This window comes from Punica granatum, chromosome 5, assembly GCF_007655135.1.
Source record: "Punica granatum isolate Tunisia-2019 chromosome 5, ASM765513v2, whole genome shotgun sequence".
Lineage (NCBI taxonomy): Eukaryota > Viridiplantae > Streptophyta > Magnoliopsida > Myrtales > Lythraceae > Punica > Punica granatum.
This window is the reverse complement of record NC_045131.1, coordinates 11,728,354-11,786,225: the sequence shown is the minus strand read 5'-3', so window position 1 is coordinate 11,786,225 and position 57,872 is coordinate 11,728,354. Positions and strand designations below refer to the sequence as shown.

General features: G+C 36.4%; 5 protein-coding genes across 10 annotated transcripts in view; 3 read left to right on the top strand and 2 right to left on the bottom strand.

The window, feature by feature from the left end:
* Nucleotides 1–11,086: 11,086 nt before the first annotated feature.
* On the top strand, nucleotides 11,087–12,698 carry LOC116208320 (ethylene-responsive transcription factor ERF086). Its single transcript, XM_031541693.1, has one exon. The coding sequence runs from the start codon at nucleotides 11,130–11,132 to the stop codon at nucleotides 12,138–12,140; it is 1,011 nt and encodes a 336-aa protein (XP_031397553.1). The 5' UTR covers nucleotides 11,087–11,129; the 3' UTR covers nucleotides 12,141–12,698.
* Nucleotides 12,699–13,563: 865 nt separating this feature from the next.
* On the bottom strand, nucleotides 13,564–18,223 carry LOC116208317 (zinc finger CCCH domain-containing protein 58-like). Its single transcript, XM_031541692.1, has 7 exons — nucleotides 17,832–18,223; nucleotides 17,478–17,632; nucleotides 17,019–17,084; nucleotides 16,577–16,696; nucleotides 16,182–16,487; nucleotides 15,473–15,790; nucleotides 13,564–14,479 (listed from the first exon to the last, which is right to left on the bottom strand). Exons 1-7 carry the CDS (start codon nucleotides 17,890–17,892, stop codon nucleotides 14,231–14,233), a joined length of 1,275 nt encoding a protein of 424 aa, XP_031397552.1. The 5' UTR covers nucleotides 17,893–18,223; the 3' UTR covers nucleotides 13,564–14,230.
* A 3,932-nt stretch (nucleotides 18,224–22,155) lies between these two features.
* On the top strand, nucleotides 22,156–33,148 carry LOC116207034 (protein ALWAYS EARLY 3-like). Of its 3 annotated transcripts, none has more exons than XM_031539882.1 (20): nucleotides 22,156–22,312; nucleotides 23,680–23,801; nucleotides 24,793–24,891; nucleotides 25,129–25,191; nucleotides 25,274–25,351; nucleotides 26,403–26,592; nucleotides 26,833–27,101; nucleotides 27,193–27,508; nucleotides 27,674–27,751; nucleotides 28,369–28,589; nucleotides 28,860–28,916; nucleotides 29,255–29,536; nucleotides 29,617–29,795; nucleotides 29,910–30,192; nucleotides 30,533–30,775; nucleotides 31,009–31,149; nucleotides 31,423–31,566; nucleotides 31,657–31,863; nucleotides 32,184–32,459; nucleotides 32,771–33,148. In XM_031539882.1, the coding sequence occupies exons 2-20, from the start codon at nucleotides 23,697–23,699 to the stop codon at nucleotides 32,936–32,938; spliced, it is 3,399 nt and encodes a 1,132-aa protein (XP_031395742.1). In that variant the 5' UTR covers nucleotides 22,156–22,312; nucleotides 23,680–23,696; the 3' UTR covers nucleotides 32,939–33,148. The 3 variants fall into 3 exon arrangements, with proteins under 3 accessions (XP_031395742.1, XP_031395743.1, XP_031395741.1); XM_031539881.1 differs by having other exon boundaries at nucleotides 22,157–22,312; nucleotides 30,982–31,149; XM_031539883.1 differs by lacking the exon at nucleotides 31,423–31,566 and having other exon boundaries at nucleotides 30,982–31,149.
* A 212-nt stretch (nucleotides 33,149–33,360) lies between these two features.
* Nucleotides 33,361–39,276, bottom strand: LOC116207035 (sucrose nonfermenting 4-like protein). 4 transcript variants are annotated; one of them, XM_031539885.1, is made up of 14 exons: nucleotides 38,930–39,276; nucleotides 38,517–38,713; nucleotides 38,336–38,423; nucleotides 37,925–38,116; nucleotides 37,459–37,593; nucleotides 37,299–37,358; nucleotides 36,979–37,068; nucleotides 36,476–36,610; nucleotides 35,611–35,755; nucleotides 35,353–35,526; nucleotides 34,917–34,980; nucleotides 34,698–34,767; nucleotides 34,460–34,574; nucleotides 33,361–34,037 (listed from the first exon to the last, which is right to left on the bottom strand). In XM_031539885.1, the coding sequence occupies exons 2-14, from the start codon at nucleotides 38,624–38,626 to the stop codon at nucleotides 33,976–33,978; spliced, it is 1,440 nt and encodes a 479-aa protein (XP_031395745.1). In that variant the 5' UTR covers nucleotides 38,627–38,713; nucleotides 38,930–39,276; the 3' UTR covers nucleotides 33,361–33,975. The 4 variants fall into 4 exon arrangements, with proteins under 4 accessions (XP_031395745.1, XP_031395744.1, XP_031395746.1 ...); XM_031539884.1 differs by having other exon boundaries at nucleotides 39,006–39,276; XM_031539886.1 differs by having other exon boundaries at nucleotides 38,517–38,701; nucleotides 39,006–39,276.
* An 11,381-nt stretch (nucleotides 39,277–50,657) lies between these two features.
* The window catches only part of LOC116209559, a 9,856-nt gene continuing 2,641 nt past the window's right edge, over nucleotides 50,658–57,872 (top strand). Inside the window, exons 1-10 of the mRNA XM_031543222.1 lie at nucleotides 50,658–51,260; nucleotides 52,211–52,283; nucleotides 52,382–52,503; nucleotides 52,611–53,018; nucleotides 53,104–54,443; nucleotides 54,554–54,936; nucleotides 55,023–56,752; nucleotides 56,865–57,022; nucleotides 57,358–57,509; nucleotides 57,868–57,872. The exon at nucleotides 57,868–57,872 is cut by the window's right edge and continues 153 nt beyond it. Of these exons, the coding sequence (XP_031399082.1) occupies nucleotides 51,153–51,260; nucleotides 52,211–52,283; nucleotides 52,382–52,503; nucleotides 52,611–53,018; nucleotides 53,104–54,443; nucleotides 54,554–54,936; nucleotides 55,023–56,752; nucleotides 56,865–57,022; nucleotides 57,358–57,509; nucleotides 57,868–57,872 (4,479 nt within the window). The 5' untranslated portion in view covers nucleotides 50,658–51,152. The remainder of the gene's footprint in view (nucleotides 51,261–52,210; nucleotides 52,284–52,381; nucleotides 52,504–52,610; nucleotides 53,019–53,103; nucleotides 54,444–54,553; nucleotides 54,937–55,022; nucleotides 56,753–56,864; nucleotides 57,023–57,357; nucleotides 57,510–57,867) is intronic.

The following is a 57,872-nucleotide window of genomic DNA, read 5'->3' as shown; positions in this document are numbered from 1 at the left end:
TATTTTATTGCATTAAACTTATTTGTTGCTTTGTAATTGAAAAAAAAAAAGTGCAGCTTAAAAAGAAATACGTTATTAGGAGTTAATTTTACAAAGACATTAGATCTTGAATTCGCATTATAATGTATTCATAATATTTATCTCTTGGTCATTTTAGTTTTTTATAATCTTAATATAGTTAAAGGAAAACGCCCATAAGTATTTCTTATTTACTATTATCATATATGTGAATTACATCATGCTATTAATTCCATAAATTGAACATGAATTAATAAAATAAGCTTTTCATTCTAAATATATGAAAAATAAAACCGATAAACCAATACCATCATATAATATTAAATCTTAAAAATACCATTGGATATAGAAAAAAATTAATGTATATGGTTATCATATAATAATTCATTTTACCGAAAATATCATAATAATTTATAGCCAAAAATATTGCATGAAGTCCTTTGACTATCAAATCTTAAAATTTGTTCAAATATAATTATTTATTGAGACAACCATCTATGAAAATTATATTAGTGATAAAAATAAAGTAAAATTAAAATTTAAAGATCAATTTGTGAAAGAAGAAACTTAAAAAAATTAAACTATATAAAAAAATAGGACGAGAGTTGGCGCTTATGGGGTTAATTGTCAACCAAAGGGTTATCCACCACTAGCACGGTGGTCTAATAGTTAAGCTCCAAGCGCTCCACTTAAACATAACGAGTTCGAACCTCATTGAAAACGTAGAGATCGCCATTATGTGGATGTATTATGGGATGGCAGTGGCCGACCCATAATACTTGATCCAGTGGGCCTTGAACTTAATCCACTAGTGTGTTGGTAGGGCTGCGGTGACTAAGTTAGGCTAAAGTCTCTGCGAGCTATGGCGAAATGAACATTCCATGACGGTTAGGTTCCCTTAATTGGGACAGCCACAACGGGCCAATAATTCAACATGGTCTTTTTATTTAGCAAAAAAAAAACCAAAGGGTTATCTTTTATGACTCTCCTTTTTTTTCCTTCTTTTTTTTGGGATAAGATTGATCCTTTATAGCAATAGTCTTGTTGAGCTCGAGCATACCAGTACTCAGTTCAAGTAGCATGTGAGCTCAGCTTTCCATGAGCAACCAAAGCCATTAGGTCGCATTGGGCACGGGAGAATCGAATAAACAGAAATAAATGTATGTATCTCGTCCTTCCTCTCTAATGGTTACATTTTTTGGAGTTGGAATCGGCATTCCACTAGGAGGGCAATTTTGATCTTGAACTAAATCGAGCGACCAATCCATCAAAAATGTTTATGATAGTTGATTCCATTATTTCAGTAAATCTATAACTAATATAAAAATAGAAGACTCAACTGATTATTTCTCGATTTTTCATTATTTCACTTTTACTTTTCTTTTTATAATTCTTTAAAAATTGATTCTAAAGGTTTGCCTTGAACCAACGTCATCGATGAAATTTATCCTATATCGGAATACCAAAACTTACTCCAATAATCATTCTTAATAATAATTGATGTTAAAGCTTTATATCAAATCACCGTCATAATTTGGAGTTATCCTAAATCAAAATATTGGAACTTACTCCTTCTTAATAGATTAGTCAATATTTTATACAACTATGACGTATGAAGACTACTAAATAAATAGATATCTACAAATAATATATATGTGTTACATATCTAAAAATATATTTAAAATTTATCATTTAATTTTCTTTTCACTCGTTTTCTTTTCATTTCTTATTTTAACATACTAATTTTAATCAAATCACAGAAGCAATTCTCGCATATTTTTAATAAGTGAGTTTGTGTTTATCAATTATTGTATATACAAAATCCTTCGATATTACCTATAAAAAGTCTAATTTTGATAATATCTCTATCATTATTTATTTATTTATACATACATACTTGTCAATATTTTGATTTTTCTACGGTTAATCGTAAGTTTTAAATTGAATATAAAAAATAATAGATAAAATATTTTGAAATCTAAAAAAATATTTAGAAATATACTATCACTTGGAAAATGCACATAATTTCTGTATTTGTATAATAACCAATATTTGTTTAAAAACTATGCAAAATAGTTGATTAAATCACGTCATTTTCACGTGTAATTAATACACATGATTATTTTACTAGTTTAAACAAAGAGGACAAGAAGATGGTTATTGAATTATTTTTTTTTGGTAAAACAGAGATTCATTATATATAAATTAATTAGGGTCTATAACCAGTCTTCGGAGAGAAACTCCCATGATGGATATTGATTTCTCATTGCTTAGGGCAATATTTTGATATATAGGTCCCGTATTTAATTAGATAGCATTATTTTGCAAGGCCATACCAATTGATCATTTTTTCCTAAACGCCATTGATGACATTTCATTCTTTTGAATTCAATCCATTTATTTTCATTCCACCATCCCATAACTAAACGTAACCTTGGATTATACGATCCGATAGAATTATTAATTTGTAAATTCACGTGACCTAATTTTCTCTCTGACCATTCTACCTTAGCCCCAGGACCAACTTTACTATCTCCAATTGAACTCATAGACAATTTTGGCTCATATCGTGCACAGTTTCCAGCCTACTCGACTCGAGGTTAAGCTATACTTGATTATGAAATACAAGTTCAGCTTAGGGAGCTCAGGCTTGCAAGCTCATTCATATCTGTCGAGCCAATCTCTTGAGCTCTGTGATTGTTTGAATCAAGTCGATCGAATTTGACCCTGCCTATACTCAGGCTCAACTCATCAGCTCGACTGCCTAAAGTTTCGAAGATCTTGTAACAGTGCATTGATCCATTGAAAATATATAAAGTTACGAAGAAGAATTTAAATCACAAGTTGCCTTGCCTCCCACTGGAAAAGTAAGCAAAATAATTAAGAATGAGAAACACACAACCGGCTTATAGGGGTGGACTATGATTGGGGCCTAAAGGCAACACACACATGTGTGCGTTTGACCATAAAGTTAAGTAAAGCAATTTGCCGGGTTTCTTAAAAGCCTAAATCCACCCAGCACTCAGATGAGACACACAGCCTCTTCCCTCTTCATTTTCATCACCCCGAGAAGTATATCTATATAATATATATATATATATATATATATATAATTGGTTCACACGATTTGATATTTGTTTTTCTTGAATAAAATTATGTATTCAAGTTTTGTGAAAGAAGAAAATTTATTTAAAAGAGTTATATCCTTTTAATTGATTGAAGTAGCCTTAGCTGAATTAATTAGGGTATATTAGACTTTTGAAATATCATAGTGCATGCAAAAATAAAAAAAAGAGAGTATATATTGGTTAAATTAAGGAAAATCTCTGTCTCTCTGAGATCATTGTTCAAAAGGTCGACCAAAGTGAGGCTTGTAAGACTTAAGACCAGAGACAGAACACACCATGTCTTCTCTTTTCCCAGAATTCCGGGCTTCTTCGGGTAAAAAGCCAAAAAGGCGAAGCATGCCACGTGGGCTCCTGCCACGGTTTTCTCTCTGTTTTTTTCAAATATTTTTTTTAAAGAATTTCAATAGGAATTTTCATATATATATAAACTTGAATACAATTGCATTAATAATGGCCTAATTAAAAATATATACCATTAATTTACATTAATAAAATATTTATTAAATAAAAAAATAAATAATATAATAAATGTATATTTTGGAAATATATATACACATATATATATGAAAATTCATTTAGCTAATTTTCTTAAATAATTATCAGTAGACAAGTGATCTTATATTTGTTTAGTTATATAAACAATTCTATATTTGTTACTTTGTTTGAATTTTTTATATTACTGAAATATAATGCAATTTTTCACTTTATATAATTTTACACATTTACTATAAAATTTACTATAATTATAATTAATAAATAGATTTGAAAAAAAGGTTTACTTTTAGAGTTAATTATTTTTTCTTATTATAATTTAATTCATATATAATCCTCGTAGAATTTAAAAGAATATTCATATGATATATCTTTAAAAATAGAAGAATCATCACATACATAAAAAGTAAATATAATTTATTAATACTATGTAAAAGTAAAAATAGCGAGAAATCTTAAGTAAATTAAGCATTTTTATACTATGTTAAAATTTATATAGTATAAAACAAAATTTATCAAAAGATGATGTAGCATAGTGCCGCACGCTCTCGCCTGTTAAACTAAAGGTCACAGGTCGATATCTAGTGAGACTATCATTGCTCATTTATTAATTATTCATGATTTCTCTTTCATTGTACTATAATTTGGGCCTTCTTTACAATCCAAAAAAATAAATTTGATATCTTATATACATTTATAGCTATAAAATTCACATTAACAAATACTATTGAATTCAATTTCTCATATTATATTATATTAAAATGGAATTTTCTATCGTAATTTTTGTTTATAGAGCTCATGCAACACACATGTCTAAAATCTAGTATCTTATATAGAAAGACTTGACATTTAATCTCTATTGCTTCCATATATGCTACTTTTAGACCATGTTAACCACAAAGAAGTAAAATTTGAGAGAGAAAGAGAGTCTGGTGAAGCTGCATTATTTTCATGAATTCAATCAATAATATCTCGAGATTCAACAAAGAGATCCATTTTTTATAAGAACAAAGAGATCCATGCGTAAAGGGGTAACTTGGTATCGCAATTATTGTTGCTTTTGTATATAATGTTAGGTGATAAATACTAAAGTGTGCCATAATTTGAGAAATCTAATAAAACTTTTAAATCAGTCAATACTGTCCGCCTAAAAATCCTACAACATACACATCATTAGATTTCATGGTTACTTATTATTACTATTACAAAGATATATAAGATATTGTTAATTATTTATATCCATGTAAGAAAAAAAATGGATATTATATCGTGAAATTAATTACTATTATTGTCCAAGGGAAGGGAGGACCCCTACCAGATTCATGACAGGGACGGATGGATGCATATTTTCAGTAACCAGACCTGGAAAGGAAAAGAATGATTCTAAAGGAACTAAAAACTGAACCGTGTAAGGGAACTTTTTGTCAAACCGTACCCACTACCCATTCAGTTAATGCTCCAAAAAAAAGTATGAATTTTATTCCTTTTTTAATTTTGATACGAACTTAATATTTTAACAAAAAAAATATGAATTTTGATTTTCCTGTCGCGTTAAGTATTCGTGCCATTTTTCGTTCATTTTGTTGACGTGTCGAAAAACGCTGCTTACATAACGAACAGTGTCACGTCACGTCAGCAAAAATTATGAAAAAATTTACAAAATAATAATAATAAAAGAAATACTTTGATCGGAGAAAGGGTGAGGGCCCCAGCCAGCCACCATCTCCCTCCCCTCCACCGATTAGGGTCGTTGGTGACCTCAATTAGGGGATGGCCCGAGTTGAGGCTCCACCCGCCGGAATTTGGAGAATCTTCAAATTATGGATTCTCCCGATTCAACGAGCACCCCTCCAATTGAAGTCACCAACGACTCCAATTGGGAGGCAGTGGTGCGGTAATGGACAGTGGGCGGTAGTGAGCGGTGGCCAGACGGGGGCCCCAACCCTTTCTCCTATCAAAGTCTTTATCTTTTATTATTATTATTATTATTATTTTTGCTGACATTACGTGATATTGTTCGCCACATAGGTACCGTTTTCCTCCATGTCAGCAATATAGATGGAAAATGGCACATATGCTTAACATAACAAGAAAATCAAAGTTCTTGCATTTTCTTGCCAAAAAATAAAGTTCGTGTCAAAATTGAAAAATGGGACAATGTTCGTACTTTTTTTGGATCATTAACCCATAAAATGGCAAAATTCCCACACACACACACAAAAAAAAAAAACTTTGCAATTCCTTCATTCCTTTATCTTCCTTTTAAAAAAAAAAAAAAAGATCTTTAATTATAGAACTTACCTTCAAAGGAAGCTAGATGTGCTTCACTAATTTGCTATATATTGGCTCTATTTTCCAATATTCGTAGATCTTGGTAGATGCATGCTTTGGGGTTGGGCCGATCGACTCCTCTCCCTCTCCTTTCGGTAGGAACGGATTCCGACTTTACATATAGTTTTTGCGAAAGTGTCATCTGAGTTTTTAGGATCTTCTTTCGTCCACAGCACCTGAAATGCATATGAACGTTTGCTTGATTGATTAAGTTCTGCTTGCTAATGTTTTTATTTCATAGGATGACCATGATAGGATTAATTGTCACAAGACACGATGAAAGAAACATAAATGTTTTAGGGAAAATAAAAAGAAAGATATGATGGGTCAAATTGGGAAGCAATTATGTCATCGCTGCCTCCTTCTTTGTTGAACACATTCTATCAATATAGTGGAGGAGTCAAGGGGTCATAGATTCTGAGTCAAGTCATTCACAGAAGAAATCAAAACCCCGATTAAATAAATCGAATGTTCTTGCCCAACTCCTCCAATTTTTATTTATTTATTTTTCAAACACTTCTTTGGCATGTTAATCTGTTACGCATTGTTTATTGATATGTGTCGACTTTACTCGTTTGTTTTTGTTTGCTTACTGTCACCGCACACATTTATATCAGTAGCTTATGCAATAAGAAAACCATTGCTCTGCTCATAGCAAGCTGGTCCTTGAAATCCATGTCATGGAAACTTCTGGGTTTTGAGATTCTTACCAAAAAAAAAAAAAGCTGAACACTTCTTCCGTGTAACGAAGATGAAAGCAATTCAATTTTTGGCACTGCTGACTTAAGATGTGAAGCGAGTATGCAACGAAGATTTTAATGCGTATGTTATCTTATATATGTTACCATTTGATATGAAAGTTCTGATAAATAATAGAGAAATATACTATGTCGTTTTTTACAATGTTAACCTTTAGAATATATGATTGTACAGGCTCGATATATTGGACATGCGTTGCCCCTCCATTAATAAATTCTATCCCATATATATGCTTTCAAAACTACTCTAATCCACGCATGACAGAGAGCACTGAAGAATGAATAAATAAATAAATCATATCGCATCTAAAATGTTAATCTCTTCAAATAGAATCAATAAATTGTTACGGTGTAATCTAACGTATCATCGAAAGTTTAAATTTGTCAATTAGAAAAGAATGACGTCGCCATGAGAAAGCAAGAAGCAGAACAGTGTCATATAGGGATGCAAAGGACATGCAAAACAAATTTACCCATAGGAACCCGTAGAATTATGATGAGCTAACCCAAATTTAATAAAAAAAAACTAAAGAAAGATTAATTTATATATGATTAGTTTATGCCATTCCCAATGCCACTTGGACGTGAAATTCAACCAAAAGTTTGAAGAAATTATACCCATTTTTCTCCTTTTTTGGCCTTTAGCTTTTATATCTTTTGCTATTGAAACTTTCAAGATACAATACAATTAATTGAAAAGGGGATTACATACCGACCCCACTAATTTGCCTTTGGGCAGTTTAATCCACTCGATCGGCTTCTTTTTGTACTTTTAAATTTTGATTTTTTTTGGGAGCTTTGATTGTCCTTTTGACTGTTAGCCTTTTCTTGCTCTCCCTTTTGAGATCGAAGGCACAGACCCCTTGCAGCGCCCTTTTATTAGATTTTTCTTTTCTGGTCTGAATAATAATTAGTCATAATTTCATGTGGTTTAGCCCAAAAAAGAAAGATCATTAAATATATAATAATATGATAAATTCTAATTTGATATAGTATTAGGATCACATATTTAATGTTTTAGTTTAAGTGTTTAGTACTTTACGTTCAATTATTGAGTACTTTTGTTATTTGTGAAGGACTGTACAAAATATTAAACACTTGAACTTGTTACATGTGAATATATATATATATATATATATATAGTAACTTCGTTTGTTACAAATTATAGTGCTAATATTTTTGGACTAGAAAATTGCGGTCAATTGATAAATCGTCTCAATGGTCAATATATAATTTTCGGTTATCCAATCAAAGCGGATTGGTTCATTTGATACCACTTCCCTTGTTAATCAAGATTCCATGTTTGATTCTTACAGGAAATGTTTACCTTTTAGTGGAATGGCCTATTCGAACTTTGATACTCGATAACCACCGGGCTTCGGCCATATATCAGCCGGTGGCGCAAGGACCATTTTGATTAATTGATAATATTAGTTGATAATTGTATAAAAGATTCATGTGAAAGCTTTCATTAGTTCCGAATTTGTGTCGAGTAGACGTTGTTGTTGTGAGAATCCTTAATTCATGGAAGGACTTATTTCACCACAAATAGGGACTAAACCACGTGTTGGATTCAAAGCCGGTGTTATAAAAAAAAAATCCTCTCAGCTGTGCTGGCTAGCTAATTTACATTTTTACAAAGAAACTAAATGTTAAATTCCTATTAAATTAAATATATCGATTTTAAAATACTTATGATATTTCTTATTTCGGTTACAAGGGATGTTCATAGGTACAGTACAATAAAATATAAATTCTAATAATGAATAAATAGACACGGATAGTTCCACCAAGTATACAAATCTAGAACTTTTTGATTGTTAGACGGGGACATGCGTCACTGCGCTACACACTCTTTGATAATCTTTATGGTATCCTTAACTTGTTTCATGGTGCTATTATTTTAAAGAATAGCCCGCATCAATTATTCTATAAATAATTTACGCTATATATAATATTGGATATATAGTCACATACAATATCTTTTTTCCCCGACAACATAGTAGAATGATGTTGAAGTTATAAATTTAGCCCGAAATACGTTTGGCATCATGGAAATAATTTTTTCCGTGTACCCTAGTATTCGGAACCCCATCAAATCCCGACTAATCCAGTTCGAGTCGGGTCAGCCCATTAAAGAGGTAAAGCTCTCTCAACATGAATTTTTTTCACTCACAAAATTCGAACTTGAGACCTTATTTAAGGGGAATAAGCACCGAACCGTATGAACCAACACATTTGATATTTTACTTATAAATATAGCGCCAAAGCTAGCTTTTGATATTTTAATTATAAAATCGTGCAAAAGAAAAAATGGATAATATAGAACGCAATCCGCGCCTTTTAAATTGCCTGAAAGAGCACAATATAAGTTTCACTCTCCTTGGTTGCTGACATAACCTTTTTCAGGATGCCATGTGGATCTACTAGTAGAAGTAGAACAAAGGGTAATTAGAAGAGGAAGAAGACTTATTTATGGGGTGGGGTTGATATTGCATGTGTGAATTGTGAATATCTCCATAAGGTGACAAGCAAAAATGAACAAGAACTAGAACTTTGACTTATGGGCCCTTTTGAAAGGGAACATTATTGTTTTGTATGCTTTGATGTTGTGGGGTTGTTCCCCCTTCTAAAGGGTCAGGAAATTAATTTTTGTGTTAATTAATTTTCCGCTTAATTTTTTTCAGTTACAATGAAGTACATAATTTAGTATAAAAAATAAAATTATTTAATAAAAGAGCAAGAATAGTTATTCACGAGAATATGAAACTTGCAATCTCTAAATTGCTAAGTATGCATGTGCCACTGCATCGTATATACTCTCTAGTTTTCAATTTATTTCGAGCTTATTTATGTAGTTAAGGATGTGATGTTAACTGCCCCCTTTGAAAATCATGAAGCAAACAAGATCGAACCCACAAAAGGACTGATTGCAATTTGCATGAAATGCGGATTTACATGTGCTTTTATAATTGGTTGTACAATCATAAATATACTATTTTAATTACATTTTCTAATACCATTTCCTTCAAAATTCCAAATGTTTTGAGACTTTCTAGGAGTATGTGGACAAAAATACCACATCTGCGGTTGTTTTCCTTCTCCTGGCTTTATCTGCAAAATTCAATATCACAGTCTTCAATGTTTTCTATTCTCATCATCCTCAATCATTCTCATTTAATTAGTTAGGCAAAAATTTGTATAATCTGATCTTTCTTTTCTTCATTTCCTCTACTATAAAAATTGAATTAGAAATTAATTAATAGTACGTGGAGAGAAAAAGATCTTGCATAAAAAAAAATTACTAGACAAACGTACTTGCACTATGCACGGGTAAAAAAGAAGAAGAGAGAAATGATTAGGAAAAAAAAGAAAACAAGAAGGGGGAAGGGTGAAAAAAATAAAGAGAGAGTGGGAGGTAGAGAGAAAAGCTGGCCGGAAGTTATTTGATGAAATTACTAAATTGTTCAAAATATAGTGGTTGTAATTGATTAGAAAGAATGTATTATGAGTATTTTGGGAAACAAAAAGTGACACAAAAAAGGAATGTTTTGACTTTATATAATAGAATAGATATAAAGAAACATGGATATATAAGAAAAAATGAGTTTCAAGGAGTGTTAATTTGAGATTTATCAGGAGGTTAATCTATTTACTCCTAGACACTAGACACAATGGATTATATATGGTTAATATATAATCACCATATATTGAAAGTTTTTGCCGAGAAAAGCTCGCACCATACGAGACTCACATTCGAGAATTGCATGTGTATCACCTTACTCATCTCACGATCACTTATCTGAAACAAGCGTTTAAGGGCACATATATCTCACAAATATAAACAAGATGCATGAAAAGTTAAATGTGATGTGATAGAAAGTTTGAAAAGTCTGTACGGAAAAATTAAGCTCAAACCATACTAGATGCAGAGGGGAGAACGCAGGAGCTTGTTGCTTTACTCGCCAACAATAACTCGTCTCATGATCAGTTATTTGAAACGGCGTTAAAAACAAGTTTCACAATATGATGAGAATTTTGAAATTTTCCTAGAGAGAATCTATTCTAGTAATCTTACTAGATAGGATCGATATTTAAACCAACTCAAAGCCAATGACATGAACTAAAACCATGAACGAAATGCAATAAAAATGCGACACGATGTCACGGAGAGTAGGTTATTACCCTAAAATGAGGTTATTGTTTAAACAAAAAGGAAGGGTCGGTCGGCCTTCGAACAGAAAAGAAATCCTCAGTACTGTCCTTTTCTTAAAATCTGTCTTCAATCCCACACCCATAAAGCTCCCCTTATAAAAACCGACCCTCACCCACACTTACATCCATAACACATTTCAACTTTGCCCCTCCAAACCCCACTCTTCCCTTAACAATATATCTCAACATGCCCAACTCCAAAACCCTCGATCACACCACCAACCCCTTCAGGACAATGTACGGCGATGCCGGCGGGCTGGTCGGCGCCGGCCTCTGCCTGCTCCAGCGGAATCCGGCTGCCTCAGCGCCTGCCCAGCCGGGGGAGCGTAGGGGGAGGAAGAAGCAGGCGGCCGAGCCGGGGCGGTTCTTGGGCGTGAGGAGGCGTCCTTGGGGACGGTATGCAGCGGAGATACGCGACCCGACCACCAAGGAGAGGCACTGGCTCGGCACGTTCGACACTGCTCAGGAGGCCGCCCTCGCGTACGACCGGGCCGCCCTATCCATGAAGGGCGTCCAAGCGAGGACCAACTTCATCTACTCTCACGACCACCATGGACTCATTCATCATCCCAACGACGGTCTCCACAGTTCCATGTTCTTTGGTGGGCCCTTCGATGTCCCACGGCAGGCTGCGGCCATTGTCGTGCCACCTCGTCCGCCCACTCCACCGCCACAGGTTAATTATAATTACCAAAATGCCATCGCGAAGTGCTCGCCCAATCAGTACCGGCCACCTCAGCAGACATCCGACCAATCGAAGGCCGAGGAAGGCAGTGGCCACGGAGACTTCTTCCTCTTCTCCCGAAGTGATGGCTCTCACGATAACTCAGGATACTTGAACTGCATTGTCCCTGAGAGCTGCTTGAAGCCACCGAAAACCTCGGAAACTTCGAACGCCTCGGACCCCATCAACATAATCGTTAATGACCAATCGCATTTTGGTGGGACCGACGACTGTGAGCTCGTGACCAGCTGGGGCTGCGAGGATCACCCGATCACAAAGTACTGGGAGAGCTCGGGCGAGCTCGAGGATGTGATTGGTAGGTGCAATGATACGGGAGGCCGTTATAGCTACTCCGGACCCGTTGATCACTACACCAGCTCCTTCTCCTCCTCTTCTTCTTCTTCTTGCTCCCCTTCATTTTCGACGGGTTATGGTGAACCAGTCGATTACAGCTATTATTCGCTCTTTAGTTAGCTAGTGATCAGGTTGAGAGCAATGGTTTTTTTTTTTTTTTTTGGCCTTGATATGTATTACGGCTTTGTCTTTTGTGTTCTTATTTAATTTGCGTCGAGGGTTTACATATTTTTGGTGCTGTAATTTTGATAACCTAATGGGCATATATACAATTATTGTCAAGTAAATATTTCGATCGTCCATCAAAAAAGGAAAAGTAAAGCATTTGATCCCTAGGGTACATTTCACTCTTTTAATACGTTCGGTGAAGTGTTCTCAATTTGGCCCTGGTTGAGATGTGATATTGGAGGGTTTTCAAATCCCTTACGCTATATGTAAAATCTCTTCATATGAATTGTAATTTGCTAACTATATCATATCTTGCGAAAAAATATTAAAATATCATGAAATCTATGAATAAATTACTTAAAAACTTAAAAATTTTGTCCTTCCTCAAATGGCACGTCCCAGGATTATGTCGAATGGCTTGTCCCCCGGGATCACGAGAGCCGCACCTGGAATTTTGAGCTGGAACAATTCAGGCCAATAATGCCTTCACTGTCCCCACGATTTCGCTAAAACGTCACGACTGCATTAAGGATCCTGAAGAGTTCGATGAAAGCAGTTTCGGGGATATCCTGACCATATATATCCCAGACATGGTTCTTGGAGAAGCCATAGATGGCTCTTCAACATGCTAAAATTAATGACTGAGCCAGGGCCTGTCTGTCATGGATTCAAACTGGACATGCTTGGAGGCAGAAATGGTTGATTCAGGTCAAAGCTCACGGGAGCCAATCAGGCGATCGGCTGTGAAAGAGTGAGATAGTTCTCGACTTGCTGGGTTCGTAGCTGACACGAATCGACGAGGAGGATAAATGATGTGTCTAGAGCACACCGGCAACGTATTCCAACAAGTTCCAATACGGTAACTCACTGCACCAAAAGAAGCAGAAAATCTCGCAACGATGACGATGAAGAAGAAGAAACAGACTCGTATATGCAAAAAAAGACAAACCAAAAGGACTCTCATCAGCAGACTACACTTCCGAAGGTCCTCTTCTTTCCTTCTTTGGAAAAATGGATGGAGAGAGGAATAACGTTCATCGTCTTTTGCTCCTGTTTCCTACCTAGCCCTGCACAAAGTTCCCGATCGACCCATGCAGCTGCTATATAACTAAAAGGCCAAGACGCAGAAGCCACCGCCCACGGCTTTCTTGTCAGCCGGCAATGGAGGAGGAAGATGGTTAATCGGATTCTTCCTCACTTCTTGAGTGCAGCACAGAATCACCAAGATGTACCTGCACCGCCTCAAATAGAAAAAATTGCCTAGCCGTCACCTCTAAACATGGGAAGCATCATCGAGAAACCATAAAAGAAATAAAGTTCAAAATAGTAAATATATCACAAACATGTAAGCAGGACAAGAAAAATCAATACCCACTTTGACAATATTCCGTCGCGTATTTTTGTATTCCATAAAGATTATTGAATACACAGTTCAAAAGGAGTATATCCATCATTACATCCTCTTCATCTTCAATAACCCATGATATAAAATCAATCCAAACTACAAATCCTCCTCGGAGTCTGAATCAAATTCCCTCTGTTCCAAAGTAAATCTACCAGAAAAAGGAGAAAGACACTTGAATTGTTGAGCTCGAAGCCCGGAAGAAAGACAACACACAGATACTAGTGATTTAGTCGTGAACAGATGAATGCTTCAGGTCTTGCCTTTTCCCATGTTGGGGAATACTAGCCCGTAACAAAACAAGCTCTCAACAATTCAGATATCTAAGGATGTGGAATTGGGAGGAGGAAGGCTAAAATGGGTTTCTTTGCTAACTTTGACAGATGACTGGCCATCACTTATTCAAAAGAGGCAAAAGGTATGGCCGTATCTATAAATATTTATAAACAGAATGCCTCCAAAAATGGCGCTGTTTCTTAACCCCCATGGGACCAGACCGAACCAAACCCTGGCAAGTTAAGAACAAACGGTGACACTTCCTATCTGATGACTCACCCCCAAAAGAAGTTGATTGCAGAAAAATCGATCTTATTGACCATTTGCGCTAGCTTGAGCTTTGATGTCTTCTCCTGCTATTGCTTCAGGCTGAAGCTTCTGAACTCTGGTTGCGCTCTTGCGAGATGGATTGGGCAGAACTAGGCTCATCTCGCAGCTCGGGGGAGGAGGAGGATGGGGCCAATGTGCCACTAGAAGAGCCGCTTGAATAAGACACGGCAAGGGAAGATGCGGATGGACTGTGACTCTGGGGGCCCATTGAATGATCAAATTTGCAAGAGGGCCCGAACTTGCACTCCCCGTACTGTGCATAGTGGCTGCACTGGGCAGCACCCTGTGTAAGCAAATCAGCTTATAAGTTATTGTGAAGAAAGAAAACTCTATGATATTCATTTCTATTTGCCATCATCAGTAGAGAAAATTTCACACGAATCATGGAAGCACAAAGTTGTAATTTAAGGAGATTTCAAAACAATATTACCACTCTTGCTTTTCTCCTATCTATGCATAATCCATACCCAACTACTGTTTTGCTCGTATGAAAAAAAAACGGCTATCAAAAAATTTGTGCAAGGGTAGGAAAATTATGATCAATACAAGTAGCAAAGTATCTCAGAAAATGTGGAACGATGGGCAAAATCAGTCATGATTTTTTCCAAAGGATCGCCTCAGGGAAACAGTAACCGAGTTGAGAACTCCCATAAATATGATAGTACTCTCAACAGCCCCTCACTGACAGTATAGATTAGACGGACTTCACGGTGTAAGTGGGGAGCTGACAGTGGATGACAGCAAATAACGTGTTTTTACATGGTTTATCTGTCTTAAAGTTATTGAAAGCTTACACGTGAAGCAGCTTAGATAACTCTTCACAGATCACCAGAGAAAGTTTTCCTGATTAATCAATGCGGATGCTGATTAATCGCTTACTTCAACCCTCGAAAATATAATGAAAAACACAAAAACCCTCGAAAAGTTTCCCTCAGTCGTAGCACACGACAAAAACCCAAGAAATCGTATATGGTGCAAAAATAAATTGGAGCTTAAGAAATAAAATTCAACAAGGTTATTACATTACCAAATTACCAGAGAGATGATTCCCTTTATAGACATCTAAATGTTTAATCATATTAGTATTAGATAAAAGTATGTGCACAAAACAGAGTTTCAGGAATTATCATAATTTGGTCTCCATATAAAAATGCAGCACCATTCTCAAATAACCAAGTAATTGGAATTGTACATTTAAGACCACAATTCATGAAAACCTAATAATTTGTGCGACACATTAAGAGCAATACATTTCAGAGACAAATTAGATGCCTACCGGACGGAAAGGCAAGCCAGTGGGGCTCAGAATAATATTTGTGTTTGGTACCATCAAATCAGGTGGATGATGGTATCTACAGGATGACCCAAACTTACAGTCTCCGGTCTTCAAGTAATGTTGGCAATCAGGTTGGCCCGGTCTCTCAGGAAGCGACTGTTCCTTCTGTGTATTGATCAAAGGGGTAATAGAGGAAAGTGAAGGTTGAAAAGGTCCTGTATAAGCAGGCGCCGAAGGGGATAACTGTGTTATGCCGTAAAGTGGGCTACATCCTGAGGTGGGTTGAGCTGCAGATGAAGGTACCGGACTCATAGGCACCTGAGAAGATGAATAGCTTAGATTAAATACGACATGATGCAAAGAAATCTGGGAGAACTCTCAAAATTTCTACTTTCATTAAAGAACCTAATTGACTCATACTTTCACTGCTTAATTTTCCAGACCTGTTTGCTTTCGGAAAAACTGTATTAGTTTTCCATTTCTCCTCTGTGAAAGCAAAGAAGTTAAAAGGGAAGTAATGCTTGATTGCAAGTCACACAAGACATCTTATGATCCTATGTTCTTTGCAATACAATCCGACATGCTTCTCATCTGATGATTACGAAACATGGTAATCATCAGAAGAGATATTCTCAAGTGCAGAAACAGAATATCGAGCTGATTTGTTGTAACATCCATTGGTACCAAAAGAGCTGATTTATAACCTTACCTGATAAGGGCTCCAGCCATGAAAGGGCACCATGCTTGGAGAGAGTAGCATATGGCCATAAGGGCCTGGAACATACTGAGGCAGCAAAGAAGTCCTTGCAACTACAGCCCCAGGACCGGAAGGAGACTGCATGGACGGATATAAAACGGGTGTTGGAACTGGTGTCGGCAGAGGGCCCATCTGAACAGTTGGCGGCCCTGGTGGCACCGGAACCTGTAAGCCGGCTGGCTGAGGATGGTGGAACTTACATGTGTTGCCGAACTTACAATTTCCCGTTTTCACATAATAGGAGCATTCCTTCTCTCCCTGTAATCATTTCAAGAATACCATCGGTGCGTAAAATTGCAGGAAAGAACTCCCTTTATATTAAAAATACGATAGCATTATATACCGACCGGTCTTAATGGGTAACCATGGTAATTCAAGGGCACAGGGCTCGTAGAACCAGTTCCCTGCCTGGGGTGGTGGTACTTGCAGGATGCACCAAACTTGCACATACCCGTCCTCATAAAGTACTGCAAGAGAAACATCAGATGAAAAACAAAAGGGTTCATTCAGCAGCAAGGGAAACAGGGAAAAATTTATCCGGTTTTGTTTAGGTTATGGGACACAGATCAGAAAATGTATCTTATGGTAATTCACTGTTCCTGTTGCATCAAAGGAGGTCCCATCCAATGCAGTTTAACAAAACTTCTTCCTTATTTTTGTCATTTCAAGATTAAGGGGAAAAACAAAAGATTGAAAGACTGAAATACGATTCTAATATACAGAAGAAATCAAGAGAATTTTCGACATGACCAGACACGAGCTTCTGGAAAACCTGAAAAACACAAGTACCTGACAGATTGGCTGCCCAATACGCTCTGGGAAGTCGCCTGCACCTGCTCTTGCAGCTCCTATAACCTGCCAATAATCATATCTTCCACATTCAGCAAGTGATCGATCAAAGTACTCAGAATTAATATACCAACTATATTTAGATCCTGTCAGTTATATATAATTAATTCCAAATCCGTTAGCGGCGAGATCAAATTCAGCAAGTTCTATCACAGTCTAGGCTGCTCAACTAAATATACCAAAGAATTTTAGCAATTTCACCGGTTTTAACTCTCCTGATCATCATATCCAATCACAAAAGTTCCTGATTAAAGCCTATATCTCATTCAGTTCACAAGATCAAGCATCAACAGTTGCGAAAACTTCTAGTGATCACACGATCAAACCGTCAAATACAAAACTCAGAAATGAAGCCACAGAACAATGCAACTTCATAAAGGGGGATTCCAATAAGATCACCATGGAGCGGTCCCGGGGATGGTTGAACCGACACCTGGCGCCATACCCGCAAAACCCGGTCCTTAGATAGTAAATGCAATCAGCTTCATCCGGCCGCTCGGGGTACGATTCCCCGCCTCCACCACCTCCATCCAGCCCCATCTGCCACAGGGGTTCTGCATTCCTCCCAAAACAGAAGAAAATCAAGATCAAACCCGAAATTCACATTGTGATTCACAATCCCCCCTCAGCAATCTCACCGACCGGCGAGTGATCGACCGATCAAAGGGAGAGGGGCCCAGACCCAGAAACCGCAAAATGCAAATGCTAACGAGTATGGAAACAGCGGAGAGGGACAGGGGGAAGGGAGCTGACCTTCGAGGCCGGTTTCGGGCTGCGAAACCAACCCTTCATTGCTCCCGCCGTGGAGTTCCATTTTTGTACGGGAGGAAGCAATGATTCGAGGAACCAAAGGCGAGTCGTACAGCCGCGCGTGGGGAGTGTAGGAGGGAGTGAAAGAAGGGAAGGGTGAATGATCGCTGCCCAAGAAATGGGCTTTCCAATCAAATGGGGGAAGGTTTAGAGTAGAGGGACAGAAAGAGAGAGAGAGAGAGGGTTTGGATTTCTTGGGTTTTATTAAGAAGAGAGCTTCTTGGTTGGAGAAGAGAGAGCTTAGAGAGAGAGAGAGAGAGAGAGAGAGAGATGGCCTTGGTCTTCTTCACACACGGACAGTGTTGTTTGGGTTTTGGTTCTTTCTTATGGTTCTGTCTCTCTCTCACTCTCTCTCTTTTTCTTCACTTTCTCTCTCTATTCTACGCTGTGTTTTCTTTCCTTTCCTCCTTTTATTATGTTGTTTTCTTGTTTTTGTTGTCCATTCACAAAGTTTTTCGCCAAAGCCTTCTTTTTCTTCGAAATTCACTTCGACATCCGATTGATCCGACTGATTCTCGAGACATGTGACGCAATATGTAGGTGAACATTCAATTGCATATGACAATTACAGTCTAAATTTTATTATATGTCTTGTCTGAAAGTATTTATCGTCTATAAGATAATAAAAATATCTTAAATGTACTATTGTATAGTACAAATTACCTTATTGAATAATCTAAACAAGTTAACTTCTTGTAATGGTTAAACGGAGAGGCTTCGATCACCTGATCCAATACTGTAGTAGTTCACTTTCAGGTGTCTAAAAATGTTTGCCCCTCGCTGACAATATCATACGGCTCTTCTTGCCATATGAATACAAAGATGTATTAATAGTAAGATCTTACTGCTAACAAGCAAGGTGTTGCGGAAACACCACGAATAGATCGACCCGTTAGTTGTGAAAGTAATAACAAGTCTCTTATTATTGACGACGTAACAAATGCATGTGGACATGCATGATTTGCTCGGTCACTTCCGCCAGGTATAATATTTACCTACGGGCGATTTTGTACTTTACGCGATTGCATAAATCGCAACGATAAACCACGGTGGATCTAATATTCTTCGGCGTGTTTATTTCTTGAGCAAGGAAAAGATCTAGGATGGATTTTTTTTTTCTTCCTATAATTTCTTGAGCAAGAACTTGTTGGGGAGGGACCAGTACACGTGCCAAAAATGGAAAGGTGTCGGCTGGAAATTAATGACCCCTTGAAATCGGGGAGTTTAAGGTTACTTTTTTGGTTGAAATTACGGTTAAATTAAATTAAATGGAAAATCTGCCTACACATACACCAAAATTAAATGGAAAAAATAAAATAAAATCATTTTATTGCGGAGTTAGAAAAGCAGAAATGAATGGTTAACCCCGGGAACTGTTTTCTGGCGGCGCGAGGTCAGTTGACTGTGAAATGACCGAACTGCCCTCGGTCCTCCGAACATGTGGGTCTTCCGTGCCAAGCTTCAGAAGTAATCATTCGGTGGTCCCGGTGCACGAGAGCCCGTGTACATGCGATCCCGTTTAAACGTGGGCTTTCGTGGACCGGGTCGACTTTTTGGGGTCCAGCGTTATTTCGCCTATTTAGGTCGTACGGCTGGCAGGCCTTTAGGCCCGAACCTGGTGAACCGGTTCAGAGCCCTCACGCGGCATGCTCGGGCCCAATTACTGGCCCGGTAGAGATGTGTTGGGCCTGATCGGGCTTCGAGGAGGATCGCGGTGGCATTGGCACCTATCCGATTTTTCTGGGAAGAGGAACTGCTGTCGGAAACACGGTGCCTGAGTCCCATTATTGTTCGGTGATTCCTCTATTATGTGAGATTTCGTGTTGTCGACCTCATGCGGTGATGCGATCCCCACGAGCATCTTTTTATTGGAATTGGAAAAAGAAGAAAAAGAGAGCAGAACACGAACTATTGACTCCAATAAGAAAAAAAAAAATGAAAGTATTATCAATTATAATATATACGAATCGAGAAGTACGGCGAGAAAGCGCCATGATGCGCAAAAATTAGACTTTCGGCTCTCTTTTTTTATTTTTATTTTTTAGAATAATATATGTTCCAAGTAATTAATTTCTTCTTGAAAATGTAAATTATAAAACTTTTTAAATCATCAAATTTGTTAATATTAAACGCACTAAGAAATAAGAAATATCTCATTAGTAATATAACATTAATATTTTAAATAATTGTTCATTATATTATTGTCATATTTATCTATACATAAATATATTGATTTAGTTTCTTATAATAAAAAAGTATTATGATGAGTTTATAATATGTAAGGTTTTATAATATTTGATATTATAAGTATTACAGACATTGCTTTTGCTTATCCAAAAAATAAAAGGATTATACATTTTTAGTAATATTATAAATATTTTAATTTTTTACTCCTAAGAATGATGCGCTGGTTATATAATTAAAGTAAGAATAATGGGTCTTAAATTCTTAATACAATAGCACAAAACGCCTATACAAAACCAATAAATCTTGTGTTCAATACTCACCCGTGGGAGTCGTGCTTATTTATTTTGCTTTATTTTTTATCATCGTACTAAACTTGTGGGTCTCCTTTATCACTGTAAAAAATTAAAAGTTTAAAATTACATTAGAGTCTATTTTTAGAATCTATGTTATGAGAAAATTCTTGGGTCCAGAGACTTAATATTTAATCGTTACGTTACGTACGAAATGTTTTCATACTCAAAGAATAACATTTCGTGCAACGAGAATAATATTTTATACGGAGATCCCAGCTAAATATTCAGTCGCTGTACTCAAGAATTGTCTTCATGTTATGATATAAAAAGCGCAAATTTTGATGCACACCTCGTGTAATTTCGTGAAATGCGTCTTGGACATTTACAACCCCTATTTTTAGTGATGTGGCATTTGACTTAGCACCATATGTACCCTTAAAGCTGACGTGGCACTTGTAATGTTATTAAAAAATTTAAAAGTACAAAAAAATAATAATAATAAAAATAAAAACTACAGCATGCCAAATGAAAGAATGGCGGTAGGGTTCCCTGCCAACAACAGGAGGGCACCACTTGCCCCAGCAGGCAATGTCATCGGATGCCCGAGAGGTACTTGGTCTCAACTTGTCCGAGTAAGACGGTAATGATGGAGGGGATCCCTTGTCGAATCTTCTCCCTCGCTCTATCTTCTCTAGGGCCTCTAGCGATGTCATCTGGGGGAACCGTGGTTGGAGATGTAGAGGTCTTTAATGACCTCGAGACTCGAGTTGAGGGTGAGGGCAACCAATTGTGGCTACTTGTCAACATCGCCCATGGGCTCAAGGGGCCTCGACAATCTTGGATTGTTGATGGTCGGAGGTGGCCCCACCACCCGCTGTATCTCTCCCTTATCGATTGTAATATACGAAAGTTGGCCAACAGTGACATGGTTACGTCACGTAAGCCACATCAGAAATCCTTAGCTCAGCGTCAATTGACTTCTTTCAATTTCGATTGAATGAACTCTTACTGCATTTCATTTGCATTATATTTAACGTATTTTAGATGTTTGTTTATATCCTTTATATTTAATAATATATAATAAAATAATATTTTGAAAAATAATATATTTTTTTCATAATGAAGAGATCTCTTGAGATATGTGATAGTGATATGTCTAAATTCAATATGTTAAATATCCTATAAATAGGAGATGTGAAAATTCATTTGATATGTCATATTTATAATGATCACTGTAATTCTTCTTATAATATAACCTCTTTATGATATCGTTTGTTCTTCGTATGTACCTACCTGTATATATATTAGAGATTCATTATTTTTTACTACATAGGTTATTTAATTTCCATAAGACCATTGATCGTATTTGCCTGTCATCGTCATTATTTCTAATTCTTCAACTCTCATTCACAATATGTTTATAACGTACATTCGATAGAATATATAGTTTTAATGTCATTGTTCTATTTATATTCATTCATACATTTCCTTACGTGTTAATTATTTATTTTCATGGTATCAAAATTGACAAAGAGCTACCGCACAACGCTTGGGTACTAACTGGTTGTTTATAAAATTTAAAAGTACCGCGACAAAATAGTTATCATACTGGGCGATACGCCCAAGAGTACAAGCACAAAAATGGAAAACCCTCAAAAATCATATGGCACAAGTGCACGGTATGAAAACTACAGGGACTGAAAGTCAAATCACAAGAAGTCAAAAACTCGATATTCCGTTTCGGCCTCTGAAATTTTTAAAGTTTTCGCGGTTATGTCCCCCAAAAGTTCACGTTTCTTCAACACCTTCAGTCACCCCATTCACACCACAATCTTTCAACCTTCACTTTCTGCTGTGATTCTTCTTCTGCTCTGCAGGAGATCGATTTCGAGAGCTCTCTCGCATCGCATGGCTGTCGGAGAGTCCGAGCCCTAGCCGTGGTCGGTGAGTATCGGAACCTTCTTCTTCTCTTGTGTTCACTTTGCTGCTGCTGCTTTATTCCGGATTTGGCTTCAAAGTAACCGTTGATTGCTGCCGCGAGTCCTCGAATCTCACCGTGTCTGCTCCCAATTTCGAGGGAATTTTCGCTGTTTCCTTCCGGTTCGGAGAATTCTATGAGTCGAAGCTCGGATTGTGAGTTTCATTTCGAGCAGAGGTTTGGGATGAAAATCCCTGCGCGACATTTTGGTTTCCCAATTCTAGTTCAATGTGACGTTTCTGTTTGCTCTCGGTGATTACGGGGGCTGTTCTTTGGAATCTTGACGAGTGAGTGTACTTGGGTTTGGTGCAACTCGCTCTAGTCTGGAGCACGGAATTGTCTTTGTGTCCCTTTCTCCGTCTTTAGGTTGCTGGAGATGCCGGAGTGGAGTAGATGTGCAGAACTAAGCTAGAATGGGTCATCCTGGCTATATTTTGTGGAGCTACTGATACTTGGTCATGCAGCGGCTTGGGTTTTCACGTTCTTTCTCCGTTATTTTAAATTTGGTCCTTCACCCCTTAATACAGATTTATCAGTGACTCTCCGCATACCTTTGAACCAAAGACCTGCCTGAAGTGGGTTGGAGGATGAGATGTACATCCACCTGATTTACGTTGTAGTATGCAATATTGAGCATCTTGAAGAATGCGGGGTTTCTTTCTCTCGAATCTTTTATGCGATAGGCTTAGTAGTCGTGAAATTTATTGTGGCATATGAACATTTTATGAGCCCCTTGATCCAAGTAAGTTTGAATGTCTGCATCTAGTGGGGTGGCTGTTCATTAAGGCTTTGTTTGGCTTGAAGGAAAAGAAGGAAAAAGAGGGGTGAGATTTTATGGACCATTTTGAAATATCTCATATAAACTCCCCCTCCCTTTCCCTCCATTTCCCTCAATCGAAAACAAAGGATAAATGGGAGACAGGGGGTGTTGCAAGAGGCATTATTGAGGGGATCACAATGTCGGATTCACTACATGTTTTCATCCCTCTACTCATTCCTTTACCAGCTTGGCCAGATCAGGTCATCACTTGATTGATTTTCTCAACTTATCTATCCATACAAGGAATACGTGAGCTTCTTCACAAAGTTAGAATCTTCAGGTCCATAGGACGGGAAGGGAATATGTTGTGTCCAATTAGTTATGCCTCCCACGGAGATTTTGGTTTTTTCTAGTGATCTGATGCAATATTCTCACTTATGGGAAATGTGCAGAGTCATATCTGATGTCAAAATTTGTTCTGCATTGCATCTAGTACGTAAAATTAACATCATGTTGTTTTTCATGTTTGAATATTTGGTGCATATAATATTTATTTATTTGCTTCTTCCACAGGAGCAGGAAAGTTACCCATGGCTCCTTCAAGAAAATCTAGGAGCATTAATAGACGGATTCCTTTTGCAAATGAGGTTCCCTGGGAAAAAGCTGAAGGAGATGCAAATAAAAATTGCCAGCGGGTGAGTTCTTGGTTTTTGTGATGTTTGGATAAGGTTTGTAGTTGTATTATCAGGAGAAACATCTCTAATCACCTCTGTGGAATTGTGTGGTTATTTTAAAGTACTTCTCAATATTGTTAGCTGACCATATATTGGCTATGGTCCAAGAACTGGGCATGGGCATGGCACCCACGTCCAAGGTGCAATTCATCACGTTTTTAAAAAATGCTCCTATCAGGTGAAATTTGCAGTCAACAAAGTGGATATAGTTTAAACTGATACATGTTGGCAGGCGCTTTGCATGCTCCACTGTTTGTACCGAAGGGTAGCTGCACAAATTGGCCCGACCTTGGATGGTTACTTGTGATGAAGAAAAAAACAAAAGGTTTTCTGGATACTACTATCAGGAACTCAGAGAGATATTGTTGAAAGTTTTTTCATAGAGTCCTCAAACACAAAGAAGAAAAAAGAACAAGAAAAGTTGTTCATGAGCGGTTTTTACATTTTATAGCTGTTCTTTGCAAGCAGATGTGCTGCAAAACAATGATTGCAGCAATTAATTTGCATGTGTAAGTTTTGAACTTGCTATTTCTTTTGTGTGTCATATATCTTTAAAAAATTGATCCTTGCTTGAGGGAAGGGACGATAAAACTATTCCAGGTGTCAGTCATGTCATATATTAAGGAAAAGAAAAGGGTTCAGAGGATAAAATCACAAAGCATGCAAATTTTAGGGGGCAGGGCAGAAGTATAGATTTCTCTTTGTCCAATGTCTTTTTGCAGATACTAATGCAGCACACTTCGGTTAAATGTTGGGTACTTGAAAGTGCCATGGCAGATATCTTCTTCTTGTTTCTAAACACAAATTGGTTTGCTCTAATCTCATTAATGATTCTACTGAATATAAATGCATCTTTCAATGAAAATAGTACTTTTTTCAGAAAGTAATGAATGAGTTCAAATATTTAGTTGAAAAGATTTCTAATGTTGCACTCGTCCATAAATATGTGCAGAAGAGGAAATTGTCTGATATGTTAGGTCCTGAATGGAGCAAGGAAGAGCTTGAGGGCTTCTATGAAGCATACCGCAAGTATGGGAAAGATTGGAAGAAGGTTGGTCCTGCTATATAATAATTACGATTCAGCTTTATGGTGCTGGTGTTGCTCTGGTTAAGCAATTTCAATTAGCTCAATGGGACTAGTCTTATTCCTAGTTGATTCTTTTTTTAAGCCACATGTTTTTGTAAATAGCTAATTCAATAATAAATTGGGCACATAATTTTAAGTTATTTAAAGATTTACTTATTGGAGTTGTAGTGTTTCTAGCTTACTTTCTTCTGGGATTTTTAGGTTGCTGCTGCAATACGTTACAGATCTGCGGAAATGGTTGAGGCCCTTTTCAGTATGAATAGGGTATGTGGTTCTATAATTTTGACACAATTGGTGTTTAACATTTTACTTTAGGTCAGAATAACTTTAGGTTGGTATTTTACAGGCCTACTTGTCCCTTCCTGAAGGCACCGCTTCTGTTGTGGGACTAGTAGCAATGATGACCGACCATTATGCTATGATGGTAAGAAGACTAGCTAACCTAGTTTGCTGTCTTTCACAGGGTGTTTGTATTCTTTTGTCCAAGTCAAAAGTTCTCTCTAGCTGCATGTTTCTGTATACTCATAGCAAACTGCGTAAAGAGAATATTCACTGATTAGAGGATTGATATCGGAAGATTGTATACTGGTGAACAAGAGAATTCCAAATTGATCTACATTCACAAATTGTTACTCTTACCTAGTATGGTAGAGTGCATGGCTGTCTTCCACATTGACACTCAACTTTCTGCTGGGTTTTTAAATTGTATTGTATTTTTATCAGATGTTTAAAGCTAGTGTGATCTCCAATGACGTGGACTCTGGTGGATTTTTAGGTTAAAAATTAGCAAAAATTGTCATATGAATATTGACATTGGCGAGTGATGCTTATTATATGTCCAGTAGAAAAAATTGCATTTCATATACTTGTATGAAGTTGTACCTTTTTAATTCCTGAAAAGTTGCTTTACAAATGCATGTCCAAATGGTATAAACAACTTGTTCTCACAGATTTCTTTTTCCTGATTGTTTCAAAGAGTTTTGCATTGGGGGATTATTCTGATCTCATAACTAGGCATGAAATTACCAGTTAGATCAGCTGCTTTTTCTGAAGTTTGGTTGCAATCACTACACCAGATCAATAGTACACAAACTTTAGTCCTAAGTAAAGTTTTTCATGGATAAGTAATATTGCAAGATAACAATGTTGCTAAGACGGAGGAAATTCTGAGATCTCACCCACTGATATTGAATAAGGAGTCAAGCCAATCTTCAATTGACTCATGCTCTGTAAGCGAAAGAACTTCACTCTGTATTTCGGTTTTGTTTATTTAGATATTTTCTGATAATAAAAAATATTCTGCTTGACATCGATGTATTTTCGTATATACATCCAAAAACAGAATCTGCATGCATGTGGCTGTGCTGAATTTAGTTTTTTAGTGATTGAGAGGAAAAATTTTTGTATTGTATAGTGAATCTTCTCTTCATAGATCTGCTTTAAAATGGTTGTGATAATTGGTTTTTTATTGTCAGGGTAGAAGTGATAATGAACAAGACAGCAGTGACGGAGAAGGTGCATCTAGAAAACCTCAGAAGTGTACTCGTGCAAAGTTACTGCAGAATAATTCTAAAAAGATTGACAGAAACCTTCCAGATCTTCAAAAGTTGAATTCAGATGTTCCCAGTGATGGTTGCCTATCTTTGTTGAAGAAGAGGCGCTCTGGTATGCAAGAGTTCCTCTTATAACCCTCTGCCTTTCTTTTACTTTTGGTGTAAGGTCTTCACTTTTCTTTTGGGAGGGGTGCTGGCTAGGAGATGCTGGTGCCATGAGACTCTAATTGCTTTTGTCATTATTCTTGGTTATTTATGTCTTTTTACTGTTAGAACTTGGAAGAAGACATTTTTCATACCACTTCCGTTCCAGGACCGAAACACTCCTGCTTAACTTGTTTCTTTTAATCAGGAAGTGAGACTCCAGTTGTTGGAAGGAGGACTCCCCGTATCCCTGTTTCATATTCTCACGATAGAGATTTTGGAGCGAGGCTCTGTTCACCAAATAAGCAAGCTTTTAAACAAAAGATTAACGCTAATGATGATTATGATGTCGCTCATGAAGTAGCAGTAGCCCTGACTGAAGCCTCACAAAGAGGTGGGTCACCCAATCTTTCTCAAACTCCAAAGGGAAAATCAGCAAAAGCTAAGGCATCACCCATCAGGAATGGTAATGGAATGGTAATACTCCTGTTCTAAACAGGTTATTAATCTTACCTAATTAAAGATTTCAAAGTGATGATTTATGGACTGAACTCTTTATGAATTGTAGCATGCTGGATCACAATCAAGCAGTGCTAAGCCTCATGATAGTGAGTTTGAGGGTGGCTGTGAGTTAAGTCTGGGGAGCTCAGAGGGCACTGGTATTGTAGTTCTAAATAAAGGAAAGAAACAGCCAAAAAAGATGTTAGAAGTTAAGGAAAGTGCCCACTATGATGACATAAAGGAAGCTTGTAGCGGAACAGAGGAAGGGGAGCGGGGCAATGTTTTCAAGAAGAAACTTGAAAATAGAGTTTCCAGAACAAAAAATGCAAGGTCTCCTTCTAAGGGTTTGAGAAAGAAGAGTAAAAAAATTCTGTTTGGAGAAGGTATGTCACTGTTCTTAATGCCTTTATGCCATTTCTCTTCCTGATAGTCATTATTTTGAATAAAATGCGCTGGTGAAAAGTGACAAATATTTATTCTACTTTTCCATTTCATGTCTTATATAATCTTAAATGGATAAGAATTATTAAGCACCTCTTATATTGCAGATAGAGACTCAACCTTTGATGCCCTACAAACTTTGGCAGACCTATCATTGATGATGCCAGCATCAACTGTTGACTCTAGTAAGACATTTATGTCATAACTGTTAAGAAATGTGCATTATTTTCTGATGAGGATACTCTCTTGTGTTTTCTTCTGTTATGATCTCGGAAACGTCTTTTTCAGATCCATTCAATTGAAAGTAGAATTTTTTATTGCAATTTGCTACGTAAATCTGAAGTTAGTAGATATGTTGGAGTTGTTCTTTGATTTGATGAAGATGCTTTAGATCATTTATACATCCTCCGAAGCTTACCTTGTCATTTTATCTATATCTTTGTTATTAGATGCTCTATAACATAGTCATATTATTTCCTTTTCTTTGTTGTGACAACTTACCAGACTTCTTGTACCAAGATTTTGTTATATTTTATTGAGATCCTTCACATTCAAATATCTAGTTTATTTCAATATAATAGATTCATTTACTAATACTTGTTACATGCATAGATTTAGCTGTGCAAGGAATAAGATGTGAAAGGAAAGAATTATTTAATGTCTCTTGACTTAGTGTTTGAGATATATTTCTATTTCACCAAAGGGATGCAAGTGGTTAGCTTGGAAACCATTTCCTTTGTTGTGATGTAGCAGACATGTTTCTTTTATAAGGTTAATTCTAATATGATTCTTCTTGTCATAGATTTACCTGTGCAAATCAAGGAAGAGAGAGAGAAAACTGATACAGTCGAGCAGTCTAAACGGAAGGGAAATCTCTCAGTTCCTACAGAGTTCAATTGTCCAGGGACATCTGAAACAATTAAAGCAATTGGCTGTGAAACTAATGCTGTCGATGAACTGAAAGAGGAAGTCCATTCTAATGCTGGAATCCCAAAGAGGAAACAGAGGTCCTCTCCATTCAGAGTAAGGATAGATGTAACAGTTGAACTAAAGAAACAAGTAGAATTTTGACTGGGATAATACTTGAGACAAGGGTGGTAGAGTGAGCTTTCTCTCATGATCCACTCCAGTTTTAGGGAATATGTATTTCCCTTGTGCCAACTAAATTACAACCAAATTAGTCTCTTCATCACAGAAGGATCCCCAATTACTTAAATTACTAAAAATGACTCATTTTTATGATTTATGGCTGAATTTGTAGTCATAGAATATATTCTTATCCATTTTTTGCAGATTCCCAAAGCTAATGCATCTTTGGATTCTCGTAGGACAGATTCACAGAAGATTGAGGTGGGTTTAGAATCTTCTCGTGGAAAATGATCTATTGTCAGAAAGTTACCTTGGGGGTTTAGTATAATAATTTTTTTTTTCCTTCATGCTATTGGCTATGTTTATTTGTAAACCCCCTTTCTTAGATCTGCTTTTCTTTTTCTTCTTTCTCATCCTCTAAAACTCCGGACAAGCCTCTTACTTATTCTTGAATTATAATTTAATTTTTCCTATATTATGATCTAGTCTTTCTCATTTTGCATGCTTCTATTACCAGGGACATTTGCTCCATATAGTCAATTGAAATTTCCCTTAATCTCTTATTTACCGATTATTGATACGTCTTTTCCTTGCCTAAGGCTTCTAAAACAAAAGGAGAGAGCTCTTCTCAACACACTTCACAAAGTAGGCAACAGAAGATGAAGAAAACTCCAGAATGTACTACATCAAGTACTGATCTTAAAATGGATTCAAATGAGGTTCACTCTACAAGCGTCATGAACTTCAACAAGGTTAAGAGGAGGTCCAATCCAGGTCTAAAAAAGAACAGTCAACGTGATAACAAGTTTCTGGAGAATTTTAAACGGGATCAGCTAAAAATATCAACTCATTGGTTCCATGACACAGAAGTAAATCCTAAGGTCGTATCTGTGAAAGCCATTTTCTATCAAGTTGAAATCTTTCATGTTTCTTATGTTTAAAAAGACATCTATTGCTTCAGGAAAAGCTTCACCATTTCTTATCCAAATACCAAGCAAGGAGATGGTGCATCTTCGAGTGGTTCTATAGTGCCATTGATTACCCATGGTTTGCTAGGAGGGAGTTTGCTGAGTACTTGGATCATGTTGGGCTGGGCCATGTTCCATGTTTAACTCGTGTGGAGTGGGGAGTGATCAGAAGGTATTTTATTTATTTTTCAATTTGAATAATCTCAGTAGCAACATGCTTCTTGTGAAAGCTCTCACAGAAGAATGGCTGCTACCAGGGTCAATAACTTGGATATCTGTTATGCAGTTCTCTTGGCAAACCTCGGAGGTTTTCAAAGCACTTCTTGGAAGAAGAAAGGGAGAAGCTCGTTCAGCATCGGAAAACTGTCAGGAAGCATCATACTTCATTTCGTTCTGGAACTTTGGAGGTGCTTCCAAGCGATTTACCCCAACCATTATTTACAGGACAACGTGTTATTGTCATTCACCCGAAAAGCAGAGAGATTCACGGAGGCTATGTATTAACAGTGGAACATAGCAGTTGTCTCATTCAATTTGAACAGCTGGAACTAGGGATTCACTGGGTGAAGGTAATTGATTCTTGTCATAATTTATGTATACATTTCTCTCTTCACCAACTAACATATTATACTTTATCAAAAAAGAAAGTATATAACTTTCTCCTAGAGAAACAGATTAATGTGTTTCCTGGTGATATCATGAACATCTGCTTTGCAACTGTCTCAGTAACACTTAAAGTTCACTTGAAGTAGATCCTCTTGGGACAAAGACAATAATGGCTTTTTCTCCTCTCAGATGTGTTATTTTCCGTAGGATAGGTGCACTCTATGTGAGTTGCCCTTGATGAAGTAAACATATTTAGCTTAGTCTGTAATATATTTGCTCAGTAAAATAACTTTTCTATTGCAGGATATTGATTGCATGCCTTTAACTCTGTTGGAAAATATTCCTGAATCTCCTGCTAGATCCATTCATACTTCCAAGAAATTGAATGAGAACAGCAGTGGCCCTTGTTTAAGTGCACAAATGAAAAATTTGATGATGGACCAGTCTTTGGAATTACCAACAACCAAGAGGCAGGATGAAATGAATGGTTTATCCCATTCAACAACATCAACTGTTGAAATCATCAAGACATCAAAGCTACCAGAGGTTAGCCGCTATTTCTGATTCCTTGCCATTCTGAACATAATTATAAAGGTGGTCTTTTCCATTTGACTTGATGCCTAAATTACTTTGGGCTCTCTTATATACTCTCATATCTCACTTTTACGGGTTAGTTCCATGGTCACACATAAATTCTCTAGTTGCACAATTATTTCTGTGGTGGTTCTTCTGAGCAGATATTATTTGGGCAGGGTGGTTCATCTGACTGCAATTTACAGGTCACATTAGGGCTTTCTCATAGTGAAAATGCTACCCTGTTGCAAGCAAGTAATTCTCAGGCTTCTGATAGCGAACAAATTCAAGCAAGGGAAGCTGATATTCTAGCTCTGTCTGAACTTACACGTGCTCTTGACAAAAAGGTTATTGCACACCCACTTAGTCTCATAGGCGTCCTGATACTTCTAATACACATGCTTCTTTTCTTATATATGAATGTGTATCGCTACAAATTTCTTCCATATTCTCAGCCATGTGTAGTTGTTCTATAACCTATTTGCCTATTGCCTGCTTCTCTATTCCCTCTCTCTCTCTCTTTGTTTTTAGTAATGGGTTGACCATGGTAAAATTAGATGAATTTGGAAAAAAAAAAAGGTCTAAATCCAAGAATTGATGAATTGTCTTGGAAACTGTAGGAAGCTGTCCTCTTGGAACTCAGACGAATGAACGATGAGGTGTCTGAATACCAGAAAGATGGGGTAGATTGTCTAAAGGATTCGGAACCTTTTACGAAGACTTATGCTGCCACGCTTTTACAGTTAAATGATCTTAATCAGCAGGCATGAATTTATATGGATCTCTTTCAAGCTTTCATGCCCTCGTATTATTATGTAGAAGTGCTTCTGCTAATATCTATGTTCTCCTCGCAGGTTTCTTCAGCTTTATGTTGCTTGAGGCAAAGAAACTCGTATCAAGAGAATGTTCACCCAAAACCTGCAACTACATTGGTTGACCCTTGCATTCAGCTAAGCTCTATTGATTTTTCATGTAGACGTGGAGATTTCGGCCCTCGTGTCTCCCACATAATCGAAAGCTCTAGAACTAAAGCTCGGGAAATGGTTGTTGCTGCTTTACAGGTATTTAAATGGCATTCAAAATACCAGAGGATCTTTCTGGTTTTTGCATTTGTTGTTCCCCCTTTTTTATGGTCGTTCTTGCTACTGCTACTGCGGTCCTAAGCTTTTGTTATCAGTAGCCAAGCAAAAAAAAGAAAAAAAAAAAGAGTATGTGGTGGACTGCAAGGCCGCTCGAATTGTTTTCCCTCTGATTTTCAGGATATTAATCTTTTCTACCACCAACATAAAAATAAATGCCAATGATGATGATTGAGCTTTCTTTTATCTTCCCTTGCATCTTACTCATTCCAACCTCAATGCGAAATCAACCATTTTCTCAGGCAGCATCGTCCTTGTTTAAGGATGCAAAGGGTCTAGATGGGTTCGAGGAAGCTGTAGATTTTGTAAACAATCAGCTTGCAGCCCAGGATTTTCTCCTGTCCAATTCAGTTCTCATTAATTCGGAATCACAAGATCAAATGGCTGCTTCCCGGTCACCCAATCCAGGAGCAAGTCATGGACCCGTGCTTAAGTTGACTGATTCACTCGATGAGAATTCTCGGAAAATCCCTTCAGAACTCATAGCCAGTTGTGTTGCAACATTGCTCATCATCCAGGTAAGAGATCTCCTTGGTTGCTGCTAGCCATTCCAGTCCAGCCTAGTTTCGCAAATTCTGGGCAAAAGGAACTTAATACAATGAAATTCTTCGTTAACCCCTAATTAGTCATAGCCAGATTGGAAATCGCACTGGCCAGGCCATAGTTCATGAGCTTGTGTTTTTTACCGGGTCAGGTCAAACAGAATTCCCAGGAAAAAAAAAAAAAGTTAACAAAAATATAAAAATAAAAATCATTTAACAAAATGAGTTCCGTAAATTCACTATGGTCTGCTTTCTTTCTTTCTTTTTTTTTTTTTTCTGTCTTGCAGAATTGTACAGAAAGGCAATTTCCACCGGCCGAGGTCGCCCAGATAATAGACTCGGCAGTTAAAAGCTTGAAACCCCTGTGTTCGCAGAACCTTCCGATCTACACTGAGATACAGAAATGCATGGGGATGATAAGGAATCAAATTTTGGGACTCATCCCCACCTCATGAAAGCTTTATTAAACCTTTGAGATTAATACTCCAAATTGTTTGTATAGATCATCACTATCCTCTCATCATGTCACTGATGCTCTGTGATTATGTCGCTTTGTTACCTTCCTCGAGCCCTATTCTTTGTTGGCCCGATATCTCGAACAGGGACCATAATATCATGTCTAATCCAATCTCAGATTATCAAGGTGAATGTACATTGTGTAAAAATGCATGTATACGCTTCTCTCCTATTACATTAGTTAGAGCTTCAACAAGAATAATTTGCTATCCTTGATATTAATGTAACAAGAAATAAATGAATCCGAAGAATCTCATTGCAAATCCTCCAGCATGGCCGACAATATTGAACATATTGTAGCTCTTATACGTAACATAAAGAATGAGGGTTCGCTGTGAAGCAGCAGGGATGTCGCCGATGATGAATACAATAAAGTTGGTCTCCAGCATCTTAAATAATAGAGTATCGACAAACCCGAAACCAATCATCCACAGAATAAAGAGTGAAGGATCAACATAGTATAATCATTTTTTAATGATTCATTCAATGTCTCCTCTCCACTCTTTTTCCCTCTACAATCTGACAATTTATCAACTTTCTTTTACCTTGCTCCCAGCCTAACAAAATACAGTGTCACAGGACAAAATAAAAAAGACAACTTAGCAGCAGAGTGGAGGAGACCAGCAGCAACAGCATTGGAAGGGTTGGAGATTTCTGGACAAATTTTAGAGACAGACAAGACAGAGAACTTGATTTCACTAAAATTTTCAAAGGCTTTGCAATCTCCAGCCAAATAATTTGAAAGAGAAAAAGGCAGGCTCAGGCGAGAGGCCGGCCGATCCAATCAGGGAGCTTAAGAAGACATGCCATGGTCAAACGTGGTAAGCATTTGAAGCCCCCTGGGCAGTCGCGACCTGATTTTGCTTCCTTCGGGCAACTTCAAGTTCACTTAAAAGCACAGTATGTCTTTGTTGTTTTATCTTGCTGTAGTTTCCAGCAGTCTCTGTCTAACTGAGCAAGAACCTGAAGATGTCGCTCACAGAAACAACACCTTCCACTCGCTTGCTACCAGCTTCCACGATAATGACTGTCTGACACCTGAGGAAGAATCCGGAATGTGGAGTTAAAAAAATAAATAAATAAAGGCCAAGAAGAATGGGCATCCACGATATGGACAGAATCAATGGGTTAATAGTGAGGCAATTTTGACAATATATATAAATCTTGTAATTTACACTTTCGACTCCTTACCAGCATGATTTAGGGGCCATCTAGTTATATATCCTCAAAAACTCATATAAGAAGAGGATACGGTCTAGTTATATATCCTCAAAAAATCATATAAGAAGAGGATACGGTCTGGATATGCAAGTACTTGGTAGAACAAACTTTCAGTCCAAGGAAAACAGTGTTGATAAGCTGGATAAAACAATAATTTCCTAGTTCTAAAGACATCCGGTTCAGCAGACAAGTAAATCTAAGAGCCGACAAACCAAAAGGACAGGGACTTGCTCTACTACCTGAGATTGCTAATCGCTCCATCACTTTATGTAGTGAATCAGAAGGGAGACACATCTGACATCTCTGACTTCTCAGCTCGTACGGCGAGTAGGAGTCCTGACCCAACTGCAAAGCCTGGTCATCAAATGTACAAGAAAGTAATTGAAGAAGGTTCTTCCTGTCAATCAGAGCATTATTTGTTTTGTTCTCTAAGCAAACAGAAAACACACCGAACAGGATACGTCTTGTCCTACTAACCTGATGTATAGTCATTTCGTTGAGATTAATGTGTGTATAAGCCTTGTCCTTTGCCAGAGCTGTTATATCACTGCCATGAAGTAATTAGATGGTCACGCAAACAACCAGTGAGTAATATTTGTATCTTCAGGAAGTTTTGTGTGGGTGGAGGGATGGAAGCAATAAATTTAGGTACTGCTACTACTATGAAATGATATTAGTAAAGGTTTTAGCTTATACCTCCGACAGTATATGTCCAATAAGGAGTCATTGTCATCGACTATTGGTATTGAGCTAACTTGTGCTGCAATGCAAATAGGATAATAAGTACCAAACTGTTTGTGATTGATATTAAGTTAAGCAGATCTTTCCGAACATGAAGAAAAGTCAAAAGTAGACTACAGAAGACTCATTCTGCTGAGTTCTAAATCAGTTCATGAATTGACTCACATCAAAGTGATGATAAATTATCGACTAAAATCTAACAGACAGGAGAAATCAAAGTAATACTATTCTAATTATATATATGTGTGAGTATATATATATATATATATATATATATATATATATAACAGAATAGACTACAAGAAACAGGAAAGCTGTTCCAACAGCTGCTGTCCAGAACTGATTATGAAATAATTGTGGGTCACAGAATTGCTCGGTGAAAGAAACAAACCTTGAATCAACAAATTTAATGCTGCACTAAGTGAAGCACTAGGTCTCAGGATAGCTAATGGCCATCTGTTTGATTCCCCGATCTTGGGAACCCATGTTCCAATCTGAATTGCATAAATTGGTTGCTGCAGCACAGGCAATGAACTGGAACAGTGTCTAAAGTACCTGCAAATGCCTACATGAGAGTACAAGTAAACTCTCATTACTTAAAGAGGAAATAGAAAATGATACGACGATTTAAAAGATCGGCGCTACTTACATCGTAGAATTCCAGAGAGTGAAGCCATATGTAATAGCTGCGGGAAAGAACCATCCTCTGAAACTGAATGGATAATTGGAACTGTTGCTACATCATTTTGTAAAATCTTTAGAGCAATATCTTTCAAGTTATCATATGGTCCGGCCTGCAATATACATTAAATTGCACAATTTAGCAAGGAATATTCCACCATTTCATAAATCTTTTACACTGTTTGTGAGTTGGATTTGGAGGGAGAGTGCTCTCCCTTGTTTGGGAGATTTGTTCCCTCCATTTTCCTTCATTGTTAAGAAATTCATAACCCTCCAAATCGGGAGAATTTGGAAGAAATGTATTTTCTACTCCCTCTTCTACACAACTCTCTTTGCAATAAATTTTTTTTTTAACTTGTATAATATTTTTTTTTCTCTTCACTCCTCTCCTCTCATCTCCCTTGTTGATTACTCTCAAACAAGAGAGTTCATTTTCCCCCATTTCCTTTCCTCTCCTGTCCTTCCCTCTCCTCTCCTCCCCTCTCCTCTCCTCTCCCTCCATACAAAAATCCCAAACATACTGTTAGCTCTAAAGTATTTCATCGAACTGAGTATGAAAGGAAAAATTGTTGTATCTTTTATGATAAAGCAAAGTACTGCAAGTCAATTCCAAATGTTCCAAAAATATATTACAGATGTTCATATCTTAAATCTAAGAGAAGAATACCTTGAAGCATGAACTAAGGTACACCACTAGCCTAACCATAAAAATAATTTGAACTAAGTAATAGATAATGTTGATAAATACATAAATAAGTATATCTAACAAAACAGAAGCAGAACCAGAAGAGCCCAGTAACCTACAAATAAACTGGCGATTCACACAAACTTACATGAACAAGAGGCCTAGAAAATGCTCTCCCATGCCCATCAATTTGCCTGTTCATATATGCTTTACCCTCTTTCCATGCGGCTATTGTGTGCGTTTCAAGCTCCTCCTCCGTCAAATTGGAGCCATGATTCCCAAGCTGCAGATGGAACCACAAGAAATTTTTATGAGATTTCTATCTTTACTAAGTTAGAAAGAAATCATTGCTTTTATACAGGATGAAAATGACCATCTAAGCAACAAGAAATGTATGTCAGACAGGATCACAGACAGCATGAATTATTACGCTTCCATCACTCAAAAAGACAGACAAAAACACTATTGCTTCAGTTAATTTGCATAAATGGCAAACACTTTTGTTCAATTGAAACTGGGAAAAAGAGAGGATTGATCTAGGAATTCTTTAATCAACAACCACAAGATTGGACCATCTATGCATTTAAATGAAAAAGCTTCGGCGAATTCCCCAATAGATCAGTAAAAATATCAATTTCCACAGATTATTACCTCTCTTAGGATGAGAATGAAATCCATTGCACTTAATACTCCAACAAACTGCCCCTTGCGGAAGTCCCAGAGAGGAGCTGTGGGAATTCCCTGGGAAATTTGATTCCCAAAAGATGTAAATTTCAAGTGAGTTAACAGAAGACATCAATCACATAAGTACCACTAAAGGTATATCCACCATAATCCATTGGCATGAGAAAAATCCCCAAGTGCCTCAAGTAGACGGTGGATGCTTGCATACTCCTTTATTCATTTATACCAACTCTGGCATTCACTAATTCTGAAGTCAAGTCTGATAAACAAAGGTAAACAAGAATTACCTGTTCATACAGGATATGGAATGCTTGCTTTACAGGCAAATCAATGTCCAGTGCAACCACCTGCTAGACACGACCAAAATTAGGCGAAGCTCGACTTTAATGCCTCAATAGATAATGAAGATGAATATCCTTTATTAAGCTGGTGATAAAGCATCCAGACCTTGCCCGACTCTGGGAGTAACTCATAAGCAGTGTGAGAAGTCAAGAATGCAGAAACTCGGTGACGAGAGAGCAATAGATCAGCATCCGAGATCCTCGGGACCGTCTCAGTCAGCGTACCATCTGATATCCGAACCTGCAGAATTACATAGCAGAGCCCCAATTCTAGCATTCAAACGAGGATGCATAACATAAAAGAGCTCTACTCATTCTAATCATTAAGCAAGTGATAGTGATTATTTGAAGTATTTTGCAAACACAGAGTTCACAACTCAAAAATTCTGAAGCTATGTTGAGGAAGTATCGAGCTCAAGAAACGCATATGCAACCAAATTTATATTCTTATGAGGGAAAAACAAGATCCTAATTCCTAGATATTCATATATTCCATATACTTTTAAACTGAACATGATAACAATCAATTAACAAAAGAAAAACATAAATCAATTAAAAGCTCTGGCACTTACCAGACGTCGGAAGACCTCATTATCTACATCCATGTTAGATACTGGTGGTGGTACTTCGGGACCCACTGAGGACCCAGGAACATAATTATGCTCTGTTGTTGCCAAGAAGATAGTGTTCACAATCCCATACTCACTCGTCGCGTAAGGCTGGTGTTCATCATGTTTCCATTCTCCATCAACAAAGAACTTGTACTGCATGTTAGGTAGGTATACTTAGTCCTCATTACCCATCACTTTCAAGGACAATCTATTGCATATCCTAGTGCTTCAAGGTCCATTCTTGTACTTCAGATACTAAAAGAAGATTGCTCATTCTCGCCATACCAGGCAGATATATCTCCACTTATAATTATCTGACTCACTCTAGGATCTGAACTATGAAGACCCCGACATCGGTAAATGCAATCTAACCTGATGGTATCCAGGCGGAATGCTGCAAATCGCTTGAAACACAGTAGGGCAACCCTCAACTGGAGTCATTGGCTGAAGCTCAGACCATCTTCACCAAAAGAAAGGAAAGATAAATAATGAAAGTCAAATTCAGCAGATCCTATGCCATTGCAGGATCTACTAGCACAACCTTGAGCCTCACCTGTTAAAGGAACCCCATAAAAACACACTCCTGCCACCATAAGGCCACACGAACCGCATCGGGACTTGTACCGAGCTCCCGATTCCACCGGATTCCCGCGCAGAATCCATGACTGAAACCCAACCTCACTCCCAATTTCGCAACCAATTGTCAACCCAAGGAAACAACTTCGTGCATGAAATCTCCTGAAACCGTCACTGCAGTACACATTAAGTTCAGAAAAGAAAACCCAGATGCCAAATTACAAAGAGATGACCGACAATCCATCAGATTCCACCAGAGGAATCCCTCCTTCCCGTTGAATTCATCGAAAGCAGTGAAATTTATCCGACATTTCTGCCAGTTCAACAGCAGGGAGAAGACCCGGAAGAAGAATCATTCAGTCAAAGACCCGACAGCTCCCAATTACTCACAGGGCCCGAAATGCATGCCCAGAGAAGCAATCGTACGGAAAGCAGAGCAGGACCTGAGCTCGGTGGAGGAACTCACCATGTGAGGGGTTGGGGGGGTGGGGGGTTTGGGGAACTGAAGGGGTGGAGCTGAAATGCGAGTGGAATCGACCAGTAGAGGAAGGGGACCTGAAATTGGGAGTTAGCGTGAGGATCGAGAGCTGCAGGATTACGATCGAATCCAAGAATTCAAGCCCTAATCTGGAAAAAAATAAAATAAAATAAAGGAATTAAAAAAAAAAACATAAAGGGAAGAGCGGAAAAAAAAATTCATTTTTGATTGGGGAAGGAAGAAGGGAAGAGAGATATGGAATTGAATATTGCAACAACAATAATAATAACAATAATAGTAATAATAAAATGTCATTGTTCAAGTGATGATTGTTGGAGGGGGCATGGTTCTTGTTTGTTTGTTTGGGTAAAGATGTTTCTTCTTTTTTTTCTTTTTCAATAAGATCATAAAATAAAATATACCCAATCTATTGGCAGACCAATCTTGTAATTCCCATTTAATTACATTCCGTTTTGTTTTGCAATCTGATTTTAAAATTTTAACTCTAGCTTTAAATATACTCACTACACAATAAAAATTAACTCTTTCAATTCAAAAAGGTGGACCCATATATAAATCCACATATAACTCCATTATACTCAATTCAATTTTTAATACTAAATTCTCTCAATTATTCATTACTTTTTTAACAATATAATCATTGCACAATCATCAATTTCTCTTAACTATTTATTACTTTTTCATACTTTTTCTCATAATTCAACAACACAATCATTACAACCTAATTAAAATCAAAACTCAACTCTACTTAATTCTAAAACCAAACGCACCGTTAATGTCTTAGGGGCTGTTTGGATTTAGAGTTAAAATTACTTTGATTTTGATTTTAATTTTTATTGTAGAAAAGGACAAATGAAATGTGATTATAAATTTGACTTGAAAAACGTGTGTTTTTGTTGTGTAGTGTGTTGAGTTAAAGTTAAAGTTAAAATTTTGAATTGGGAAATGTGTATTTTTGTTGTGTAGTGTGTTGAGTTAAAGTTAAAGTTAAAGTTAAAATCAACGAACTCTGAATCCAAACGGGATATTAGTCTTAGCCACAAGGTGCTTTTGCTGTGTTGATATACTTATCATCCAATGAAATCACATGCATCTTCAACTACAAGGTGTTGGTTTGGTCTAGCACCACGAATTTCAAAAGGTTTCGAACACATGCATTGCAAATTAAGGTGAATTTCCTTCGTGAAAACTTAATTTATCATTGAGTCGTATTCTAGTGATTTCATACCAATAATTTTTTCAGGAAAATTTTGTATGTCAATAATATTCTTTTTCAACAATTATAAAGAAGACTCGCGATATTAAAGGAGGATGGATATGAGAGGAAAAAATATATATGAATACAGCATCTCAATTATCAGAATGAAGCCCAAAATTTGGTTGGTTCCAAATCGATAGCATGCCATCGCGCCAAAATGACCGATCTCCCTTCCTCGTGTTGATTTTCTTTTAGTTTAACCCCAACAAAGCTTTTTCTTTCCTTTCTTATGAGGAAATTTAAAAAGAAAATAAAACAACAATTTTGCAGTGAAAATGTAAAAAGGGAAAATGGAAAACGGAAAAGGGAAGGACTGTGACTAATGGGTTTTGGTTCGGTTTGGTGTGGTGTGGTGGGGTGTGGGCGTGCGTGTTGCGAACTGACGCACGTGCGGCTGTGCTTTGTGGGGACAGCAGGCGGAGGGAATGGGAAGTAGGGGAAGAAAGAATTTCTTCCATTTTCTGTTTTCCTTTTTCCAATTTCTTCTATTTTCTGCTTTCCTCTTTATTTCCCCCTTTTCTCCTTTCTTTTGTTGTTTTATTACGTAGGAAGAAATTTAGGACCCGTTTATTTTGAGTTTTGAAAAATTTTCATAAAAAATGAAAAACAATAAAATATGCACGTATACCTATCTAAATGAAAGATCACTCTTTTAGGAAAAGCTGAATTTTCTAGTTTTTTCCTAATGCAAAGCAACATGGAGAAGTACTTTTAATGGTTCTCCAATTTTCTTCTCTCTTTAATTGGATTTAATGGGGAAATTCAGAATATCCTTTTTTGTCTTTTTAATCAATAAATTATCCTCTATTTAATTGGAAAGTTTACAATAGTTGTTAAACATATTATTCGAGTCTCATATTCAACTTGAAAATACTCAATTATGAGTTTGTAAATATGATTTCTCAATTTTCTTTAGATAAATAAATTTAGAAAAGGAGAAGAAAAGTGAGAAATTCTCGATCTTTGACGCTTTTATCATTTTTGTCTTGATTTTTTTTAATCATTCAAGCCCTAAAAAATTCACGTTTCCACAGTCACTTTTTTGGTTAATAGATGCTAATGTGGATCTTAATTTTCATTGTAATTTTTCAAATAAAAATATTTTTCAAAAATGAGAGGACAAAAACAAAAAAGAAAAAAAGGGGCTAATTTGGCTCCAATGTGGAGGGCATGGGGTGTCGATCGACGACCCAAGAGCTTAAATCAATTGAGATATCAAGGTTGAGACTTGGTCGATTCAAGGACTGGGGGCATCCACTGGCAGTTAGCACCTCCTTTCGAGGTCATTGGCATCTTTTGGGAATGTCACCGAGAAGATAGAGTATATATGTTGATGCCTCCAACCCCTCCCTCTCTCTCTGTTTCTTCCATTTCCGTCCTCCTTTTTTTATTTGAAAATTTAATTATTATTTCAAAGATGTTTAGCCAATTTTTAAAAAGATAAGCGACATGTGGCTTCCTTTTATTGGCTCCAAATCCACGTCAAACACCGATGATGGAAAATGTGACAGAACTAAAGTGGCAAAAACGTGGAAGCTTGAGAGCGAGAATGGCCAAAATAATTGGGACGAAAATGACTAAAAGGCCAAGGATTGAGAAACAGGAGTAGTTTTTCCTCCATGTTTGATTTATTTATAAGAAACATTAGACAAGTAAATAAAAATAAAAATATTCATAATTTTTTCTTTTATTTTGTAGAAATTAGACTACATGCAAACGCAAGGCGCATATATATATAAAACAAAATTCGCCATAAAAATTCAATGTAAGAAAGTATGCTTTTTAATTTTCGGCAGGTAACTATACTTTTATTATTTAAACAAATAAAACTAAAATTCAATTAATAGAATAAGTAACTTTCGTTTAGCTAAAATTTAGAAATTATTCTAGATGATTAAATAACTATGGTTTCTTAACTTTTTTTAGGTAGCTTAACTATGAACTAATAAAAAAAATTAAATATAAGTAAAGAATATAAAAATATCAAAATTTGCCTAGGAATATGAATACATCCAACAAAAAAAAATACTTAACAACTATATCTTCTTAAAAAACAACATGCTTGAAGCTTTGAATTGGTACTGCCACTGGGATATTAAGAGAAAATATATAGATACATAACTATCAACGATAAAATTTTCATTTAAACATTATAATATATTTCTATAAAGTATTTTAGAAATTTATTTATATGCTATTGTCAAAAATTACTTATTCATTGCGGACCCTAGTATTTGAAATACAAGAATCGTGCCTGTGCTTCATGTGGTGTTTCATAATCTTTCTCTGTTTCCTTTTTTTTTTATAATTATGTGTACTAGATATAAATGTAATTGGTAACATATCATTTTAATATATTCCATAATATAAAACTTATTGTGTAATTTAAAAATATGGATATTGTATTGTTGAAATATTATTTTAAATTAAAACTAACTAATTAATAAAATTAAATAATGAAAAAAGTTAACGCCACGTTAAGAAGAGAGAGGAGAAAGGAAAATTAGAAAGAGGAGAAAATAGGAAGAGAATGATGCAATAGTGGGAAGTTAAAAAAAAATGATTGGACTAATACATCCTCAACTTCCTTTTAATATAGCGGGTCTTAATTTTTAAGTCATCCTTACTATGGGCAATACTGAAAAAATGATTGTTACACCAATTAATTCCTTTTCCAATTTATAATATAGATTAATAAATGTTTATTCATAAATTCATATTTATATATTTACATATTTATATATTAATACGAACTACTCCAGTGAGAGTATTTCATTTGTCTAACGAGGATTTTCAACATATGCATTTCGACAATTCCTCAACTCATGATCGACTTCCTTTTCCATATTTTGCCATTGAATATTTACATCTATTATTGCCAATTACTCATGAAGTCAATCATGTCTTTCATTGAAGCATATTGGTGCATTCATTCGATTTATTCATTATGACATTTTGAATTTTCTGAGCAGACCCTTAGAACATGGTTCGCTTATCATGACCTATATTAATATCCTATACAAATTTGTGCATACAAAAATCACTTGACCAATCACTTCATAGATACTCTGTTAATTGGAACTAGGGATAACAATGGTGCGGATATGTTGTGGTTATTACAAGAATCATATCCTTGTCGCACTATAAAACCGCTATCCGCACCAAATCAGTGATGGTTATGTAAAGTGAAAATCATTGTCGCACCACTAAAAAACTACGATTATTCACACTGCACTACACATCACTGCAAAGTTAAATCACATAAATTATTAAAAAATAATAAATTAAATTTAAAATTTTAAAAAAAATTATAAATGAAAATTATCTTAAATCTATTATTATATCTATAGTTTTTTTTATTTTATTAAGTGGGGTAAAAAATCAAGTGGATTTGAAAATAGGTTCGAACAATGGATTAGAATAGTGAACCTAAACTATAAATGCGAAGATATAAAGGCTACAATGCAATTTTTATTTGCGGTTTTTTTAATTGTGTCCACACTGTACCGCGACAATTTTAAAAATTGAAACCATATTTGACCATAACCATTTGGTGCGATTATTCAATTATATGGTTTTTTTTCTCCACATATTTATCATCCCTAATTAGAGCTACAATGCGGTGTTTGGGTGTAAAAAGTACATTTATATATAAATTTTGCAAATTCAATTAATACGGAAAAAGAAGATATATAATTACATATAGTACACAAAGTCTAATGATATAAAAGTTTTCATACATCCAATATATCTTTCATAAATTTAACTTAAAAAATATTAACTAAAAAGGGAAAGAAAAAAAAAGTAAACTCATGCACAACCAGCTAGCTAAAGGATTATTTTAAAAATATTGTTAACACTCTTTACTTATTTCATTATCTCTATTACTAATAATAAATAAGAAAATATAATTTATAAAACAATAACAATACTACAAGTCATCATTCCATTGTGTTTCTAAACCATTTTTGACAAAAATAAATAAACTAATATATATATATATATGAAAAGTTTGCATAACGGATATGATTTGTTCTACTTTTAAAACAAGATTCCTCTTTCTTATTAAAAAGAAAGAAGAAAAAGTACATGGTATGACACAACTTTTTAGGTTGTGTCAAATATGACATAACATTTCTAAATTGCACTATACGGCACTACCTTTGAGTTTTGTATCAAATGTACGAGTTACTTAATCCGTTAAAATTAACGGAAGTGTTGGCATGTCCAATCCATGTATGCTCCACGTCCTTCCACGTGTGAGCCATGTTCTTCCATGTGGCGCACATGTCAGCACTCTCATTAATAACTCCGAGCCACATTAGACACAAAGCTCAAAATTGGTGCTATATAGTGCAATTTTAAAACAATGTGCCATACTTGCCACAACCCTAAAAGGTTTTTGTCATGCCGTGAACCTTTTCGAAAAAAATGATTTCTCTCTGGAAACAATTATTGTCGTTAAAAATTGTTATGAAACTAACTAATATGATTTTCTTTTTCTTCAACCATTAACTAAGTTTTTCTCTTTTTGAATTTTATTTTATCTTAATTATAGCGTAAAAATATATACAAGCAAATTCATTAAGCTATTTACTATAACTATTATTATTTTTGAAGATAAAGAACTTTATTAGCATCAACTAGTTTTCAATTTCGTGCAATGCACGGGTTATTTTATAAACAATTGGATTGAAATTTTTTATATAAAGTTTAACAGATAGCTCATTGAAATTCTGTATATTTCAAATTAAGTAAACATTAGAAAATAACGAAGAAGCACTCTAGTAGCATTATGTGGGAAGGACGGAGAGTAAGAGAATATCAAAAACTAATAATTAATATTTAAATATTAAGCGAATGAAAGTAGACTTTTTAGAGTATATCTTTTTAAATTCGAAATCCTTTTGGTAGGAAATTGTAAAAGTTTTTGCTATAGAAAGGATCATGAGAATTTCGACAGCTATAATCTCTTTGGCCAAATCAACAAATAGATTTTGATTGTAAATTTTCATAATATACACAAAATTAGAAGTGCACCAATAGCAAAAGTCAAATCAAACTAAAACATGTTTATATATCATGTATACATAAATAATGCAAAGCTCACTTTTGGAATATACAATTTGTAAGCATTGAGAACATAGAGCGAAAAGTTAAATGTAGAGTATTAGAAGCAGAGAAGCAAATAGAGAAACAAAACAACTTATTACACGACACATTTTAGAAAGAGGAAGTTCGTGTATGGGTGCTACACTCTTAAAGTTTATATAGTATGTTTTGTTTTAGTTCTCTAATTATCGAATATTATTTAATTGGAGGTAAAAAAGTTAACTGAAACTGTTTAATTTATGAAATAGTAAATAATTATTTATTAATTTAAGAGTCCTTAATTGTAAAGAATTAATAATGGTTTTGAGGACTAAATTTTTGTACGGATAAATAAATTTTCAACCACACGTGACTTCTACTTTAGGCTTGGTTTGTGAGTGTTGTTGTTAAAATAAAAGTAATGAAATATAATTGCTGAAAAATAAATATTGATTTTAGAATAAGCAAAAACGTTTGGGATGTGACAATTAAAAATTGCTGAAAGTATAAAAAAATAATTATTAATATTTGAAATAGAATGAACATAAGTAAATTTCATAAGCACATGTTAATCTGCTTGAGAAAATCACGTTTGCAACTGCAATTTCGATTCAAATCATGTTTTCGAAAACTATAACCAAACACAAAAACTACTTAAAATTATAAGAAAAAGTAATTATGGAATATCCCACTGCACTTCCAAATTAATGTAAAAAAAAGTAACTAATTAAAAGACTTTTTATTTAGTTAGCATAGAATGTTGATTTGATCAAGTAAATAAAACGAAAGCATAATACAAATTTAGTAGTCAAATGTACAAAAATTTGCACTATTTGTAGCCTTAATTTAAATGAATTTAATAATTTAATCATATTTAGTAAGGTGAGAGTCAAGTTAGCTTATTTATAACTATATAGATATATAGATATGTAGATGAACCTTCTTTTTGGATAATTTTTTTTTTCATGTGAATTAATTGTATATATATTTACAATAATGCCCTTATTTGTTGCCTCATATTTAACTCTATATATATAAGTATGTGTCTTATACCTCCCTCTTGAGGTTTATATAGTATAGTAGCCCCTGCCAAGCATGATGCCGCGGGTTAAAAAAATTTCTTTAATTTTTTGATTCATCATAATAGCTTTATATAATAATCAATACAATGTATAACTAAAACTAATAAAAAACTATGACCTCTCATTAATAGTAAATAATCTTTATTTTCAAGATGCTATCATGTTATTATATTGGTACATATATCATATTGGACAAAAGAGGAAAATAAGAAAAAAAGGGGAGACTGCTCTCATAAATTAAAATTTTAAGAAATATTACATATATTATACTTTGTATATCTAGTTCTTCTAGTATGATTTTTTAAATATTTTTTTCTATAGTAAAGTTGGGACAAAAGTATTTTTTGGAAATAGTCAACTATAACGATCAAATCATTTGGCCTAATACGTTGATGGGATTACATGATACCTTATTCGGGTCATATTTGAAAACACTAAAAATCGTACTTTTGACTTAACAATCAGATAATTTGGTGTAACGTATTGACTGAACAATGTCGACCTCATTGGGGTCGGATCAGGTATAACACGTCGACTTTACGATCGATAACCCGTGATTGAATTACGTTGTACCTTATTCGGATATAATTTGAAAGCCCTAAAAAAGGGAGGGACTTTAAGAGATGAAAATTATAAAAAATTATAAAAAAGATATGATCGGATCATTTAGTGTAACACGTTGATTGAATTATGTGGTACCTTATTCGGGATAGATTTGAAAAAGGCATAGCGATTTGATCTAACAATCAAATCATTTGGCCTAACACATTGATCGGATTACATAGTACCTTATTTGGGTTAGATTTTAAAACTCTAAAATTCGTAACTTTTGACCTAACGATCGGATTGTTTAGTGTAATGCGTCGACCAAATTGCGTGGAACCTTATTGGATCGAATATGAAATCACTAAAAAGGCGCAATGTTTCAACCCTATGATGCAGTCTTTTGGCATAACACTTCTACATTTGGAAATACTATAAAGGTCTGACATTTCGACCTAATGATTAGATCATTTGACGTAATGCGTCGGCCGAATTACGTGGAATTTTATTGGGGTCGAATTTGAAATCACAAAAACGTGTAACGCATCAAACTTACAATCGGATCTTTTGGAATAACGCGTCGATCGAATTACGTAGTACCCTTTTTCAAATTGGATTTGAAAACGCAAAAAGGGGGGAAAAATTTTTAAAAAAAAAGGAAAAAAGGAAAAGGGAAAAGAAAAGAAGGATGCGAGTGAGGAAATTGTCCCCACTCGCCCCCTAAATCAGATGGACCTGTTTTCATTTCTTTATCATAGATAAGATATGAATTTTTTTTTTAGTTCTCTTTACTACTATATATATTTACTGAAATTTATTCAGTTGGAAGCAAAAAAGGTAACTGAAACTTTTTTAATTTATGAAATAGTAAACATTATTTTCTAATTGTAAAGGTCCTTAATTGAAAGAGAATAATGGGTCTTAGGACTGCATTTAATTTCAAACCTTCATGTGACTATATAGTATAGCAAAAAATAATATGAATTATTTAGGTGCCCTATTAAAAACAATTTATGAAAATTTGAATTTGTTTCATGAAATTTCTCGTGATACAATCTGACATTTATAATACACAATGTAAAGTAGAATCTGTATATTTATTGTTCATTAAATTTATTAACATAAATAAATAATTTTATTTTCTATAAAAGGTTAACCAATTTTAAAATTTTCTTTACGAAATGATTCATAACAGAAAATTCTGGAATTTTTTTTATACCTTATAAATATAAGTTTTTGTTATAGAATTTCAAAAATTTGAAGAGATGACGGGTATAGGTTTTTTGCTCTTATTATTACTATTACAACAGTTGAAGTATATATGTTATTTTTAAATTGATAATGTAATAATGAAGAAATTCACATGTATTATAATTTATTTGATATTATCTTTGTAGTTCATTATAGAAAATCTAAAACATTAAGGCTGCGTTTGAATTGTTAGTGTGATTTTAGAATCATGATTTTGATTTTGATTTTGATTGTGGAAAAAGACAAATGAGATAGTATTATAAATTTGACTTGGGAAACGTGTATTTTTGTTGTATAGTGTGTTAAGTTAAAATCAAAATCATGATTTTAAAATCGGTCTAACAATTCAAACGGGGCCTAATAATTTTTCAGTAGCAAATTTACATATAAAAGGTTATTTAAATATCAACTCTAACTTTCATTATAATTTATGGTAGGAATCTCCGAACTTATAAAATTTACATATAAAAAAATAAATAAATTGTAAAATGACTATTGATTGGAAAAGATTTATTTCAGAAAAAGTTTTATATAGATCTACTTATTTATTTATCGAGATCATAATTAAATATTAACTTGAATAATTAATATAATTACTCGTGTAACTATGCGAACATATTAGATTTTCAATTAAAATAGTGTGTGTTCGTTATAAGAATCACTTCATAAAATTAATTAATTTTTCCATAATTATATTTTTCGTTTGTTAATTTTATGACCCTTAACTATGTATACATTTTAAAATTTTTTACTAAAACTATTGGGGTACGAACTTATAAAAAAAACAAACGCTTTAATTGTAATATCAAAATTTTAAAGTTATTTAATACAAAATGAACTCAATAAATAGATCAAAAAATCGAACATTGCACAGGTAGTAGACTAGATTTTTACTAAAAGATACTGAATAAATTAATGTCCGCGAAAACAGTTAATGTACGGGATGAAAAATGGTATATATGTGTACATATATTTGTGGTGTTAAATGGGTCAAACTTCAAAGTCTTTTGACTTGCAAAAATTGACATGAAAAGTTGGAAGCTATTAGTGCCACTTTGCAAAGGAAAAATATGCTTTTACTGGAGAATTGTTTGTCAGATTTTTCTAGGATTAGATGTCCTATTTGGATGGTGCGTAATGATTTGATTTATTCTAATAACCCAGGTGATTGTGAAATTGATATTAAAACTTCATTGTAAACCTTTATTATTGGTTGGAATAACTCCTAAATATAGTACCGAAACTTGCTCTGGTTAATAAATACTCGAGTTGTTATTGTGATTGAAATTGAATGAGAAAATTGGATTGGTCTATCAAAGATGAATGAGCAAGTAATCTTGTTCTTTAGATGCTTTCAACCTACCATATACATACTATAAAATCATGTGTGCATATAATATTTAATCGCAAACCAAATCCTAAACACATGCTTTTATATATACTTTGACTAGATGGTCAGAATGTATCCTTAATTACTTGTAAATGTCCGAACCACCTGACTCATCGCAGTCATAACATAAATGATTAGCTTGACATGCTCGTTGACAGTAATTGCAGGCGTTACAGAGCTTGATAAAAGGATAAAACATGGACGATCACCATGCATTTTTTGTTTTTTCCAACTACCCTAGAGGAGTTGAATGAACAACATAATTTGATTTGACCAACGTAACCCTTGCAACAAGACGTGATAACCTCTGAACATTTAATAAATTCTACATCGACTCTACTATCAAATACGACCTTTCCATTTTTTTTTCTTGATACCTACGCATTAACTGGGTCTTTCCCGACAAGATGATAAAGAATCATGATTCACGAATTCAGCTAATCCCTATCCGGACCGGTCCGAGCTGCTAAGCCGGGTTCCATCAGACTAGACTATAGTCCAGCGAAGTCTAAGGCAGGGGGACATGCCCTTCCCCGACCAAGTCCATTGGGCCGTCCGAAGCAGAAAATCCGCGGCGGAAAAGCCGGTGCCAGGTCGTCCTTCGGCCTCCAAACAGCCGCAGCCCATCTTCCCCCGCACCCAAAAGCGACACCGTTACATGACAGTCAGCGACCGGGACCGGGGGTCCCACGGCCCGTCGTCTCCTCCACTCTCCCTCCCGGAGCGCGTCTACCCCACGCGCCATCCTCAGCCAACCCACAAGAGACGAAAAGAGACGCCAACGGTCGAAACGTATAAATAGCCACACGCGCACATGAAGAACAGAACACCAACCCGACCGAGCAGACACAATTAATTAATTATATATATTTTTATTATAAAAAATTAATGAATATTTATTTATTAAAAATTAGAATTCGAAAATATTCTTAATTTCGGAAAATGAAAAAAAAATAAAATTGAAAAGAACAAAAATGGAAACAAGAAAATTAGAGGAAAAAAAGGGCCCAGCTCCGTCTCTGCTGTTCACATCAAAAAACCAGAAGAGCGAGAGAGAGAGAGAGAGAGAGAGTCTGAAGGGAAGGGAAAATCGGAACCAATCCCAGCTCGCAATCGGAGCTCGCCCGAGTTAATCGGAGCCGGCACTGATCGATCATCCGGTATTCGGCACCGGACCTCCGATAATCGCGCCGGCGGTTTGGGGGTGGGGGAGTGCTGGTCTGTGTTTTCGTCTGTGTGTGTGAATGTTTATTAACCCCGGGGAGCGAGACTGGATTTTGTTTGAAGTCATGTGAGGAATCTCCCATGTGGGTTTGTCCATTGGGAGGGGGGGGAAGAGGTTTCAGGGGGATTCCGGTGCGATTGTTGAGTGTTGATCAATTAGGGCATGTGAGGAATCGCCGGAGTGATGCTGGATTTCAGGGAAGTCGGACTAGGGTTAGGGTTTTGCAGGGGTTAAGGGGTTGTTTGGGTCTCTAGGGTTCGTGGTTGTTGCGGTTATGGAGGAGAATAATAGCACCGAGCTTGAAGAAGGCGAGGCTTGCTGTTACAGGGAGGAAGAAGGCAGCAGCAGCAACTTTGACCCTGATATTGCCCTCTCTTACATTGTAAGGGCTTGACTTTTTGTTCCTGATGTCATAAAGTCGGAGTCTTTGATGTGAATTCTGGCTCATTATGGGAGTTCAGGGCTCCTATATAGAGTTTGCAGTCAGTTTAGCCTCCAGATACTGCTGCTTTTTGTCTTGGCATGGGGGCTGATGGCTGCTTTGGTTAGAGAGAAAATTTGAGCAGAAACTTGAAAACCTGACTGAATTCATGATAAACATTGGGGCCTTCAAGATGGAAGTATCCAAACGTGACCTGGTAGAATTGATTGCATCTGGTAGAGACCGAATGATCTTCTCGGCAATTATTCGGGAATTCTGATGTTGTAAAGGACCTGCACCATATGGTGCATTTTGGTTTGTTTTAATTTGTCAAACTCCCCAACACTTAAACTAGGCATCTTTACAAATGAAAATTAACACGTGTTATATGAGGGCACATGCATTTCCTTTCTAAGTTCCTTTGGAAATCACTGTCCGTAATTCATTCTCCTGACACTTGCATGGCAAAGTTTTACTTGAAGGGAAAATGCGACAGAAGCATTGTAATTTTCACGGTTTGAATGAACTTAGAAAGTGGTAATTACAACATACCACTTTCTGGACTTGGGTTTCTCTCATGAGCTAGTATTTTGGAGAGGTTCTGTCTACCTGTTCTGGGAACTAATTGATGTCAGGGTTGAGTTCCTGAGATAGTTGATTGGTTTGTTAAGTTGTATATATTACTGCAACGTGTCATGATCATATCATGACAAACGAGCACTGGTTAAAAACTTGTGAGAAGCTGTTCGTGTGCCTCATGGTATGGGTAATTAGGACAGGTCATATTCATGTTGAAAGTTACATAATTCTCATATTATTTGGTTGTGTTTGCTTAATCAGCTGTTTTTCTTTTTTTTTGGATAAGTGGCTTGATGTTACATTACTGATGACATAGCTATTTCTTGTTCAAGGATGGGAAGATTCAAAACATTCTGGGTCATTTCCAGAGAAATTTTGAAGGTCTTCTCTCTGCAGAGACTTTGGGTGAGTGCTTTGTCATGGAAGTTGTGAGGAAAAGAAGCATAAATACTCAGTATTTGTGACTGAGAAATGATGTTATGAGACTTCAATTATTTTAACAGGGCCAGCATTTGGTGATTACGGTTCATTTTTACCTACCTATGAACGGTCGCCTTTGTCTCGTCAAAAGAGCCCCGAAAGAAGCAATGTCTCGACTAAATCTCGGAACAACATACCTTCTGCGGTACATAGTTGTACTTCTTCTTGGTTTTCTTCATCATTAGTGGAAGAAGTTTAGATTGAGATTTTCTCGCCAGAATTTATAGAAATGATTATTTTTGTCACATGCAGGGTTTGATGTCACGGATCTTGCAAGCTCCTGCAACTGCACTGCCTTCTTCAAGGCTTAAAAATGCCCAGAGTAATGCAGATAATTTGCAAGATAAAAAGTTCCCTAGTGGGAATCTTTCTGTCAAACAAGTGAAGCAAGAGCCAAGTTCCTCTTCTGATCCAGTTGCTGAGAATCCCACCAAAGGTGGAGCTTTAATTATGTCTGGCAACAGGACTAACCTGAGAACACTGAAGGTTCGCATCAAAATGGGTTCTGATAAGATCGCCAAGGTGAATGCAGCACTTTACAGTGGCCTAGGTCTTGAAGGCTCGCCATCCACATCATTGGGTAGCAGTTCTCAGGAAAGTGGCGGATTCCCATCACTGTCTGCGGGAGCCACTGATGAATCTCCTGGCAGCATTCTTCAGGTGGATGCCATTTCGTGGTATCTATGTTGTATATTCTCACTCTTGTCTGGTTATATTAAATGAAATTCTTGGTGCTTTGAAACAGGCTATGACTTCTTTCCCTGTTGCTTGTTCTGAGCTTATATCTCCTCTTCACGAGAGTCTTATTTCCTTGGTAAAGGAAGGAGTATTTGCCAAGGATAATAAACCTGCAGATAATATTAAAGTCAGTCCAGGACAGAATACTGAGCCAGTGGATCAGTTAGTTCCCAAGCAGGGCGATGCTGTGCTGTCAAAGGTGAAGAAAATAAAATCAGAGACTAGAAAGGAAAAAGCAGTGGAGATGAACAAAGGAAATGCTGTGATTGTTGATAATAAAACGTCATTTCCAGGGAAGAAAAAAATTAACAATGAGATGCTGGATGGTGAGGCTAGTCTGCGTTATAACTTGGAAAAAGCATCTTTGTCTAACACAGGCGATGCTGGTGGGGAACCCAGAAAGATGGCTGCTAAAGCATCTGAAGTCTTTCAGGAGGCCAATAGGGTTAAGGTGACAAGGAAACTTAAATCAGAGTCTTTGAGGGAATCACCATTGAAGCCAATATCTGGCCCTGATTATGGTTTGGAGATGGAAAAAAGGCAGAGGAGTCCGGTTGTGAAGTCTGGAGAACATGGGGTTTCAAGCTCCCAGGGTGCTAATGGTCAATTTGCTCCAACAGAAAATGGCAAATGGAAAGAGGACAAAGTTTCTGTGCTCCCAAAAGACAGACAGCATGTAGCCAAAAATGAGGAAGATTTTGTTGCTGGGGAAGTTGATTCTTTGAAATGGAAAGCCGGTCATGAAGCTCCATGTCATGAGCACAGTGACACTGGTGTTCCTTTCCGGGATGAAAAACAATTAATTGGAGGGCAAAAGAGGTCAACGGGCAGCGGATTAGAGGACAAAATTGTTCTTTCAGGTAAAGATCGATTGAGAATTGTTGCAGGTCTTCCAGGGAAAGATAAGAAGGGACCTAGTCATGATATCCCTCCTACGAAAAAGAAGGGGCTGAAGCTAACGTCTAGGAAGCATATTAATAAACTCGGTAAACAGGTAGATGCTTTGGAGAGCTTTAATGGGGAACAGAAACATGTTGGGGCACCTTCAGCTGGAAGGAGGAAGGATGCTAGCTCCACCTATCTTGGGGTAGATAATGATGATGTTATAAATAATCCAAGGGAAATCAAGACCAATGGAGTTACTAACAGCTCATTTTCTAGGGCACCTGCAAAAGGTGCTGTAGGCGTCATCCCTGGTGCTCCCATTGCTGAGATGGTCCCAGCTGCACCTTCACTATTAGATAATTGGGTTTGTTGTGATCTCTGTGAGAAATGGCGTCTTCTGCCAAATGGTAGAAAACCAGAGGACCTTCCCAAAAGGTGGATGTGTAGCATGCTAGATTGGCTGTAAGTTCTACTCCACATTTCTCGGATTCATTAGTAGTGTCAAAAATTCATGCGAGTTAGTTAATCAGACTTGTGTACTGTTTTGATTGTTAGTCCTATTTTTGTTGCAGGCCTCGAATGAACAGTTGTGACATTCACGAGGATGTGACTACAGGGATGATGCGCAGTCTGATTCTATATCCAGGTGTTGGAAGTCAGGATCAGGCTAATGGATCCGCACTTGGAGTCACTTCCAATGTTCAGAATCTAGGGCAAAATCCACAAAATGTGAGCACTATTGAGACAGATGGCGGGGGGACGAGTAAGCTGGGTCCTAAGGAAATGCTAAAGAAGCTCAAGGCCGAACCTGTCAAAAGAAGAAGCTTGAATAACATGAATCAATCTCCTGCTGAACTGAATTCATTGAGAAGATGTAATTTGTCTGAAAGCAAGTCACAAGACTTGGCTTTGGGCGAAAATATGCTGAAGCAGAAAGAGAAGAACCTGAATAGAGGTATCAATCTGAAAAAGTTGACAGTTTTTAATTTGATCCTCATGTTCTATCTGATAACTGACTTCTTTCTTTCCCAATGTCTGCAGGTGATATGAAGTTGATCAAAGAGAAGAGCAAGAGGAAATCTGATCAATTTGACCTTGAGACCACCAAAAGGGCTAGAAGAGAAGAAATCAATAATGGTGCTAAACATGGAAATGCCGACACCGAAGTTTGCAGAACAGGCCTCAGCTCGGGGAAGCCCAAATTGACTCTTGTAAAGGGTAAGGGTCATTTCGATGAATGCAGCTCTCCTGAGGAAGTGAATCATGGTCATGGGGGCAGATTAATAGTCTCTGTTAAGAATCTCAGCAATCAAGCTCAGTTCTCAACAGATAGCCCTTCAGTGAATTTGAAAAATGTTGTAAAAGGGAGCAGCTCATTGAAGAAAAGGAAACTGAAGGGATCTCAGGACGATCAGATTGACGGCGGGCCATATCATCATTCCGCAGAGGATAGTAAGTTAATAACAAAGGAGGAGACTGGTGAATATATGATAAAAAAAGAAAACAAGTCTAGGGTTCAGGAAGCTGTGATAAGAGACTCTAGTAGCAAAGATGGCAACAGCAGGTCAGGGAAAGACGGTAAGGCAATCAGGGAATTTTCCTCTGGGATTAGAAATCATTTTACTGATGATGTGGAAGAAGACCGGCATCCCAGCAAAAGTAGGAAAAAATTGGCCCCTAAACAGGCTACTTCGAGTTCTTCAAAGGTATCGGGCTCCCAGAAATCGAGAGTGAATTATGAGGTGCAAAGTTCACCTGTGGAATCTGTTTCCTCCTCTCCCTTGAGGGTCACCAGACCTGATAATCTAACTCAACGGAATGCTGTGAATAGAATTCTGCCGGTTGTGGATAATGTCAGCAAAGGCTCTCATGATAAAGTCAGTGGTGGGAATAAGCTGTCTGGGGCTGTTATGGATAAAGGCCTCTTACAAAGAGAGGCTAGACCATCTTCTGGATTTGAGAATGGCAATATTCTTGATGGAACTACTGATTATCTACAGCATGGTGATTTCCCTGTGAGTCATACTTCTCATGACAATGGTGTATATGCAGAGCAATCTGGGAATGCTCTGCGCCAGCGGAAAAAGGGAGACCTGTCTTCTTTAGCATCTAATGGTAAGGGCAGAAGCTCTGCATCTGATTCTGATAGAGACAAGGTAAAGGCTCTTGAGACAGCTGGTAAAGAGGAAGCAGAACATCTAAAAAAGGGGCAAGGACATGAATCTTTAGCGAAAGCTCCTCCCTTTGGCCAAGTTCGGAGTCAAGTGCATCCTGACCCGGCTCAGAAGAACGAAAAGAATCACACAAGGAGGGATCTGTCCAAACAAAATAAGCATGTTGAGTCACATGGGAGAACAGGCAATCATTATAGTGATTTTGGTCTTGAATCTCCAAGTGAGAATACTTGTTCCGATTCTAATCGTCGAATGGGAGCTGCTCCTGTGTCAGTAGAATCCAGAAGTGGGAAGGAGAAGTTGCTCTCACATCTGGAGGAGGAAGGTAAGCAAGGGACACCTAGTCGGGGTTCTCAGCTTGTAGGGCCAAGGATTACATGCAATGGGCTCCCAGTGGATGCTGCAAGCAATGGTGAACTATTAAAAAGAAACAAAAGGAACGGCGTCTCCAATTGTTTGGAACGTCTCACATCTGAAATGCATGATGCAAAAGATACGCTATCATCCAGTCCATCAAGAGCTAATCAATCTGTTCAAACAGCTTTTACTGTACTGAAGGAAGCAGAGAAACTCAGAGACTTTGCAGATCGTCTGAAGGTAGGGCTATACTGACTTTAGAAGTTGGACATTGTCTTTTGTTTGGGTTGTCACCGCTTTTTTAGGCCACAGATTGTCACCACTTGAGGAATGATTTTTTCTGTATCTGTAGGGAACTAAATTTGGCTTTGAAGGTAATGAGTCATGTTTCACAGCTGCTCTGAAGTTCCTTGAGGGAGCTTCATTACTAGAAACTGGCAATGTTGAAAGTAGCAAGCAGCGGGAGATGACTCCTATGCAGGTGTACAGTACAGCTGCAAAACTCTGCGAGTAAGTAAAATTATCTTAATATAAAGACTATTAAATCACTTAAAACAATTTTTTTTAATTATGCTTCTCTAATGTATGGTTGCTTCTGGATAATATTAGCATTTGTATTTGTGTTCGGGACTTATCAGAAAAAAAAAAAATTAGTGAACAGGACTGGTTGTCAACTCTGAACTTTTTTATCATGCTCTTTTTTTTTTTTTACCCCCCTTCCTGTGGACATGGAAACTTAGGCTAAAGTGTGCTTCCCATTTAGATTGATATGGCACCTTAGTATATTTTTGTGGTTCATTGCTTTAGTTTTCATTGATATGCTGCTCAATCTCTCAATTCGGCAGATCCTGCGCCACTGAATTTGAAAGATGCCAAGAATTGGCTTCTGCTGCTTTGGCCTACAAATGCATGGAGGTGGCATATATGAGGGTAGTGTATTGCAAATATGCTAGCCTAAACAGAGATCGGCATGAGTTGCAAGCAACTCTACATCAAGGTATTCAAGCTGAGTGTTGATGAGATGGTACTTGCAAATGCTCTAATTATATGAACAAAGAAGCAGCAGTTCTTTTTCAGGCTGCCATTATGTGGTACAGAGCTTGAAAGGGAATAGACATTTATAAAGCAGTTACATTTTTCTGTAATGAAAAAATGTATATGTTGCCAGTGAGCATTTACAAATTTTGTTGGCCAATAGACATTGACCTTTTTTATTCTTAGATTGCTTTTTTATGACGTGTGTTTGATCTCGATCTGGCCCTTATATAGCCTTTTATGACAAGTATTAATAAGGCTCTTGTTTTTCTTATTTTCAATCGTGGAACAAATTCTTTGACATTGATATGTTTCTGTAGGTGAA

What these genes read in the sequence shown, in the direction of transcription:
- LOC116207035 (XM_031539887.1), bottom strand. Translation starts at nt 38,626, where the DNA reads ATGGATTCTGCGCGGGAATCCGGTGGAATCGGGAGCTCGGTACAAGTC. An exon ending in ACTCTCTGGAATTCTACGAT is followed by an intron (nt 35,527 to 35,610) that starts GTAAGTAGCGCC and finishes ACTCTCATGTAG; the next exon opens with GCATTTGCAGGTACTTTAGA. An exon ending in ACGAAATGACTATACATCAG is followed by an intron (nt 34,575 to 34,697) that starts GTTAGTAGGACA and finishes TTTGATGACCAG; the next exon opens with GCTTTGCAGTTGGGTCAGGA.
- LOC116208317 (XM_031541692.1), bottom strand. Translation starts at nt 17,892, where the DNA reads ATGGAACTCCACGGCGGGAGCAATGAAGGGTTGGTTTCGCAGCCCGAA. An exon ending in ATCCCCGGGACCGCTCCATG is followed by an intron (nt 17,085 to 17,477) that starts GTGATCTTATTG and finishes GATTATTGGCAG; the next exon opens with GTTATAGGAGCTGCAAGAGC. An exon ending in CTGGCTTGCCTTTCCGTCCG is followed by an intron (nt 14,480 to 15,472) that starts GTAGGCATCTAA and finishes TTGCTTACACAG; the next exon opens with GGTGCTGCCCAGTGCAGCCA.
- LOC116207034 (XM_031539881.1), top strand. Translation starts at nt 23,697, where the DNA reads ATGGCTCCTTCAAGAAAATCTAGGAGCATTAATAGACGGATTCCTTTT. An exon ending in GTTGAAGAAGAGGCGCTCTG is followed by an intron (nt 26,593 to 26,832) that starts GTATGCAAGAGT and finishes TCTTTTAATCAG; the next exon opens with GAAGTGAGACTCCAGTTGTT. An exon ending in AGCATCAACTGTTGACTCTA is followed by an intron (nt 27,752 to 28,368) that starts GTAAGACATTTA and finishes TTCTTGTCATAG; the next exon opens with ATTTACCTGTGCAAATCAAG.
- LOC116208320 (XM_031541693.1), top strand. Translation starts at nt 11,130, where the DNA reads ATGCCCAACTCCAAAACCCTCGATCACACCACCAACCCCTTCAGGACA.